At 36.1% G+C, this 72,089-nt stretch overlaps 3 protein-coding genes and 1 pseudogene across 4 annotated transcripts; 1 reads left to right on the top strand and 3 right to left on the bottom strand.

The window, feature by feature from the left end:
• Positions 1-12,193: 12,193 nt before the first annotated feature.
• LOC143536180 (uncharacterized) lies at positions 12,194-14,728 on the top strand. The gene is made up of 5 exons (XM_077030228.1): positions 12,194-12,579; positions 13,457-13,504; positions 13,598-13,660; positions 13,733-13,801; positions 13,881-14,728. Exons 1-5 carry the CDS (start codon positions 12,325-12,327, stop codon positions 14,022-14,024), a joined length of 579 nt encoding a protein of 192 aa, XP_076886343.1. The 5' UTR covers positions 12,194-12,324; the 3' UTR covers positions 14,025-14,728.
• Positions 14,729-22,075: 7,347 nt separating this feature from the next.
• LOC143536190 (ethylene-responsive transcription factor ERF084-like) lies at positions 22,076-23,037 on the bottom strand. Its single transcript, XM_077030237.1, has 2 exons — positions 22,785-23,037; positions 22,076-22,425 (listed from the first exon to the last, which is right to left on the bottom strand). Exons 1-2 carry the CDS (start codon positions 23,035-23,037, stop codon positions 22,076-22,078), a joined length of 603 nt encoding a protein of 200 aa, XP_076886352.1.
• A 22,724-nt stretch (positions 23,038-45,761) lies between these two features.
• Positions 45,762-48,045, bottom strand: LOC143536176 (putative UPF0481 protein At3g02645). Its single transcript, XM_077030225.1, has 2 exons — positions 47,132-48,045; positions 45,762-46,715 (listed from the first exon to the last, which is right to left on the bottom strand). Exons 1-2 carry the CDS (start codon positions 47,964-47,966, stop codon positions 45,814-45,816), a joined length of 1,737 nt encoding a protein of 578 aa, XP_076886340.1. The 5' UTR covers positions 47,967-48,045; the 3' UTR covers positions 45,762-45,813.
• A 10,587-nt stretch (positions 48,046-58,632) lies between these two features.
• LOC143536175 (putative UPF0481 protein At3g02645) lies at positions 58,633-65,924 on the bottom strand (annotated as a pseudogene). The gene is made up of 2 exons (XR_013135847.1): positions 65,481-65,924; positions 58,633-59,532 (listed from the first exon to the last, which is right to left on the bottom strand). The product of XR_013135847.1 is annotated as a putative UPF0481 protein At3g02645 (transcript).
• Positions 65,925-72,089: the final 6,165 nt, after the last annotated feature.

The raw sequence follows: 72,089 nt of genomic DNA, 5'->3' as shown, positions 1-72,089 counted from the left end.
GAAGATTCTCTTGTCTGTTGTTAAGGTGGTTGACACTATTGGTCGATCTCCGCTATCCATATTTATCTCTTTAGCGAGTCTTTTTGCTGCAGAGAAAGAAGTTCCACATATGTCAGAACCTCCGGACATGAAATTGATCTTCTGCATATCCAGCTTGTCCTGATGAGGATCCTGGATTATTGAATTGAAAAAGATTCTCTGATTAGTCACTAGAGTAGTGGGGATGAGCGGTCTTCTCTCGTCTTCCAGTTCGAATTCTACTTCGGGATCTTCTCTTATGTCACAAGAATCTTGAAATAATTCGTAGTCTCTGGAGACAAAGTTGATCACATGAGCATCTGGTGGTGGTGGTTTTGCTTTTTGTGGAAGGTCTTCAGGATCCTGGATCTTGGATTTCTTCCTTCCCAAAAGTTCTTTAAAGTGACCCTTACTCAGGAGGTAACCAATTTCCTTCCTTAAGCCGATACACTCGTCTGTCGCATGGCCAAAGTCTTCGTGGAAGGCGCACCACTTAGATTTGTCCATGAAACCGACAACCTTTTCATTCTTTCGTGGCCAACTCGCTTTTTATCCCAAATCCTTCATGGCACAGATCAAGCCATGAGTGTCCACAGAGAAACAATAATCGAAGATGCAAGGATAGTCTTCATCGTCATCTCCCTCTTCAACTGCCCGTACGTTCTGATTGTTGAATTTGGCATACGGATTCGAATTGTTATTCCTGTTCCAGGATCTTTTATTCTTCTCGGGGGTTTCGTGTTTTGGCTGTCCCCCAAAACGATCCTGGATCCTTTTGTCTTCTTCCAACCGGATGTATCTCAATGCCCTATTTCTGACTTCGTCTAATGTCCTGCATGGAGTCATCACTAAATCATCATAAAAGGGGGAGCTCTTCTGAATTCCCATCTTGAATGCATCAACAGCAGTAGTCATGTCAAGATTTGGGATTTATAGAGCTTCCTTGCCGAATCTGGTGACGAAATCCCTAAGGGATTCATCACTAGGTTGGACAACACGATATAAATCACTGGTTAACCTCTCAAATTTCCAACTACAGGAAAATTGAGTGTTAAATAAGTTAACTAAGTAAGAGAAAGAAGTAATTGAAAAGGAGGAAGACTTAGCAGCCATTTTAGAGCGGCTCCCGTTAGTGTGGATCCAAAGCCCTTGCATAGGCAAGCTTCCTTGAGTCTCTACAGAATAGGATTGATCTCCATCCTTTCCCTATACTGTGCTACATGTTCTTCAGGATCAGTGGTCCCGTCGTAAGTCTTCATATTCGGAGTCTGGAACCGCTTCGGGATTTCAGCATCACAGATAGGCAGAGCGAATCTGGATACTCTGTGGCTTCCCTTAGGTATCTCGGGAATTGGTCTTATGACCCCGGGAACACTGGATATCGTTTCCTTGAGCTTCTGCAGCTCCTTGGCCATAGCTTGGTTGATACCTGCATCCTGCACGGGACCACGTTTAGCGTTAAAGGATATAGGATCATACGAGTTACATCTTTGCTAGGTAAAGGTAGGCATCCCAGATGAGTAGTTGGGATAAGAGGAGTTTGCAGTAGGAGTTGGTCCTCTAGAAGCTATGGTTTGCATGGGGATTATATCTCCTTCATGGACCTCCGAAGACCTTTGATGTTGAACCCCTGAGAATCCTTGATCCTTGAAGAAGAATCCTTGATTGTGGATGAAGGATCCTAGTGGTTGGGAGTTGAAGGATCCTTGAAGATACAATCCGGAGGATCCTGGTTGAAGGATCGATGATCCTTGCTGAAAGGTTGAGGATCCTTGAGTTGGTTGAACCATGGACTCTTGTTGGAGGATAGATGATCATGGCTGGAAGATCGAGGATCCTTGAGTACACTGACCCACGGACTCTGGTTGAAAGATAGATGATCCTAGCTGGAAGATCGAGGATCCTTGAGTATGCTGACCCACGGACCCTGGTTGAAGGATGGATGATCCTTGTTGGAAGATCGAGGATCCTTGAGTATGCTGACCCACGGACCCTGGTTGAAGGATGGATGATCCTTGTTGGAAGATCGAGGATCCTTGAGTATGTTGAGCCACGGATCCTGGAGTAGAAAATTCCAGCACCCTAGGTATCAAGGGATTCTGATCCAATGCTGGCCTCTTTCTTTTCTTGAGATCTTCAATTTCATGTAGGATCCTCTGGTTGGTTTTGTTCTGCTGCTCCATGTATGCCTTAACCTGTGAAAACATTGCGGAAACATCATTGTTAGATTTGACCACCGAAGTGGCAGCAGTGGTTTTTGAGCTCTGGAAGACTGGAATTTGTGTCTTGTTTCCAGCCGCGGTGGTCCTTGGTGCTCCCGTAATTGGAGGAGGCATGGTCGGCAAAGTTCTTGATGAGAGAGAAACCGAGGATGGCATGGTTGATGAAGCAGAGGTTGATTGAGAGGCCATTGATGGTGATATGGGTATGAAAAGTTGAAAATTGATAGGAAATAATCTGGATTATAGCACCAATTTCCCCACTGTGGGCGCCAAATTGTTTTGGACAAAAATCTGCTAAGGATCAAGTATCCAAATCTGTTATGCGAGGTAAGGTGCTAACTCGATAATGACAAGTGTATAAGCGTAATATTGATGAACACAAAGGTTTGATCACAAAGGAAAAAGCCCTTAACCAAGATAGTCTTACTTCGGTCAAAACTTATCAAGGTAATCTTTGGTAAAATAACTCCGGTCAAGGATTAATAAGATAATCTTTGGTCGGATTATTTTAGTCAATGATCAATAAGGTAACCTTTGGTCGACGAGTATAAGATTATCGTGATCTCCGGCACAAAAAACCCCCGGACGGTGAAAACTATCACCGTCGATTATAATAAAAGGTGGTTACAAGGGTTGTGGAGTTGATGATCAACAAATACTATGTGTGTGAGTACAAGATATCTTAGCGGCTAGAATACGTGTGAATGTGCGTGTTCTAATGTTGATCACAGCCTCTATTTATACAAAAACATAATAACTTCATGGAATTATTAATAATAAAGACTATTAACTAATAATCCCTAAAAATCTGCCATTGCCTTAAATATAATCGTAACTGCCACTTTGACCACGTGCTCCATCACTCAGGCTGTGAAATAGGGGGTAGACCAGGTCTTGGAGCCGTTACACTTGATAAATATCAGCCTTCATATAAGAAATAACCGTTAATAGCACCAGATGCCGAGGATCCATGATCCTGGCATAGCTCTGGAACTCTTCAGAAGGATAATTGATCCAGACACATCAATATCTTCTTGACTGCAAGTTAGTGGATAGACTGAGTCTTCTAACCGTTATACCTGCTAAATATTAGACTACACATGAGAACAATCGTTAATTAGTAATAATTACTGAGGATCCTTGATCCTGATACGATCTGGAATACATGCTAAGGATAACTGGTCCAGACATATGCTAGGATAACATATCCACAGTGTCAAATTTCCGTGCACTAACAGCTCACAGGAAGAATAGCCGCTCTCAACAGGTTCATCTCAAGATCCTCCTAAAAGTGCAAGGACTTCTATGATATCCTTAGGAAGAATAAGAAATTTGAGTGGAAGGAAAAGCATGAAGCTGCACTTACAGCCTTGAAGGATTACTTATCCTCAGCTCCATCTCTGATGAAGCCTGTAGATGGAGAATCCTTATATCTATACTTACTTGTCTCAAGTAATGCAGTAAGTGCCGTCCTCGTCAAGGATCACGAGGGTGAACAGCACACAGTGTATTATGTAAGTAAGAGTCTTTTAGATGCAGAGGCCAAGTATTCTCATCTAGAAAAGTTAATCCTTCTTTTAATTATGGCTTATACTAAATGAAGACATTATTTTGAGACTCATACTATTATTTTGAGAACTAATTATCCTGTTAAGAATGTTCTCAGGAAAACCAGAATTGTCAGGTAGGATGGATAAGTGGGCTGTAAAGCTGAGTGCATATGACATTCAGTATGAGCCTAGAACAGCTATCAAATCGCAGGCACTCGCAGACTTTGTGGCTGATTTCAGCAGTGACATGCAGAAAGAAGCCGATCTAGAGGTTCAGCAAGTAGATGTAACCATGGATCCTTGGATCCTCTTCACAGATGGAGCATCCAACGTAAGAGGAACGGGATTGGGCATACTACTGAAATCACCATAGGGGGACATAATACCCCAGTCCATTGCATGTGCATTTCAAGCTACCAACAATGAGGCAGAATACGAAGCACTCATAGCAGGTTTACTTTAGCCAAAAGTATGAGGATCAGGTATCTTCAGGTTTATATGGATTCTTTACTTATTACTAACCACTTTAAGGGTTCTTATACCATAAAAGGTGAAAATATGATCATATTTAGAAATTGTGAAGGAATTAGCAAAATCCTTCGAAGTGTTTAATATAGTACAGGTACCAAGAGAGGAAAATGCTGGGCAGACGCCTTAGCAAACTTAGCCTCATCCTTGAAAATTCCAGAAGATACGAAGATCCCAGTTATCCACATACTCTCGCCAGCAATAGGAGAGCAAGAAGTTGGGGAAATAACAAGTGATAAGCAGATTGTACTTTGGGATCCATTATCCTCAGCCAGTCAAGGATCCTGGATCCTCCCAATCAAAAATTACATTCAAACTGGAGAAATTCCAGCTACCGAGAATCCCAAATCCTTCAAACTCAAGGTATCACAATACATTTTATTAGATGATATGCTATACAGAAAATCTCTTGCGGGTCCATACTTGAGGTGCATCGAGGATCCTGAAATCCAAGAAGTACTTAAAGACTTTCACGAAGGAGATTGCGGCAACCACACAGGAGGAAGGGCATTATTCTCCAGGATACTTAGAACGGGGTACTTCTGGCCAACAATGAAGAAGGATGCAGTAGAGTATTCGAAGAAGTGTGCTGCCTGCCAAAGGCATGCAAATATCCTTCATCAACCAGCAGAACCAATGTATCCTATATCCTCTTCATGGCCTTTCATGAAATGGGGAATGGACATTGTTGGGAAGCTGCCAAAGGCACCAGGTGGAAAGGTATTTATGCTTTCCATGACGGACTACTTCTCTAAATGGATCGAAGCAGAGGCATTCGTACAAGTCCGAGAAAGGGAGGTTATATCCTTTATTAAACGAAATATTATAACTAGATTTGGCATTCCCTCTGAGATTATTTGTGATAATGGTTCCCAATTTATTAGGAAAAGAACAACTAACTTTTGTGACAGCTGGGGCATAAAGATGATTACTTCAACACCAGTGCATCCTCAAGCTAATGGTCAAGCGAAGTCTAGCAACAAGATCATCATCAACAACTTGAAGAAGAAGCTATGATCCAAGAAGGGAAAGTGGGCCGAGGAACTACCATATGTTCTTTGGGCCGACAGGACAACACTCAAGAATGCAACAGGCCAAACACCCTTTTCATTGGTGTTTGGATCAGAAGTGGTAATCCCTACAGAGATGATGGTTCCTATAGCAAGAACGAGCCTCCGTGATCCTGAAACCAATGAAGAAATCCTTCTTGAAGACTTGGATACTATTGAAGAACTCAGAGACCTAGCCAAGATCAGAATGGGAGCTTATCAACAAAGGGTAGCTGGGGCATGCAACAAGAATATAAGGATCAGAATATTTCAAGAAGGAGATCTAGTCTTGAGGAAAGCCTTCCAAAATACTACCAATCCGGCTGATGGGAAGTTAGCACCCAAATGGGAAGTGTTTTGGAAAAAAATCACTCAAGGATAATGTATCCAAATTCGTAAATTTGAGGTATAGTGCTATTATAATAACAACGAATGTATGAACGAAATTGAGATGAACACAGCGATTTGTTACGGGGAAAAGTCCTTGATCTGGTTCGGATCACCGGCACAAAAACCCCGGGTGATGACAATTGTCTATCACCACTTTATTAATATAAAAAATAAGGATACAAGGTTTGGAGAATATGATCAGTGTTACAACGAAAGCTGTGCGTGTGTGTGTATGCTGCTGAATTCGTAGTGAGCAGAGTGTGTTGTTGTGTTGGGTTTGTTTTCCTAGCTGATCATACCACTATTTATACATAAAAGACAATAACTCAATGGAGTTATGAATAATAAAGACTATTAACTAATAATCCCTAAAAATCCGCCTCATCTTGAATATTATCGTAACTGCCACTTTGACCACGTGCTCCATCATTCAGGCTGCGAAATAGTGGGTAGACCAGGTCTTGGAGCCATTACACTTGATAAATATCAGCCTTCATATAAGAAATAACCGTTAATAGCACCAAATACCGAGGATCCATGATCCTGACATAGCTCTGGAACTCTTCAGAAGGATAATTGATCCAGACACATCAATATCTTCTTGACTGCAAGTTAGTGGATAGACTGAGTCTTCTAACCGTTATACCTGCTTAAATATTAGACTACACATGAAAACAACCGTTAATTAGTAATAAGTACTGAGGATCCTTGATCCTGATACATGCTAAGGATAACTGATCCAGACATATGCCAGGATAACATATCCACAGTGTCAAATTTCTGTGCACTAACAGGAAGGACCTTATCAGATCGAGTCGGAAGTAGGAAAGGGGGCATATCATTTGCTCACAATGGAAGGCAATAGATTACCAAGAGCGTGGAATGCTATCCACGTCAAGAAGTATTTTTCTGATCAGAATCCAGTATCCTGAGAGGATACATTATCTTTAAAGGATCAAGGATCCTCGAAATTGGTAATATCTATCCGATCACTTATCCTTTTCATTTTTTTTATTCTTAATTTAAGGATACTATATTCTTAACATTTTATCTTTTCCAAGTCTTGAATATCAATGCAGGGTATTATTGAGATGTGTAATAGTCAAGAGGTTGTCCACCTCTCCTTTACATTCAAGGTACTATCTTGTTTCCCTTGGCTTAGCCCATGTTTGGGTATGACCCCCGATGGTCATATCCTCTAAGGTTTAAAGGTTTTCACCTTTCCTATAAATAGAGTTTATACACTCGCGCCTGGAGCGCACGTTATCCAACGTATAGTCCGGGGCAGCGGGACCAGTACACGCTTAGTGGCTGACAATTTTGTTATTTTTGGCTATTTGGAGGATCCTACGAATTATGGTAGACGTACCATACCACCGGTTTATAACGTTTTCACGTTATCTCAAGACAAAGGTTTCTAACATTTTCATGTTAGCTAAGGTTTATAACGTTTTCACGTTATCTTCGTTTGGGCTAAATCCCGGGTTGGGCGAGTCCCCAGTTAACATCCGTATTTGGGCTTGTCCCCAGTTTTGAGCTTGTCCCCAGATTACGGGCTTGTCCCCAGATTACACGGGCTTGTCCCCAGTTGCACGGGCTTGTCCCTAGTTTATTATTTGGGCTTGTCCCCAGCTTAATGGGTTTAATCCCACTAACACTATGAGTTGTTTGCAACAGATTATCTAAGTTCATTGTGAGAATTAAAATTCTAAGGATCCAGAATCCTAAAGTTATTCCTTCAAGGATCATTGAGAGTTCAGTACTTATGGTAACGTAGGTCTACCTAGACCTTCTGGTATGGTCTCTATTAATGAATTTATGTATTATCTTGGTTGCAATAATTTTGGATATTTCAAGTTAGAAAGTTACTCCTTTGAAGATATTTTATTACTAAGATCTTTTAATTGTTTTTAAGGATACTTTATCCTAAAATTTGTCCTTTAAGGATATTCTTTTATATAACGTTTATCATCTTTTAAGGATACCTTATCCTACTGTTTGTTCTTTAAGGATATTCTATCCTAAGTTATTTTCATAAGGATCTTTTATCCTGAAATCTTTTACTTAAGAATATTTTTCAAAACTATCAATAATGCTAAAGTTATATCTAATTAACTTTTAGAAATAAACAGCAGGCAAATAGTTAAAAGATTTATATTAATTAAAATAAGCCACATGGACTTATCCAAAATTCTTAACCCGATCTTTACCGTGTAAAAGATGGACCATCCATCCCGGTTAAGTAAGTACCACTAACAGTTCATAAGTGGAGGAAAATTAAAAACATGGGCAACAAAGGCTTCATCCCCACAAACAGAGGATCCCTCCACCTTTGTCACCCCGGAAAATTGTCTTAAGGATCATGGATCCTTTATCCTAGTTATTACTGTCTATTACAAACCGAAATTATTGTTCATAAAAACATCATAAACACAAAATAAAAGGATGGGCTCGGGCCTTGTCTTTTGTATCCTTCATCACCCACCTAAGCTGCATCTTCACCCTCAGCAGCAACATCCTCTTTACCGGCTTCAACCGCCTCCTTGACGCCACTACTCCCAGCCTCGGTGTCCTCAGCCATTTCCTCGTCGTCCTCACCACCAAGCTGATCAAGGGCAGCCTTCCACTTCGCCACATCCCAGGTCGACTTGTCGAAAGCAGGATCACCGGCCTCCTTCGCCATCTTGATCCGCGCCTAGAATACCAACCTGGCAGCCCAAACCTTAGCCTCGTTTGTAGCCTGCTCCACTGCATCTTGACGTTGGGCTTCGGCTAAGGATAGATGATCCTCCAACTGTTTTTTCTCCTTGGAGAGCTGGATCATAGCCTTATCATTTGCAACCACAACTTTCCCTAATCCCGACAACTTGTCGCTCATTTGGCCGATGATCTTCTCATAATGCTCTTTGAAAGCACTCATGGCCTACACACAACAAAGTAATCGAAGTCAGAAGGATATTGGATCCTGCAAATCAAAGTGTCAGGATACAGGATACTTACAGAGAGGACAATGTCATAATGGGTTTCAGGATCAGAGGACCTCTTCCTCATAGAAGCCGCAGATTTGGCCCTGGTTGTTGCAGTCTTGGGCTCGGAACTAGTGCCTGCCTTCGAGGCCTCCTTCTTGACAACAGGGGAGGTGACCATACAGTCAATATCTTCTAGGGAGAACTTGTCGGCTGACTTCTGGGATTTCTTGGCGCCTGAAAAGGGAAAAAGGTTACCAGATAAGTTTTTTTATTCTAATCTTATTTATATTAAAATTATTAACTTATTTGACATGCTTGAACCTGAGGAGATATCACAAAAACCTTCAATTAAACGAGCTTGAAAGGTCCTAATCTCGGTATCCAGTGCTAGGAAACGTTTTGTCTTTTCTTCTGTGCCAGGTAACTTGCCCAAAGAAGCAAAGTTGTCAACTGTAAACAAAAAGGAAAAATCAGAATTCAAGTTAAAGCATCAAGGATCCTGCTATTTCTTAAGGATCCAGGATCCTACCCTTTCTAACCCACTTTGAAGGAAGTTCGATTCCTCCTGGTATCGAGTCACGTTTAACAAAGAAAAACTGGTTCCTCCACAGGGAATCATTTAAGATGACTTTCAATATCGGGTGAGGTTGTCGGGGCTTGGATTTGAAGATAAATCGGGCAGGACCGTGGGTAGTGAGGGTGTACAAATGTGATAACTCTGGAAGGCCGATGTCCATCTCTTACTCTTCTATGATTCTCTCGATAGTGCTGATAACCCTCCAAACCATGGAATAGCTTGTATGTAGATATGCCGGTAGAATCAAAGAAGCTTTGAGTAAAAGACGGAAAGGGATATTTGTAGCCGATCAGAAATGGAGTCGCCAGAAAGCAAACCCAGACATTGGAATATACGACGCAGCGGATGCTGGATTCATAAGGTCGGAATAAGGTTTTCGGAGGGAACAATGAGCGAAAGTCTTCAACCTCTGGATCTGTGAGTTTACAGATTTTGGTGGACGGGTTGGCCAGCAGACATTGGGGTTCCATTTCCGTTAACTCAGAATCATCAAAGGTTTGTTCAGAAGGATTAGAGGGAGACGGAGAAGAAGAAGAAGAATACGAAGCAGCAGACATGATTAAAGAAAATGAGAGAAAAGTAAGAAGGATACCTGATGCGTCGGCTGGAGGTATGCTTATAATCAAAGATATAGAGCGGCATATATAGACGGTTATTATTAACCTGGGGGCTAAATGGTAAATAATTCTTTCAAAACCGTCCCATCTATCTGTTTTCGCATTAATTTTGAATTTAAAAATGATAGTTGTATTCCACTGCCACGCGCCATTTTGGGGGCAATTGTTAGGGAATGAATTTTATGCTGAGGATCCTTAATCCTTAACTATCTTATGGATAGATTATCCTTGAGATATATAACAGGTTATAAAGGATCAATGATCCTCAGTGTTATTTGTTTACTAATGATTGCGTTTAGTATGGTGATGTGTTAGACAGGTATAACAATTTTAGGACATGCTGACATCAATTATCCTCATGGAGTATTCTCTAGCTGGAGTATGGATACAGGATCCTTATTCAGTATAGCTAGTAATGGACAATTTCGTATGAAGACTGATGTTTGAATATCAACAATGGTTCTTAGACCTGGTCCACCACTTAATTCGTTACTGAACGGCTATTAGCACGTGGTCAAAGCACACGATGATGAAGAGTGGAAGACTAGCGAGATTATAGGAATAGTTGTTAGTTAGTTACTTATTATTTTTCTTTATATAATCGAGTTATGATCAACATTAGATATACACACGCTCACATTTACACTCGTATTCTAGCTGCTAGCTCATCAGAAAACACACACGTAGCTTTCATTGTAACTGTTGATCAACAACTCCAACCCTTGTAATCACCTTTTACTATTAATAAACTTAACGGTGATAGTTTTCACCGTCCGGTGGTTTTTTGTGCCGGAGATTACTATAATCACGTACCATCCGACCAGAGATTACCTTGTTAATCCTGACCGAAGCAATTCGACCAAAGATTACCTTGTTAGTTTTTGACCGGAGTAAAGATTATCGTAATTAAGGGTTTTTTCCCTCGTGATCAAATCCTTGTGTTCATCAAAATCTCAGTTATACAACCATTATTATCGTGTTAGCACTATACCTCACTTGACAGATTTGGATACATTATCCTTAGCTGATTTTTATCCAAAACACCAATAAACTCCCTAAGCAATTTAGAAAATTACCAAATCAACCATGTTGGAGATGGTAAATGGACATGTTAATAAGGAAATATATTTAAATTGCACTTTTTATCTTTTAATATTATTTTTATAATGTGTCGTGACACAAAATAATAATGTTATATGTTCAAACAAGCTATGTACTAAAGTAGACATCCAATAACCATAATAATATAATGGCAACTTGTTTTTCAAAGTTCACGTTATATTCATAGGTATTCACAAGAATAAAAAAATAAAATAGTAAATACACTTATAAAATTTTCTTTCTACAGAATCACCTACAAATAGTTAAATGGCATGCAATAATAGTAAGTTGAATTCGGAGAGTGAAATAAGTGTCACAAATGAGTGTTTTCATTCTTGGCAAGGATTACGAACTTGATATCAACCACAAAGCAATGCAAATGCTTAGCATTTTAGGACCCCTCTTAGAAAGAACCGGGATCGTGTACGTCCAAGCAAAGAAGAGTTCACGTTCGGTTTGTTGGAGAAACATGTCAAACATACCTTTAAATTTCACTGGATGTCATATTTACTATGAACAATTTTTATATGGCTTTAAATAATTTTAGCATGGGAGAGACATTATGTCTTTATATAACGTAGGACTATATAGTCAACTTTAGTCCATACGTTTGAGAGTTACCTTTGGGATTTATATTCTTTAGATTGATATGGAACGTGATTTCACGAGTATACCATACTCCAAAACACGGTAACAAAAGTTAAAAATTTATTGTAATCACTTTAACTTCTTTCATAGTTATCATTTAAAAGTATGTAGCGTGAAGCTACTCTTAGATTAAAAAAATATATCACATAAAACTGTCCTTTAATACGAAATATTTAAATGAATGTTACCAGATTGGCAACAACTTATTTATTGATGACTCTTACTCAACTTGTTTACATTCCGATCTAGTTAGCCAGCTAATGAGCAAGCCAACAAACGATCTTACCTTGGCTCGATTTCAAATGATCTAGTCACGACTTTTTTTTAAAACAATTTCATGAGTAAAAAAAAAACCAGACCCCTACCAATCCGATCCAATACAATGACAAATCACACCCATGGGTTTCCATTTAAGTATAAAACACGCAGTCTAAAAAAAGGTATAAAAGAAGAAGAAGAAAAAGAAGGTACTATACTATTCTAAAAAACAATATATTAAATTAAATATCAAAATAATAAAAAAAAACAAGGAGTGGGTTCTAAAATAACAGTCTCTGTATGTGTGTGGGTCCCACCCAACTCCAATCCACTCCTTGATATAACTCCACGCCTTTCTTCCTTTCCACTCTTTCACTTTCACTTTCACACACTCACCATGACTCAAGACCACTGGCTCACCGTCGCCATGACGGACACCACCGCCGTAGCACAAATCCTCGTCAACCTCCGAGCAGCAGCACCGCCGGCAAAGCCTCGCAGACCGGAACCACCGCACAGCTGGACCGTTCGTCAACGCCGGTCCAGTACCAAATCCGAACCGCCTAGGGCTAGTCCTACCACTCCGTTATCATGGACCGCCGCCACTTCCGGCAGCTGCTTTGCTGCAGTTGCTGATACCTCGAGATCTAAGGTTTGTTGTTATACGTTTTCCGGTGGTTATTAACTTATTATTATTATTATTATTATTATTATCAGTCATCATTTGCTTCTTGTGTTATTCGATGCGGTTAATCATTTTGACCAGCCTTATGACGATGGTTATTCCGTTTCGGAAATGACTATTCTGCCCTTGAACAGTTTAAAATGGACTTTCTGTCTCTACTTCTGTGTCTACTAAACAGCTTTTACGTTGAAGGGTGTTTTTTGACATTTTACATGAATGTATCACATAATAGGTCGAAATGATATCTAACTACCTTGTAAATTGTAAGGGGTAGTTAGGGGTGTTTTGGTCATTTGGGTTATATGTTTGTAACGGTGGCGTGTTTTCGTGGCAAGTAAAGGTCTGTGTGTTGAGTTTGGTGCGTGTGTTGGCTGGCTAGTGATTGTCCTTTTAGTCATGCTTATTTTGTGATATTAATAAATTGGTATTCAAAGTCTTATATATTTATATATACTATTATTATTGTTGTACAATTAAATGCCAAGTAAAAAAATGTTAAATTGTTTAAATATAAATAAGACAATGGTTAACCGATGGTTTTAGAACGAGTAACTCAAACATCGTGACATGTTTGCATGTGCTTAAAACATATGAATGATTGTTTTTTCCAGTTTATTTTATTTAAAAATGTTTAAAGAATATGTCTTTATACAAAGTTGTCAAGGTCTTGTAGCTTTAGTGCTTTACCCAAGATCTAATCACTTGTCACCATACTTTTATTCAAATTTTACTTTGTTTTGTGTGTAACTTGTCATTACCTATATTGTACACAATGTGTTATGTAAAAAAAAAAAAATGTGTTATGTAACTTTCATTATTGAGTAGTTTGGGATGATGCTTGCAGGTCACGCCACCTTGTGAAACCTCAACTAAGAAGTCAAGAAAGAAGAAAGTAAGTTATTAGTCATGTACCATTATTAACTATATATATCATATAAGTGATCTTAATATCTAATTAACATAGTTATACATTTACTGTTTCTAGACTTTGGTGGCACTTAAGACGGAAGAGGTTATATTAATGGAGGAACAGCATCATTTGAAAATGGTAGGTTAAGTTAAAATCACCGCGTTTATTATTTGAATAATTTACGCTCATTTTCATTACTTTTAAATGTAGAAACTCGCAGCACTACAAGCTAAATATGCAAAACAGATAAAGGAGAATGTGAGGCTAAAGAAGATTAAGGTAAAATAATTGTAATAATCTCTCCATAGTTAAATCAAAACACTAATATAAGTTTTATAACTGTACTTTTGTATTTCAGTTGGATATGCAAGTAGAGACACAAGGCGATAGACCAAAGGCAACCACGAGCAACCATATTGAAACGGTTGATGAGCGAAATGACAAAATTGTCCTTCCTGATCTCAATGTTCCTTTCGGGGAGGATGCGATTGTGAGTTATTAAGAGCATAGAATAAACTCGTATACTCAAGAATAGGAAAATAATTTCTAACATCGGATTTAAGCTAATTTAATGAAGGTAACTTGAGGATTATAGTGCTAAAATCTACATAACCCTTGTAGATGTAGTTGGACTCTATTTCATTTCCTTTTGTATACATTAATTAGTATCAGAATCAACTCAATGCTAATATTTTCAGTCTCTCAACTATTCCATCCATAGTGATTTAAGAATTTAAGAACTTACGTTAAAAAAAGACAAAAAAAACAACGGCATTAATTCCATTCATGCTTGAGATATGACGTTTTTTGCTGTATGTGACTTCTATGACGGATGAAATTCATATATTGTATGTTCTATTACATTGGCCGGAGCTCATATCGCATTCTTTTACATATTATGAGTTATTTTTATTTTGATTATAATACAAACACAAATGATGCAGAATGCACACAATGTTATATATGTATTGGTTTAGTTTGATTTGCACCTGGTTCAGACTTGAATATCCCAAAATCTATGACGTGACCTAAGAATAATTATAATAAGAGGTGAACGTATAAACCGGTTTTTAACCTGAGCCAAACCGGATTATGGAACTGGTTAAAAACTGGGACTGGTTAAATATTAGTTTAAAACCAAAATTGTTTGAAATCAAACCAGCTTTGGGCTAAAAACTGATATGCGTTTTAGCCATCTTTGAAGCGAAATGGTTTGGGCCTAGAACCTGATTTATGCACCTCTAGTTTGTTTGAATGTTAGAATTTATTCATGCGAATGCGATCATCTACGATCAATTATTCATGTCTATAAGCCTACCCTTTATATTAACATTAACATATATAGGATGTTGAATTTCATATGCATAATAACGCACGCTTGTTCAATCTGATGAACAACTAACGTGTTTGTGTCATTGTGTGTTCAATTTGAACATCTAACTGAACTTTTATTTTCCTTATTTTCTATAATTACGGCGACATTCACCAACTCACCAACCAATAACAAACAACTAAAATTTGTGAATATGAATTGAGTGGCAATTTCAGTGGAACGCCCTTTTCACAGCCGTATTCGAATTCGTATATATCATTAATGTATCACCTAAGTCCTAAGAAATCAATGGTTTTGCGTTTAGCTGTTGAACTAAACTTTGCTCTCAAATCATGCTACATTAGCCATCCAAACAAAAACTAAACATTGCTTTCAAATTTTGCTACCATCCTAACGAATAACTAACATAGAAACAAATAATTAAACCTAATGAAAATGAGTAGTAGCTAATAAACTTTAAAACTTAAATCAGATAAACATGACGCGGGTCGCATCACGCACGACAGGCTTGATGGATTCATCCGAGGCAAGCCCTAGTTAGCTTCCAAACGGTGGCCCAATAACACTTTTTTTATTTTAAATGGAGGCCTTTCTTGGACCCAAATAAAAACTGGTTAGTGGACCAAAATTAAAAATTATAATTTATTAATCTAAGGTGGTAATTGTTAATGGGACCTGAAAGGCTGAAACACGAGACGAAATTTCAGTTTTGGTTTGTCATACTTGAAACAAATAAGCGGTTTAACTAAACATGTTGACCCGCTAATTCATTTGTGACTTGTTTAACCTATTTTATACAATCCACCAACCGGCTAACATGTTTACAAATGTATTACTATCTGCTAACCAGTTTGACACTTTAAATTAGTTATGCATGTTATGTTTGAGACACACATTTAAATATGTTCATTTTTGGGTTGATATTTTTTATCTGAATAATATGTGCCGTTTCCAGGTTGAACAATTCAACCAATCAACCCAAATTCCAACCTGAAACTTTTTAACCCAACATGATCGACACCCTATTATAATCTAATAATATATTATAATTGGAACGCAGAGTCTGTCTCGTGTGATAAAATGACAATAGTGAAAAACTAATTGTTATATATAGCAGTAGATAAGTTTGGTGTCGCTAAACCCTGGTTGGGTCACTTAACAGCACCATACTTGCCAATTGCATTTTTTTTTTGTTTTAATTGTTTTTTCCTATTCTAGTTATAGTATTGTAATGAAATAACATAAGCCGACAAAACGTCAATTTTGTGGTTTTTTGTTTGATTGAATTCCGGTACCGTAACTAACGTGATAGAAACGACTGATTTTGCCTACTCATCGCTTCAACGTCCGTGACCGACCAATACTCGAGTTTTATCTGATTTTTTTTGCTCTGGTACTATAACGAAAACTGACCAAATGCGAATTTTACTTTTAGTTCCGGTATCCTAACGAAAATGATGGAAACCAACCAAATTCCCGTAGACTCACCGTAACGCACGTAACGAAAACTAGCCGAATGCTAATTTTTTTTAGCTCTGGTACCACAACGAACGTGACGAAAATCGGTCGAATTTGCGTACATTCACTGTCTCAATGCCCGGGATCAACAACACTCGGGTCTTCCCAACGTCCGGGTTTTACCAACATTCGCCACTCATTGGTGAACCTCAATTTTTATATTATTTTTTTATAGTTACGATATCATAGCGCACGACACCAAACCAATCGAATTCGCGTCGACTTATCGCCTCAACATCCGGAACCGACAACATTTGGGTTTTACCAACCTATCCGGCGCAACGCGCCAGGTAGAACCCTAGTTATATACGAATAGTAAATCTATCGGTTAGTAGATTAATTGGTTGTATAATTACGTGCACTTAAGTGTTAAACACTTAAACCGGTGGTTTAAGGGGGTGTTTGGGAAACCTTATTGAATATCTGAATGATTGTTTTTGAGATTTATGGTTTATGTCTAAATTGGAAATAATTTGGGATTTAGGGTTTATTGTAGTTGGAATTAACTGATTATGGGTTTATGCCTTTATGGCTTTAATTTTATTTAGGATTTTCAAAATTTAAAAACATAGAAATATATTTAGTGAGGTCTTAACTAGTTTTGTTAGAAAATATGTTAGTTCTCAACTTGAAAATATATTTAGACGGATTTGCGTAATCGAATGGGTGATGAATATTTGAACAATGCTATAAGGTAAAGAAGATGGTGTAATGACTCGATTTCAAGCTTTTTAAAAACCAAATAGAAGAAATCCGCACCCTATGTGTTTAACTATATTTATTATCGTGTTTCAATCATTTGTTTTGTTTACATTTATGAAATACGGTAAAAAAATAAATTAACGTTACCCCTAAGATTGATATCTAGATCTGCCACTGCGACTAGAACCATCGTCAGAATCGGTTGTTGATGCTCAAGTGGCAGTGGTTGGTTGGTGGCGAGTCAATTGGTGGCGGCAATGGTGTTCAGGTTAAGTTTTTCGACAAACAATATGACTTTCTGGTCAAAAGCGTTTTTCCGGCAATCTGCAAATAACGATGTTAAGATTTTGTTAATCACGGACTAGTGGGAACAAATGTTAAAAAATGAGAGCGTCAACGGCCAACTCGTTAGTTAGGATCAACATCGATCAAATATGATAGTTGTGATTAGTAAAAACCAATACACCTATAATATTTATTAACATTTATTACAATTTATACATTTTTTTGAAGTACAGTACATAAGTAATTTCAGGATAGGATTGCACGTCCATACCCCACTCTTACATGTCGGACCTAGGATCCGAACGATCTTTCGCGATTTTCTTGTAATTGAATAGTTGCATAATTTTAGGTTCATATTCTACCCAACTGTGTCGAGTTATACTATGACAAAGTTAATTCAAATCAAATTGTTTAAAACCAACCAACAAACATTCTTTTGGTAATTTCTTTTTTTTATAAGTAACTAGTTTAGAAAATTACATACGAAACAAAACTATGTTGTTACCCGATTTCGTGCTATTAGTTTTTGTAAACCATTTAATACTCAAAAAAGTAATTAGTTTGTTCGTTTTTCAAACCTATAATTTTGTGAATGAAGAAGATGAAGAGAGACGGAGGTAAAGTTGATGGCAAGAATATTTTATTAATTTAGTTTAAATTTTTTGTAACAAAAATGCCATATCATTTAAAAAACGTCATGTTAGTAATAAAACTAACAGAATTAGGGTCCAGTTAATTGACAAGTGACAGAAGAAAAACATAAATATTTCGTTTAATTGAAAGTGTTCTTGGCAAACAAATGAAAAATGAGTTTATTTAAATTCAGTAACTCTTAAAATGAATATAATGATTTTAAAGATAAATGTAAATGTTATGATGATTTAATAAAGAGTCTCTAGTATAAAGTGGATTAGTTAAAGATTTTTAAAAAAAAATTGAAAGATTTTTGAGTTTCTACATTAAAATGCAGTGTTAATTAATTTAAACCCACAACTAAATATGTGGTGTTTGGGATTGCTTATTTTCATCAAAAGCATAATTTATTTAGTGTTTGAAAAGGAATAAAGTGTTTAGGATTATCATTGATGTGAGGAAAAGTTAATAAATTGCACTTTTATGACTTATTAACTTGTTAAATAGTTATATGAAGTTAAAACAAGAAATTCCAAACACCCCGTGTATATTTTACTATACTATAAAAGTAATACAAGATATTTACATGGTCTTTAACTAGCATGTCCATATAGGTTTCGAAGTCATCCGGTTTCCATCTATAGATTTACCACATAATTCATTAATTAATATTTTCTAGAATCAAGCCCCACTAATTAATGTTTTCTATAATCATAACCAACTATTTACTTTCAAATGATTTAAAAACCGATTTTGATCAAAATTACTTATTTATAACTGATTTTGTGCTTCCTTTTTTAGTATAACTATTATTTTAGCAATTCAATAATTTGTATAATAGTTTATCATTCCATAATTTATACATATTTTTCCTACATCTTGTGGTTTTGTAAAGAACAGAGTAAAAATTTCTTATGATATCTACATATATATAACGTTTGAAATATTTTCCAATCGTGTGTAACACGGATCAGTATTATAGTTTGACATGATATTAAGACACGCAATGAATAATGATTCGTTGGTGAATTGCTTGAGAGACACTAAATGATCCAGGTTTTGTGGACCTACCAACTATTTGGCCCTTTTCTTTTGAATACAGTGTTTAAGGAGTGGGAGTGATCGAGGGTGAGGGTAACTTTTGTTATTTACTGTAGCTTGGATGTGTATGCACTCATCCTAGGGAATTTATTATTCTTACCACTGACCTTATATAGTACTGCTCACATAATGTCATCGTTGACAAAATTCTTTTTAATTTCTGTACAAACTAGCTTCTATATATCTGATTTTTGAATCGATTCAGATCGTTTTTATAGATATTAAATTTTAACTCTACATTTAAAAAAAATGAGATTACATTTTAATTTTCGCCTATTGGACGGGATTTATCCCAACTCAAGTAATTTTTACAGACGATACAAAATTATAATTTATTTTCCTCTAACAATCTCATACTAACTAAAAAGTAACCCCATTAACTTTTTGATGGTGTGAAAAAAACGTATGAGATTACTTGAGTAAAATAAATTCAAAGTTGAGAATGTATGTAAACATTTCTTGAGTACGAATTTTTCCCAGCTAATATGTGAAAGTTGAGATAATTAAAATCCAATAACCCAAGCTTTTATTCATTTTCATTATGAACTACACCGATATTATGGTATAACTAGAACTATTCCACCGAGTAGTTAAGTAAAAAAAATAACAAACACTTTTAACTATTCAACTGTATCCGTGTCAAAAGAAAAGTAAAGTGTCATTTTGGTCATTGTGGTTTGACATATAATGCGAATTTAGTCAAAAAAAAATTATTTTTTGCATATGAACCCTCCACGTTTCCCAATCTTTGCCAATTACATCCAAATCACTAACCCCGTTAAATTAATCGTTAAGTTATGGGTGGACATGTCTTCACTCTTTCTTTATTATAATATTTATTTCAGTGAATTGCGGATTTCGTCTCTATGGTTTATCCAAATATGTGGTTTTAGTTCAATAGTTTCAAGTTTGCAATTTTCGTCTCTATCAAATTTGCAATTTTTATCCTTGTAGTTTCATTTCACTTGCAATTAAACTTAAATTTATTAACCCCGTTAAGTCTGGTCATTAACCAATCTGCGTGCCCCTCACGCGACGACCAAATTTGTCTTTTTTTCTCCCAAAATAAACCTCAGTTCTAATTCGTAAGCCCCATCACGTGAGAGTCTATGGTGTATTTGGGATAAAAGGAAAAAAAGACAAAAATGCCCTTCACGTGAAGGGTACACTGATAGGTTTAATGACCAGACTTAACGAGATTAGTGAATTCGGGTTTAATTGCAAGTGAAATGAAACGATATAGACGAAAATTGCAAATTTGAAACCACTTGACTAAAACCGCAGATTTGGACAAACCACAGGGACGAAAACCGCAATTCACTGAAATATGTATTATAATAAAGAATGAGCGAAAAGACATGTTTACCCTTGACTTAATGATTAAATTTAACGGGGTTAGTGATTTGGATGTAATTGGCAAGAATTGGAAAACGTGGAGGGTTCATATGCAAAAAGTAAACTTTTTGAATTAAATTTGCATTATTTGTCAAACTAAAAGGACAAAAATGACACTTTACTCGTCAAAAGAATGCTCCTCGATCCTTATAATAAAGGTTTTGCTTATTACACCGGTTTTAAGTTGTGTTCCCGAGCTTACTTAACGAAAGAAAGGAAAAGAAAAGAAAACATTTTCATTCCTTTCTTTTCTTTTCTTTTTCGTTTCCTTTCTTTTATTTTCCTTTCCTACCAACCAATTCCTTCCAAATTGGAAAGAAAAATTTTACACTACAAAAGTCTCCACTTTCCTTTTCTTTCCTTTCCTTTCTTCCCTTAAATGAAACTCGAGAACACACCTTTTATTCTTTCTTCCTTAAGTGAAACTCGGGAACACACCTTTTTACATTTCCTTCCATATCATTTCCTTTCCTCTCATAAGTGGAACTCTGGAACACAGCGAACTGTTACATGTCACATGTATTCAATGTAATTAAACAGAAACCTTATTATGTGAGATAGTTATTTTGTGAACTGAAAGTTATAATTAAATCTAATGTTAGATTTGGATGATGAATATACAGTGATACTATGTTTGTTCATCCATTGCTCTCTCTGCAGTCTGAAACCTTTTTCTGGGTTCACTATTTCAATCATAATTACACAAGAGTAAGGATTGCTGTTTGATTAAGTCTTATGACATTATTGATGTTTATTTCAAATTATAGGTTAAATACAAAACTTATAGGGGTCCTTAATTAGTTTATCATAAATTTATATCTAAAGTAATTATAAGTTATAACTAAACATGTGAAACCAACTCCTATAATCAATCATTTTTTAACTATCAAAAAACATGGGGATGGCAATTTCTAACAAGTGCCTACGGCTAAAACAACAAAGAAAGACACAAGTTAAACAAATTTGGATTTGAGCTTAACAAGTTTAACTTCTTAAATAGGTTGAAACGTCTAACATGAATAATGTCACGTGTTCATCTATATTAGAAACGGGTTCACATGAGTGACATGTTGTAAACATATTGTAATCAGGTTGTAAAATTCACAAACTCTAATGTCAGATTATATATATTGTCTATAGATTTTCAAAAGTTTAAATTAAAAAAAGTTAAAGAGAGATATGATTCAACACACTCATAATCAAATCAAAAATACAATTTTCCCTTCACAACAATACTAAAATAATGGATGGATAATGAATAGTGATCACTCAAATATGGAGGGTTTAGTTAACGTTTTCATTTAATTTGAGGTATGAGGATAGAGTTTTCAAAGTGGGCGTTAATAGGGGTATATATCCATTGTGAATGCTCTTACTATCGATCTTTATTAACCTTTCGTATTATCCCGACATTCTTTTTCTGAAGCCGGACCATTTTTTTATTATGTGGATTCATACTGCTATTTGTGTGTTAAGACAATGTCACATGAAATGTTCAAAATGCGACAAAGAAACAAGATAATAGCTAGTCATCATAATAATATATATACTACCGTTAACATAAGTACTTAAATTACTGCATTGCATTAATACAACGTACAAACTCTTTTCTTCAGAGTACCAACAAGATTCAAATCAACTTCCACATCATTATTATTACAATTGTCGTTCATTACTTCATTAGTTCTAGTACTAGGCCTCCTCATCAACACCGTACCAGACTTACTAAACAGTTGTCCCACTGACGTCACCACGTGACACTTCCTCTTCTTCGCCTCCGACGACGATGAAGTGGACGTTGTAGGTGACGTAGCTGCCGTAACACACAACGGAAACACCGAGGGTATCTCAAAGTTGGTTCTAGCTTTTGACCCTCTTAATCTCCTTGCTGCAGCGTCGTAAGCACGCGCTGCCTCCTCCGCCGTGTCAAACGTACCTGCAAGCCGAAATAAATATGCATTTAAGCCTTAACAAACTAAATAATGTAAACTAATTTTTTTAAACAACGAATTAAAGTTATAACAATAAACATAACAATTAACAAAATTATGGTATTAGAACGAGTTCATGACATACTGAAAAGACTAATATTAATTAATTAAAATTATTAACATTATCTTATAGAATAACAACCCCTATAAATCTTTGGATAATTAAAAAGTGAGTCTATAATTATAAAAATAGTCGGAGTCCGTGTGTTCTAAAATAACCTATTTAAATATAATATCTATAATTTTTTAAAACGAAATGTCTGCCCTGACCGGACGTCCACATTGGCCACCCTGAGAACCGTACCTAGCCAGTGGCGGCACCGCCCTATCCTGTCGCGTATCTCCGCCGACCACCGTCCCCATGGCCGCTTTCTCACTCCTCGGTAACTCTTCTCCTCTCCGACACGGCCGACTTTCTTCGCCGGTAGGAACTCAGTGTCCTTTACGACGTCATCATCCGCTGTGGTTACAGGTATTCCGAACAGTATACGTTCTCCGACGACGGCTGCTATGCCTTCAAGGACAGGAGGATGGTTAAGGTTAATGTTTTCAGACATGATATTATCATCATTTGGATGGTTTTGTGTGGGAGCTGGTGGGTAGTGATCGAGTAAAGAGAATGAATTAGGGTTAGGAGGCAAAAAGTGTTGTATGTGGAAGAGGGTGTTCATGGTTTGTATGATGCATGGGGAGTGATGAATGTTCTCAGGCCCACTATTTATACCCGCTTTCAGCCCGACCCGTTCTTCTAGATGAATGTAATATATAATATTCTATTGTCTCTACAGAAACTGTAGATGTCTATGTAGATCAATATCTATTAAATTAACTTTCTTATTATTTATGAACACCTTCATTCTGTATTATTATTTTTCTAAAGACAAATTTTCTTTTAAGCTTTCAAAGTTGAACCCTAAACTTTTAGATGTTTAACGGACTTTAGTTTTGTCATCAGACTATCAACTTTAATCAGGACTAATCAACACCTAAATAGCGTGTGATGTGTGATATAACACTAATTGACATAAGTATTTGTTTTCATCTTTCAATGAATGTTATTTGCATGGTAATTAACTCATATAATTTTAGTCAATAATCATGTATGACAATTGGTATTAAGATTTTATCACATGATAAATCTGTATCATGTTGATCAGTTCTTCATGTAAGTAATAGAAAACATGATAAATATTAAATCTATTAACCTGTTACAGCAGAGAGAGTAGTAACCGCAACAGAGAAGGATGTACGACATGGTTGTCAGCTTGGTCGAGTTCTCATTTAAGATGTATAGTTAAGAATGGCGTTAGGGTTCTTGAGAGGCAGAGAGAGTAGTAACCGCAACAGAGAAGGATGTACGACATGGTTGTCAGCTTGGTCGAGTTCTCATTTAAGATGTATAGTTAAAAATGGCGTTATGGTTCTTGAGAGGAACCCGGTTTTAGAAAAGAGGAGACACACAAATTGATATGTATGTGTGTGATTAGGTTTTGATGTTAATATTTCTCTCTATATATATACACCCAAGAGAAACCTTTTATTAGTTAGTAAGAGTAATATGACTCATCAACAATTACCAAGCCAATTATAAAAAAGTATAATTAATATTTTGATATATTATAATATAAATGATTATAATTACCATATATAAATATACTAGGTTAGTTACCCGTGTATCACACATGTTAGAATAAGTATTTTTTTAAATCATAACATAATGTGAAATACAAAAAAAAATGTATCACATATACAAATATATATTATTCAGTAAAAAAAATTACACAATACGCAATTTAAAAATAAAAGGTTGTTAGAAAATTCATGAATCATAAATTATTTCTTTGTTATTTTCAGTATTAAAACTTAGTTGTAAATGACAACTTTTTTAAAACAACTCGTAGACCAAAACTCATTCTATTTTAAACTGTTTTGACATGAACAATGTTTGATACTTTAATCGGTTAAAGAAACTCACCCGTTATAACATGTATTGCATTAGTTATTAATATTATTAAATATTTAACATATTTATGATGATATAATTCTTTTAAATTATGATGGAATTATTAAAAGTTGAAAATGAAATATTAAAAAGAGAAATATAGTTAATATGAGAGAGATGAGGGAAAACTATTGGACTAAAACTGTAGATTTCGATAAATCATAGGGACGAAAACGCAGTTCACTCAATAATAATAGATTGAAAAGAAATAAAATATAAAACTATTAATAAGAAAGAGAAATATATATTTAACATGAGAGAAATAGGAAAATATTGTAAGAAACACTCATGTGTAATGACATATAGAATTAAGACTCGTGTAGAACATAAGTTAGAATAAATAAATTTGTTTAGATAATAACACAATGTAAATATGTTCAAATGATATAAATATATAATATATGGTAGAATAAATTACTATATATTACACAATATGAAAATAAAAGTTGTTGAAAATTCACAAATCTCTAAATATTTTTTGTATATAATATTTGTAATTTTAACCTATATATCAAAATTAGTAGTTTCATTTTGTTTTTTTATTTCAACTTTAGATAATGAAACACATAACCTACCATGCGTAAAACATGTCGTCTCAAAAACAAATTAAACCATCTATAGTGATTGACTTTAACTTTTATTAATCTTTATTGCAAAACAAACATAAAGTTAAAATTTCTTTATTTGAAATTAATTATTTTATCTAAATCAACGTGAAAATTTGTTACTTATAAAAGCTAAATATTAATAATTAATACAACATACTCATATAAAACAAAAAAAAGTATTAAAAAGAGAAAATAATTGATTAAGGGGGGCAAAAAAGTTAAATATAAAACTATTAATAAAAAAAGAAATGTATTTAATAAGAGAGAGATGTGGGAAAATTTTATAAGAAGTTATCTTATGTGAAACCTTTATTTATTATATATTATAGATATTTAACCTTACATATCGGTAATGAAAATCGATAGAAATAACTACTGATAGGTAACTAGTCGTGTAACACAAATTCACAAAACCCTTCATTTTCATTTGCCATGTAAATGCAAGAATCAATATTGGACATGAAAACACTTTAATTAAACATATATGGTGCAAAAATGTTGATATAGAGAGATCACGACACATGGTTTGTTAGGTATATATCTATTTATCAAAAACGGATATTAGGGGTTTGCAAGTTAACCGACGTAACCGTTAACCGAACCATAACCGACATAACCGAACCAATTTTAACCACTAACCGTCATAACCGATGGGTCGGTTTAATAAATTTTTAAAAACCGTCAAATACAGATCGGTTTTGGTTAAAGATAATTCCAAAACTACCACAACCGAACCGACCCATTTATTTAACCAACAATATGTTTGGAATTAACTTCCACCAAGATATTGTTGAATTATATAATTTTAATGATTTTGGTTCTACATTTGTTATAAATTAAGTTGAATTTCATTGTTGGATTATATAATGTCATTCTCTTTTTTTATTATTTGGTATTAATATTATGGATTATATACTTTGTTATGTCATGTCGTTGTTTTGTAATAATTTGTGCCAAAGTTTTAGACCCAATTACATTGTTTTGATTATGGTTAAGCGACCCATAACCGACCCACTATAACCTTCAAAACCGATTAACCGAAACCGCCATAACGGGTCGGTTATGGTTATGATTATCCATTAACCGACATGTCGGTTATGGTTATGGGTTTGACTTAAATCCGCCCCAAACCGACCTATGCACACCCTTACCGGATATAGATTTCATATAAATAACTATGGAAATATTCCTACTCACAACCCCAAGATTTGGTTCGTCTTGCTTTGATAAATTACTAGTGCTTGTGGTGCGATCATCTAATCTTTTTAATGTGTTACATCTCTATATTTATATAATAAATACGTGCGCTTAATGCCATGATCAAGTCTAGTTTTATGAGCATTTAATCCAGGATTGTTTATGAGATTTTCTTGCATGTGAGACTAGTAAAATTGGGCCCTTACATATAAGTTTTTTCCCTGTTAATCGATTATAAATGTTAAACCAATAAACAAAACAAAATTATTGTAGCAAAATGATTTGTTTCACATGGTCAAATGAATTGTTAGTCTCTACTAGCATTAAGCAAGGTTATTGATCGATCAACTCATCATAATTCGGATTTTCTAATACTTGTTTTTAATTGTTATCAATGCCATTTCAATAAATTCGGGTCAAAGTGAAGATCCCTCCTTACTCCCTATTCTCTCTTAAAGATTTATAAAGTTGTTTCTTGAGGGCATTATGGACCATAAGTAGTAATTCAATATGTCCTCGTGATTATAATCTCGTACGACATAGTATATATTCAACATTGGCCTTCTGGTTTTGTTAGAAATTTCGGCTATGGGAGTGACTTATGTTATGTTTGGCACATAGGCAACCGAGTAGGCGACATATGTGAAATTTGAATTGTGTAAATTATTTCCAAAATCAAACCAAAATGATTTCTTATATAAAGGTTTAATGGTTGGTAGTTATATACTCCATCCGTCTCATTATAAGTGTCCTAGTTTGATTTTTCAAGTCTTTCTTGTTTAACTTTGACCGACAATATTTTTGTTTGTGTTATATAATACTTGATGCAAAATATATAAATGGATTGGGTTTTAAATGTGTTTTACATTGATATAATTTTCATCAAGTATTATATGACACGGACAAAAATATTTACGATCAAAGTTGCAAAAGAAATACTTGAAAAGTCAAACTATGACACTTATAATGGGACGGAGGGAGTATATAAAATACCAACATAACTCTCGTTACTACCATCGATTAGTTATATAATCATCATAACTACCATTGTTGGTTATAACCTCCATAAGGTGCCACTGCCATAAATCGTGATATTCAGTGAGCTTCACTCACTATTATGCACAAGAAATTATAACAGTTTTGATCAAGCGTGCACTCTGAATTTGTTAAACTGTATCAATGTATATTCTAACTTCCTTAACTTTAAGTGAGCCCCTAATTACCGAAGATGACCCGATAACAATTAAATCACCAACAATTTAGTAGAAAATTCGTTGTTCTACAAATATATTGTAGATATGAGGGAGATTAACATTTCAATCATATCAAAGCAATAACTTTGTTAGCAGATTGATTCAATTATCATCCATAACATATAATGTTTTATTTTTCACATGTTCAAGAACAGTTCCAGATTGGAATGAGATCGGTGTTGGGAACCATACCAAATTTTATGGTATGGGTATTTCAATACGGTACGTGCTTTGGTACAAATGATTTTTTTCAAATCTCCATTGAACTTGGTATTGGTATCGGTACCAGTACAAATAAAAAATAAGCTGAACCGGTTCGGGTACCGACACGGTGCCGACATTCAACAAAATATAATACCAAAACCGTAAAATAACAACTATAACATAATACCAAAACCAAAAATAAAACCTATAAACCATAATACCAAAGTAAACTATAGTATTAAATGGATACCAAGTACCGAAATACCGTCGGTACCAGTGGTAGACCCGGGATTTTTGGGCAATGGGGTCCCATTTTTTAGGTGTTCAAAATTTTTGGGTCGATCGATGTTCAGGTCATGTCAAGGCGAAAAAACATAAAAAACAATATCATAAAAAAATTCACAAAATACGATGCCATTCAAAACGAGAAAAAAATATATTACAAATTTTTAAAGTCCGACTTTTCATGTTTTGAAAACGAATGCATAGCTGTCTATTGATATAACAAATGCAAACATCATTTATATAATTTCATGTCTTTGGTTAACTTGATAATTTCAAATTAGTTTTCGTTAAAAGGGATCCCAAATCAATTTTCCTAAAAATATTACTTCCTTTTCAATAATCTTGCACAATTAGCCCTAAAATTTAAGTTTTTAACAAAACTAAGTAACAATATAACACCAATCTGATAATCAAGTCTACAACATACAATTAATAATATAAAATCAATCAATATTATATTAGCCCTAAAATTACCTTTTGTTTGAGACAAATTCAGAGAAAAGTCGAGAGAAGTACGTGAAGCTGTGGAAGCGAGCCGAGAGGAACATAGGATGGTTGAGTGGCTGGGGAGGGGGGAGCCGTGGAGGCTGGCTGGAGATTCAGAGAGAGAGAGAGAGAGAGAGAGAGAGAGAGAGAGAGAGAGAGAGAGAGAGAGAGAGAGAGAGAGAGAGAGAGAGAGAGAGAGAGAGAGGACGCGTGAGTGCATGACTGGTGAGTGTTGGCTGAAACACACTATATTACGCTGTTGAGAGTTAAAACGGTTGCATGAGCTTAGAACCCTAACTCCTAACTAAACTAATTTAGAATGTGATTTTAAAAAAATGCAACAAAAACATGACCTAGTTAGGATCGAACCCGAGACACTTCAAAGAAAAAACATGAGACTTTCCACTCAACCAGTTCACCATTATTAGTACATGTTTCAAGTTCTAATTTTTATGGGGTCCTTCAAAAATTTACTATACCGCTTCTAGTAAATTTTTAAAAAACATTGATATCCCGGAACCCGTTCCATACTATGTGGGTCCACCCCTGGTCGGCACCCATACCTATACCTTTAAATATTTAACTGAATTCCTAAAATCTTGGTACCGATACCGGTACGGGTACAATTAGTGTTCAAGAAAAATAGCACCTCACGTATAGTTCCGCACACATTATGACGGAACACGATATACATAGATATTTTTATTTTTACAAAACATTAAAAATTTTAAAATGTAATAAATAGTTTTAATTTGAGATAATATGCTAATTTTAGTTCTCCTTTGGAGTTTCGACCCGACATAATATGCTATTTTAGACTTTTTTTATTATTATGAATTAGTGATTTTTGTACTTGATGAATATGTTGGAAATTGTAATCAATAAAATATTGAAATAGATAAAACCATGCTTTAGTTTTAGATATTACAAGTCGTTTTTGGGATATGTTTGAAATCAGGTTTCATTTTATAGAGATTCTCATCAATTATAAGATACATTTTCGTTTTGATTTTAAAAAAATAATGGATACCAAGAGTAAAGAGTTAATACAATTAATTGGCAAGTAAGGTGAGAGGGGTCGGGTAGGTGAAGGTAGAGAATGGTTTGAACCATGCATGTTTACTAGTTATAACCGATGGTTAATAATGTGGCAATGGTTGTTTGATTTAAGAGGTTCAGGAGGGGTCACAGTTGCATTCCAGGTCCAGGTCCAGGGCCAGGTCCAGGTCCAGGTCCAGGTCCAGGTCCATGTACGTACGTATGGGCAGGGGGACGTGTTGAAAAATTAAGGTCAATAAATCTCTTGTTAAACAGTGCTTAAATTGTTTGATTTGATATTTATGATCTTTTGTGTGTTCAAAAAGCCTTATTTTCCTTTCTCATATATGACGTCACTTCTGCTTTCTATCACTATTTCATTCACCTTTTTCTCTCATTTAAATAATAGTTTTTTTTTGTATAGTTTAGGTTAGTGGTCCGACAAATTTTAACTTTGTAGGTATAAAATACAAAAAATTCTTTTGATTAACCTCTTTATTTTGTACCATTAGAGTGTAAACCGTGACGTGTTAACACATTGACAAGTTATAAGTTGTCGGGTTAAGCCGGTTAACTCAAACAATCCATGTATTTTTGTTCATGTAAAAAAGCCAAATTTAAAATCATGTAACTTAAACATAACCCGTTTAACCCAACTAACTAAACGTATTAAACGGGTTGAGGGCTTGTTGGGTAATAATCAAATTAATTAGTATTTAAATTTTGTGCAAATACTATTAACAACCAATACATTATCTGTTTTTTCTCACAAAAGTCACTCAACAACTTTTTACACATAAAAGTCTATGCATATGTTAATTTTGAACAACAAAATGACATAACTTAAATGAGTATAACTTATAAGTAAAAAATTCAGTTAAATTCGTTTTCTAGTATATAATGAAGGGGTTCTCTGAAGCTTTGTTGGCGTAGTTTTATTGTATATGAATAAATAGTTACTATATGTATTATAGAACAATTAAAAAATTCATATATTTTCAAGTTCTAGGGTCCTGTTCAGTCCGGTTTTATGCAGCAAGTTTTGTTTATAAACTGTAAATCAAACCGTTTACTACGATTTACAACTTTTGAAACCGAGCAACTCAAATTTTTGAAAAAAACGACCGCGAAACCAACGTTTGAATGGTTTCAGGTTTTTATAGCGAACCGTGAACAACCTAATGCCACATAAGAAAAAAAATTATTTTTATAAGTTACGTCATTTTTTTGTTCAGAATTAGCATGCGCATGGACTCAAGGGCGAAGCTATGTGGGGACCAGGGGTGGCCCCGGCCACTGCCGTTTTCTCTGTTAACATGTTAAATTTCGCGATTTTTCTCAGAAATTTTTATAGGTATTAAACGCGGTCACCCCCGATGTATTTTTCCAAAATGTTATCGGTCACTACTGATTTTTTTTCCAAATATAATACCCCATCGTTTGTTTTTTTTTTCTAAAACCTCACAATATTTATAAAGAAAAGTTACAAAATAGTAGTCGAATAGTAAAAGATTTGTTTTTTTAAATATTATAGGTCTTTGCAATTCTTCTTCTAGGTATTCACCCTTAGGGATGAGATCGATACCATACCGGTGCCGGTACCGATACCAAATATTCGGTTTGATACCAGTATTGAAGGTAAAATTTGAGATTACCGGTACCAAAACTCAAAACCTTTGTATCTATTCGGTACCGACGGTACCAAATCTGTACCGATTTCGGTATCGGTACCGGTATCAATACCGAATTTGCTTATCCCTACTCACCCTTCCTCTCGCATCATCATTAATATTTTAGGTCTTTGTTGGTTAAAAATTTATTTTGTTTTTATATTGTAAGAACAATTGTTTGAATAAATGAAGAAAAATTATATATGTAAATGTCATATTGTTTGATCCGAACCGACCAGACCCAAATCACCGACAGAACCGAATCGTCGACCCGAAAATTTTTGAGTCCGTGACTTCGGTCACCCCCGTGGTTAAGCCCAAGCTTCGCCACTGCATGGACTTTTATGTGAAAAAAATTGTTAAGGGACTTTTGTGAGAAAAAATAGAAAGTGTGTTGGTTTTTTATGGTATGAGCCTTTAAATTTTAATACTTTTAAATACTACTAGATAAAATAGTCAAAATGCTGAATCTTCATGCATGATAAAATAATTTCATATGACATAAAATTTTGTAAATAATTACATATATGAAATTTGATGTTTATCATAAATATGTCAAAATGAAATGAGGATTCCAACTTCCAAACCAATAAACAGGCTTTGGACTAAGAGGTCATCGCCTGTTGGCAGGGTTAACCCAAAAACCCAAACCCATCCCCATTTTAGGGTTTGGGTAAAGGTTGCAAGTAAAACAAAAGAAGAAATGCCAAAAGCAAACAAGACAAACAAAGTATGCCATTATCACTCCTTTTATCATTGTTTCAACCCATGTCTTTCCTATCTCCATCTTTTACAAAGTATCATGTCATTGACTTGCATTACTTACTAATACAGTAATTAAGCTCCAAATACAAATTAATTATTGCAAATTCTGTTTCATATATTTCTTAACTTTGTATTTAACCATTTAATAATAAATTAGCTTGTTATTTTAATATAATCCAAACATAACATGTAAACATTGCTACGCTCTCTTACTTTTCTATAACATTTTACTACGCGTTTAAGCAATTACACACACATCATTAAGTAGACACTTATATTTACACCACACTTGTTGAGAGGTTTTCCTCTAAAAGGAAAGAAAGATGCCTCTAGTCCTTTTGACTTCAACTTCTATTTTCTCGATGATGTATACAATTTTGCCAATGTTTTAAAAACTGGTATTTTAGTTCTAACGGATTATATTAAAAAATGGTACAATCGGTTTATATCGGGAGGTTCAACCGGTTGAATAATTTGTCTTATAATTTCTTATAATGTAACTTCAATCCAAAAATAACTCAAAACTAAATGATTTTTATAACAAAAAATAATCCAAAGTTAATCCATATTAAAAAAATAATACAATAGCACTCAATTTTCAAAAAGTAGTCCTAAAATTTACACGTTTAAATGTTAATTGTTGGGTTAAAGATAATTTTAAAAAAATATAGGAAGCAAATATCAAAAATTTCTCGGGCTTAAAACTGGTTTGCCTGTAAAAACCGGTATTTTAGACAAAAACCGCCGGTACGATGTTCTAGCAAACCGGTCAAAAATATCGGACTCAAAATACCGGCCTAGTGTGTGAAATCCGGTTTAACCGGTTCAACCGGACGGTTTGAACCGGTTTTTAAAACACTGAATTATGCACACCCTTTTCTTTTACCTGAAATTTTGTACTATTTTCATAGTCTATCTAATTTTTAATGTATTAATTATAGTTTTATTTTTGCTTAAGATTTATATTTCTTTAATAAGTTTTACATTCTCTTGGAAAAACCCTTATATACTCTATAAGAAAATGATCATCTTTATACTGTCTGATTTCTTAAACCCTCCTAAGCATATTATTATATAACATAAACAAGAACTTTGATGCCGCATTTAGCGGCATCGTTTTGTTCGACGAATTTTGTTTTTCAGTTTGGTTACCATAATAAATGTAATGGAAACTGATCAAACGTCATTTTTTTAGTCCGGTACCATAACAAACCTGAAAAAAAAAAATTAAAAAAAATTTGGTCGTTGACCCACCTCAATTTTTATATTTTTTTCATTTTTAGTTCCGCTACCGTAATGTACGTAATCAAACCGACTGAATTCGTATCAAGTTACCCCTAATTGCTCGGGACGACAACACTTGTGTTTTACCACCGCCCGGGTTTGCCAACCAATAAACATCGTCTTAAATATTTTGTTTTCTTATATGTCAATTTAACAAATTAATTTTTTGGGGTTTAACGCTAAAATTTTACCAATAATGTCTATATCGTAACGAATGCAGCCGATATTGATCGAATTCGTGTTGACTCATCGTCGTAACGCTTGGGTTTTACCAACACCCGTGTTTCAATGCTGGGATTTTGCTAGCTACCCGGCGCAACGCGCCGAGTAGAAAATCTAGTTTGTATACAATAAATATCTGATCATTGGGCATGCTTGGTTTTTTTGCAATAAAATTATAGATTCAAAAATAGAATTGTAATAAATTCATATTAGTCGTTCAAAAAACTTATAAAATGTATACAATAATTAGCAAAACAATATATGTAATCCGCCTTTTTTTGTATTTTAATTTTTCTAGTGACCAAGAAAAGATATTTTAAAACAGGGGTTTAAGGAAAGACTAACCCCAAATACACCACCATAATACAAAGAAGATCATTGTTTTAGATTTTACAACCTCGTTTATTTTACGAACTTCTACGAATGCATTGGAAATGTGAAAAAGCCAGTGTTTTAAAAACCGGTTCAAACCGCCTGGTTGAACCGGTTAAACCGGATTTCACACACTAGGCCGGTATTTTGAGTATGATATTTTTGACCTGTTTGCTAGAACATCGTACCGGCGGTTTTTGTCTAAAATACCGGTTTTTACCGGCAAACCGGTTTTAAGCCCGAGAAATTTTTGATATTTGCTTCCTATATTTGTTTAAAATTATTTTTAACCCAACAATTAACATTTAAACGTGTAAATTTTAGGACTACTTTTTGAAAATTGAGTGCTGTTGTATTATTTTTTTAATATGGATTAACTTTTGGATTATTTTTTATTATAAAAATCATTTAGTTTTGAGTTATTTTTGGATTGAAGTTACATTATAAGAAATTATAAGGCAAATTATTCAACCGGTTGAACCTCCTGATATAAACCGGTTCAACCAGTTGTACCATTTTTTAATATAATCTGTTAGAACTAAAATACCGGTTTTTAAAACATTGGAAAATACTTGGAGTTTGTTTAGTAATTTTCGAGGGGATTTAGGATTGTCCACTTTTGAATATTCTCTTTATGAATATGGTCAAAGATGTTCCAGTTAAAAAAACATTTTTCAATTCTTTTCAATAAAAAAATCTATAACTTGAAATTGGTAAAACTACCAACTATTATCTAGACAAACTATAAATGAACAGGGAAAGAAGATCTCTCTTATTTTTATATATGATTGATTCCAAGTGACTTCTAGTTCTACTCTATGACCAAAAATTAGCTACATTTAAATTAGATCTTACAGTAACAAAATTACCCAAGTAATAATAGCTATCATGACACATACTTGTATTTTTAAGGCTTGTGGGTCAAACTCAATGACGGGTTCGGTTGCCCTAAAACTCCAATTATACTTAATCAAAAGTATTGATCGAGTAGTGAATACACTAATTATCCATTTTTTCACAAAAATACAACATGTCATCAAGTCCCGGATCGATAATCAAACACGAATTAAACGACTAACTCTCGTTTATATTAATCAGAAAGTATAACTCAAAAAACCGATTACAGTTTTCAAACCCTAACTCGGTTGCATCTAGAGAACCCTAACTCGGTTACATCTCGTGTGTGACTCTTAGATAAACCCTAGTTCGGTTTCATTTCACACATCACCTTCTATAATGTTTAACCATAAGTTGGTTTATATAGACTAACCTAACTTGTTAGCCAAGACATTACCTATTATAATTACAATATAATTAGGAAACATAACGTAACTAGGAAACATAAGCAACTATGACCGACTTATCATCTTTGGTCCCTCAAGTTCACCGGCTCGTGACTTGGAGTCCGAAATTACTTCCTACATGTCACACATGTATCTTTTTAAAGCTTTCGGATCATGCACCATCTATACCGGTCGGATTAAATTCTAATCTGGTTACAAACTTTAAAAATCATATGTGTTTTGTAGTAAATACACTAGAATTATCCAATTCATTAGTTTTGAGTTCTCAGGTGATCAAGCTTAAGATACTTGGGATGTGTCAAATTCTAGTTAGCTTGCCATAAAACTCCGAATCATACTTGAACATATGTATTGTGTAGTAAATGCATTCTAAATATCCATTTCATCACAAAAGTATTACCATAACATATACTTATCTTGATTAGGTTAAATTCTAGGTGGGTTGCCAAAAAAACCCAATCATATATACTTAGCATGTGCATTGTGTATTAGATACAATCTAATGATCCATTTCATCACAATTCCCCATGTTTGTTATTTAGATAACCTAAAGATTTTTGTACTTGTTACTAGCTAAGACTCTTAACAGGGAGAGTGAGAGACAGAGAGACAAGGACAAACTGGACAGTGGACATTGGACGTGAGGACGTGAGGTTGCTTTGTAGCTCGTAGTGTAAGTGGAGTGGGCCATAGCTCAACTATAGTTATGGTAAATCTAAGTGTTTATATAGTTTACAATAGGCTCGTAAATAATGGGCGGCCCATCTAAAAGGTTAAACTTTTTTTATTTTTATTATTACTAGTTTTTTTTAACCTCCGACTCTAATGACTCATGAGACGAGAAGCTCACCATTTTGTTTCTTTTACCGGACAACAATGTCCGACCACCCGAGTACAATAATTGGTAAAAGGCTAACCACGCCCATGATTGAAGACAACGCTGGTCACCTAACCCGTCACCAATTTCAGCCTTTTAGGGGAAGCCCGCCGCCGCTATTGTAGACCCCTGGCTCATGCACGCCATTTTGTCACGAACGAACTAGATACACTGACCTCCCCTAGAGAGTGTCATTTTGTTGCGCGTAACACTTTTGTTTCATTTTAACTTTTTTAAACAATTTTAAAAATTTACCTCTATTTCTAACTTACAAAAAAGTATTTTGTCCGTCATTCAAAAAAAAAAACATTTTATTAACGATTGTAGTTTTCTTACTAATGTTTTCCTTTAAACACATACTTTTTCTCTATCAATAACACATACAAACCAGGACCAAATGCCAATTTAGTATCGTACATGTACCTAGGTTTCGTATACTTTTAAAGCATCCTGAAACGTTTGTGATGGCATTCTTCATTTTCCATAACATATTAACACCAACACTTGATCTCTAATAGGCCATTGGCTATTGTTTGAGTAGCAATGTTGCCTTTCCCTACACGTGTCTCAATGTTATAATATTTCATTATATTCTTGTGTGCATATGCAAGTATGCAACTGTACTATTCTACACGATCCTTTATTACTTTGCAAAACTTAAACTAGTCATGTTATTTGACATTTTGACTTATAAACTTGGAAACAACATTGATAGCATACACAATCTCTTGACAAGTTAAAAAAACATACACCGATAGCATACACTAATGGCATGTTTTTTTGACTTATCGAGATTGTGTATGCCACTAGTGCCATTTCCAAGTTTATGTGGAAATCTACCAACCCAAATTTTAGTCAAGTGTATTTTTGGATATATTTGCGGGATTAGTTGTTGTGGTTTGATGGTTCGACGATCTTCTGGTTTTCATGCTTGTAATAACGCAAACCCGACAGGATGGTCGGCACTCTATCACTGGATATCCATGTTTCTTGGACAGTGTTGAAGCTCCAAGAAAACAACGTGCACACTTAATAAACTACTAAGGTTTGGTATAACGCCTTAGCGTGCGCATACTTCTCGTAACTTCATTGGGCTATGCATTTGCTTTATGAGTTACACCTATCTCTTCCTCATCCACTTACCTTTTTTGTGTGTGACAATACTAGGGCCACATAATTCACATTTAATTTGGTGTTTAATCATACAAAAGATCTAAAGATTGATTTGCACATTGTCTGAGATATGACCTAGCTTATCTCAGATTCTCAAAGTTAGTTACGTCTTCCACTCGGTTTTAACACACTTCGGTTCTAGCAGTTTCACGCGGATGTAAACATTTATATTGCAGGGGCATGCTAGAAATATTAATCATAATAGTTGCTCAAATCAAAGTAGTCTGTGAGGGTAGTTTTTATAAGTACATAGATAAGTTTCTTAGTTATTTCTCTAAAAATAGGTTATGCTGTTTTGTTACTTATGTAATGAAAAGTCCCAAGAACAAGATTCTCTAAAATATTGAAACAATATAATTCCAGTATATGTGGATATACAGCTGCAACAAAATAAATTTTCAATTATTAATAACTAAAAATTCTAAAGTAGAGATCCATTAAGATAAGGTTCGGTCATGAAACCAATCCACCCTAGAGGGAAGATATACAGTCCACTTAAATTAAAGGTAAATCCAATATATAAAATTTGTCTTTATATTAAAATGTCATGATAGTTTAATTGATTGCATATATAAAAATGACAAAAGACAAAAGACGATAATAACGATAAACCAATCTTTTGCGCTAGAAGTTCAAAACTCAACGTTGATGGCCTTTGTATTTAACCATGCATTCTGAAACGAGTGACAAAAACAATTCTTAGCCCACATGTTTAACTTATGAGGTTTGGTTCAAGCCAACTGACATAAGTGCCATATTAAGTTTGCACCTCTCAATTTCGATCCTTTTATGTGTTAGTCGTTTTCTTGAAAAACATTGGCCGGTTAATAAACATATTGACCAAGGAAATTATCAAAATAAACAATTAATTAATTTTGGACTTTCTAAAAATAGGTCATATCCAAGAAAACCTTAAGCTGACCAAGATTTCTTATAAAATAGTTAGATTTGTGCTTTTAAGAAATAATCTCAAATAAATATAAAACTCAATAGGAGGTTGATACCTCAACTTGTTCAACATAGAAGTGCAATAAATATACCATAGGCAGCTAAAGAGGTCAGGATTTTGTGTACCTGAAAAGTTGGTAATACCAATATCCTATATTCGGGACGTAGGGGTGTTCACGAACTAAGTCGAACTAAACACATGCTTGCTCATATTTAGTTTGGTTCGAAAGCGAGCCGAACTGAGCGGATTCAATTTTATGAAACGAGCAATATTTTTATGCTTGAACCTGGTTTTGTTTGAAACCGAGCGGCTTGGTTTCGTTCAGACTTTTTAATTTTAAATTCTAAAAGTAAAAAATGTCTTTAATTCAAGATTTTCAACTTCAAAATGTCTAAACTTCCAACCCTAAAATGTCTAAAACTCAAATTTAACAAGAGAACATATATAAAACGAGCAGCTAGAGTTTACAATTAAACATTAAAGTCAACACAAAAGAGAAAAATTTCAAAAATTTTAAAAAATACTTTATATATATATATATATATATATATATATTTATATATATATATAGATATTGGGTCATTTCAGAAGTGTTTCTTATAGCGAGAAATGTGAGAAATGAATCCGACCAATCACATATTTTCTTTTTCTTTTATTATTTAATTGATGTTAAGGGTATAACAGTAAAAGTTGTTTATTTTTATTTATGGTATGACCTAATCTTCGTGGAAGTTACAAATAATTGTTTTTATTATTTTTTTTGATCAAGTCGTACATTATTATTATTATTATTATTATTATTATTATCTAACTAAAATTGCATTCTTTTTATCCATAATTATTTCTTTAAATTTTGAGTTTATACCCATTTCTGATCAAACATCTCTAATCGACCCACATATAATTAGATTTATTTGTTACACAATTCATCTTTTCTTATTTGTATTTTCTAAGGAATTCATTATTTATAATAATTCAAAAAACATTAAAAATCTTTTTCTACTTTATCTATAATTCAAGCATGTGAGATTTTCGAATTAACAAAATCAACCATTAATTTAAATCGATTCTCAAACCTACATTGTTCTAGTTTTCATTTACTGTGTGTGGTTTATGAACGCCATCTTTTATAAAAGATGCTTCGGTAATTCAATACACCAACCAGAAGTGTACTTTACTACACAACTGGGTACGATATATCCTCCTTCACATGCTATAAAATTTGAAATTAACTAGACTACAAACATTAAAAATACATCATGTTTCACCAAAAAAAACTTAAAACATTGTAGATCAGTCACATTACAACAAAAATCAAGAGTTCAAACTTTTCCGAATTATATGAATGGGCCGTAAACACTTAACCAATTACTTTAGCATAAACAAAACACTAAGGTTCAAATATGTGTTAAAACCCACCAAACAAGTATGAAATTTCCTAATTGTATTTTAATCAACCTAACATTCATTCCTGACCAAGAACCTTTATGCTATTGGCTCTTTCCGTGTGTCTGTCTAATAGAAGAATCTTGGTTGCGAACCTCCACGAAGTTGAATTTTTTTGTGTTCAGTGTGCGTTTAATTTTTTTCCCTTTATCATAGTCTCTCCTCTTTTGTCTAGATAGTTACGTCCAATTGTCTTTCATTCTGTTTTAAAATCAAAACAAAACAAAACAAAAAAAGTAAAAAACATAAAAAGTTAATATACACAGTTTGCATAATGGTAGTTTTAAATATCAAACATCATCAAAACATATATACAATACCTTACTAAGTCATATGCCTACTCAGCCCGTAATATATACATTCTTTTCAATATGTTCAAACTATTTAACAGCTTCCTGCACATATAATATATATCTTCAACATACAACGATAACCCATACGCATGCTCTAAAATTTACCAACATAATAACCCATACACAGCCGACACTGTAATAACAACCCATACTCAAGTTCTAAGATATACCTACATAAATCAAATAAAAGTCTACACAAGTTCTATATTTTAACAACAACCCATACACCATAACAATAACCAGTACACAATAACCAATAACCCATACTTCTTAAAAACAACATATTTCTAGTTGCAATTACCCAACCTACACAAAAAATAGAACCCCTTCACATCTTTTACAATACCACAATAACATGCAACAAACTTTCTTTAATCAAACCAAACACTATATTAATAACCCATATACATCCTCTAATCAAATACATACATAAATTCATATATCTATAGGCATACAACCTACACAAGTTCCATACACAATTATTCGGACACCCCTTACACAATATTCCTACTAGTACATTGTATAATTCAATCATATGGCTAAAAATTAGCATCTATTATAACACATACACAGCACCAAACCTCATACACATGTATTGTAAGTTTCATCATAACATCCAAACCAATGTAAGTATATACATAACTTAACTATATACAATCACAATTCACAAAAGGTACCAAGAAAAGTAAAGTTATAACCTAATATCATGCAAATATTTTCCTTAGCCAACATACACCAATCCTACACAATAACAAGAACCGATACACATCTTCATAAGAATACATACATAAATCTTATTAAGTTTGCAAAATTCTACATTATAAAGGTAACCCATACACAGTTTCAATAACCCACCTACATTGTAATAATAATAACTCATACACGTGCCCTAAAAAGTACCTATATAAATCATATAAAGCCTACAAAAGTTCTATATCTTTACAACAAACCATATACCATACAATAACCCATACGCAATAACCAATAACACATACATATTAACAATAGCACATTTCCAGTTGCAATTACTAAACCTACACTATAAACAAAACCTACACAACTTTGTTAATTGTTAACTAGTGCCTACACTAAGTTATTATTACCATTCCTAGTATCCTACACATCAAGTTTCATTCATTTCAACATACACCAATGTACATATAACATACAAAGTTCCATAACACTACTAACCAACTTACCCTACACAACTATCCTGGTTGCCCTACACCGTTCACCGCAAAACAAAAAAAAATATTAGCACCAATAAAGATACCAACACTTCTCTACCATAACAAGATCCCCTGCCAAATAGCAACATACCATATACGATTACCAAACAACATCATACACAACCTACACCGCTATTATACAACGTACATAACACATACTTTAATCAAATTAACAAAAACGTTGTAACTATACTTTGCAACTTGACATTATTCGCCTACACACCATAACTCACCTACACAAAATAAAAAATCAAAACTTCTTTTAACAAATTTACTGCTAACGTACACAACACTACACCCAAAAAACACTAAACAATCAGCATAATATTAAACTTACTATGGGACATCGTGATAGACCGAATTTGTGAGTGACCTGCAAATTTAAATCACAATCACTAATTAAATTGTTGGTGTAATCAACAAAATGTACAGACAATAATGGCATTTTAAGACCTTATACATAATGCGCATTCCGTGTACGGATTAACAAACAGACAACACTACCAGATCTTTCATTAATACTAACCAACCACAAAACATACGCATTCATAGGGGTGTACACGGACCTGACCGAACCGGACGAGAGCATGTCCGTGTCCGTCCGTTAAGCTTTTGACGGACAAACAGACGGTTCACGAACACTCTACCGAACGAAAATTCATGTTCGTGTCCGTCCATTAAGAAATTGAGTTTGTCCATTCGTGTACGGATTAACAAACAGACAATAATGGGCAAACGGACACTAATGGATATTAATGGACAAACAAACATGTGAACATTAATGGACAATGAACACTAATGGACAAATATAAACGGTTGCATATTGACACCAAGCATATATCTAAACAACTTCACATACAAATTAGGAATTACACCATATAACATCCAAATATACTTAACACTTAATATATTAACATAAAGTGGATCACTAATAGTCCGTGAATTGGCTACTGATGTCTCAACTCTTAAAGTATTTGTTCTTAACTCATACACAGCATAAGTTTTTAAAGTATTTGTTCTTAATAGTCCGTGACTAACAGAATCTTAACGCCGTTAATTTCAGGTCGCAGGGAAAACGTTTTTGGCTGGAAAATTGAAATTTGTTGCCGGAAAACACCACCTAAACACTACAACCACTGCCAATTGACTCACCGCTAACCAACTACCACCACTTGAGCACTATCAACCAATTCCAATGATGGTTCTAAGGTTTCCATCGACCTTAATAATTGGGGCTTTTACTAGAAAAAGGTTCCTAAAGGCCCGATACGAAGATACCAAGATGTTTGGGACGAAAATGTTGAGTTTTCGGGAAAAAAATTGAGTTTTCCGGCCAAAACCGTTTTTCCGGCGACCTGAAACTAACGACGTTAGGATTCTGTTAGTCATGAACCGTTAGAAACAAATACTTTAAAAGTTGGGACCATTAGTAGCCAATTCATTAGTTGGGATCAGCAGTGATTAAACTCAATTTCTTAATGGACGGACACTAATGGATATTAATGGACAAACAAACATGTGAACATTAATGGACAATGAACACTAATGGACAAATATAAACGGTTGCATATTGACACCAAGCATATATCTAAACAACTTCACATACAAATTAGGAATTACACCATATAACATCCAAATATACTTAACACTTAATATATTAACATAAAGTGGATCACTATAATATAAGAGACATCAAACATGTGTAGTAATATAAAAGTGTTATTAATAACACTAGAAATTCTGCAGTTAAATTACAATACTGGATAGATATAAACACTAACGATACCTGACGGACATTACCGGACGTAATCGGACGAACGTTACCGGACGTTCACGAACACTATCGAACAGACTTGGCCCTTGTCCGTGTTCGTCCGTTAAGCTTACCGAACGAAATTTTTGTGTCCATGTCCGGTTCGTTTATTAAACGGACGAACATAAACGAACTTCTTGCCGAACGGACGCCCGGACGTCCGCCGGACATCCGGTTCGCTTACAGCCCTACGCATTCATATACTTTGATACTGCACTAACACAAGGCATCCTTACGAGACATGTCAACGTACGGAAAGTTCGAATCATACACCATATTGAAGGTTTAATGTAGCATCAACTATTTACAGTACACCACATATATTACCTGCTACATCCAACTACATGCTTTCAATCTTTGTAAAATCAAAACAAACCTATTGTCGAGAAGGTTTTCACTTTACATTTTACTAACTACCTATATTTATTGCCTAAGGTACGGTCAATGTAGCATGTGCAAAAACCCCCAATTAAGATTCAAAACACAAAGCTACACAGCCAAGATAAACAAAAGCTTATTATACATACACAAACAGAATCCACAAACTACAAAATACTCTGTTTTTTGTGTTTTTGTGTTGGGAATTATAATGAACTACATGTAAATTATCGGAGTTTGTGCATTATTACTTTACATTCTACCTTGATCCTACAATACGTCAATACACCACCAATTTAACTACATACCTTTAATTTCTTGCCCATGGACCGACCATTGTAGCAAACGAGAAAACCCTAAAATTGAGCTTCAGAACATACCGATACACATGCGCTACAATCGATTGCTTCTTATACATATACAAATAGAATCAAAAACACTTTAAACTCGTCGATTTTGTGTTTCAATTTCAAAGGTTCGTACGGATTTCATGCGAGGTTTTAGGTTGGGCGGTTAAGGAGTGAAGGCAGGGATTGCAGATGTTACACATTATAAGGCTACACAACATTGACGAGTTTGCCCTTTTAATTAAAAAACAATTGTCCAAAAGTTTAGATTATTTACAAAAAAGCCACTATGTATCTTAAACCATTGATCTGTGTAATGAACGGTTGAGATTCACTTCTCGCACTTCTCGCACTTCTCGCATGAACCGTCCCATGTATATATATATGTATATAATAAAAAATCATTCAAGCAAAAACGAACCAAACAGAATTGAGCGAGGCTTTGCTTGTGTTTGGTTTGTTTTTAAACCGGACCGAGCTGAACGGCTCATTTCCAAACCGGGCCGAAATCAAACGAGCATTTTTCAAACAATTTTCGAGCGAGCGACGAAAAGTTTGGATAGCCCTAAGTCGGGTAAGGTAACATGTGAGATGATGGTAGATGGCACATTAGTTTTTTGGGCTATTCCATGACAACTAGAATGCTGTCTTTTCGGTACGAGTAAGAGCTTATTTGTTAACCTTCAATCGGATCTTTCTGATTTGATTATTTTTTAATTAAACTCAATGTCACTGATATCAAGAACGAACTGGGTGAACATGATTATTTTGAGACTTTTCCTAAATTTTATTTGGCACGATAAGCCTTGAAAGAAGGTTGCGTCCATTAAAATCTTAATAAAATATGTACAATTGTTAATGTGTGAGCTAAATTTAGCCTATCATTTTCAGCCGTTTATTTTGATAAGAACTAAAAGTTAAATGTTCATTGTAAAATTTTCTGCCAACCATGTCCATTTAGTCAATTTTGAATTTCCTTTAATACATGGTATGTTTGGTAAAGAGCTTTTAGAAACTTCAAGATTTTAATAAAAAATTCATACTTAATAAAAATATTTGTTTGGTTGAAATAGCTTCAAGCTTTTATTGAAAAAGCTTCGTATTTGAACGCTAGTATTGGTAGCGTTTGAGAAAAAGCTAGCTAGAAGCTTTTACATTTGAATTTACAAGTTTGATACTTGAACTTATATAAACTTTTGTTAATTTATATAATAGTTACACATTCAATTCTTATTCAAAACTAACTACCCCACGACTTTTTTAGGAGCCATAACTTTTTCACACGTTAATAATTTTTTAAACAAATTACACCATAAAAACAAGCATTTTATTCTCTTTAATTTGAGTATGATATTGTTATACTTCTTTAACTTTAAAAATTTAACATACTACGTGATTATCGGTTATGATCGATAACAAGTCAAGTCAGGTTAGCTCGCGTCATGTGTAAGACCAAATTAGAAGTCGAGTCAGATGAACTTGAGTCATGTGTAAAACCAAATTAGGGTCAGAACGAGTCAATACTAAAAGGGTTAAAATAGTTCGATTCGTGTCGGTACGCTTTTGAGTCGAAAGGGGTCAGGTCAGAACATGTTTCCGATTAGAATATTGCATGTTCAGAAAGGGATTCATATCAATATAGGTTGGTTTAAAAAATTATCTATTTGAAATTAATGTATATTTTAGCTTTGTTTCATGATTTTCGCCATCAGTTACACGCTACTACCTTTCCATGAGGTTATGTATGCACTGTCATCTAGGAATCATGTACCGACACTAATTATGCTATTAAATTTTAGGTTGTGCGCCCATTTCGCCGTACCACGCAGGCACCCAGCTAATTTTATTAAAAACTTATGCTACTCTGCCAAACACCTAAATATATTTAAAAAGCTACAGCTAACAGCTACCAGCTTCCAGCCTTCAGCTTACAGCCAACAGCTTACAGCTAACCGCCAGCAGCAATCACATAAAAGTTTTGAGTTACGAAATTACAAATAACAATCAAGTCCACATGGTTAAAAAAAAACTATCAAAGGTGTTAAATATAATGAAACACACAGAGACACATATTACACTCACTCGCCCCCTTCAGATCCAGGAAATTCGGGAAGATGACTTAACGCTCGAGAGCAGCTATAAACCGTGCAGAGCGCTTGAACCGTTGACAAGAACAACATAAACAAAGCAGCTAACAACGTTAAAATCTTCCATGATGCAAACACATATCTCTTCAAGTACCTTGATGTTTTCACTTTCCATGTTTGCTCATACATGTGATTCACATCCGCAATCACTTTGTCCATCTTCGCCACTTTCGTTAGTTTCACAGATTTACTCATTCCGTTCCATACATCCGCAACCTCTTTGTCGCTTTTCAAACGGTTCACAACTATACCTCTTTCCCGCAAAAACTTTGCATCTTCTTCCGTGTCGATTATCCCATTCATTAACTCGGTGTAACGAGCCACCACCAAGGGTCCTGCTGCAACACATGCTTCGTAGGCTACAAGGTTTCTTAAATAAACGTCGGTGTTCACATCTAGTGAGACCACAGGGAGGTAAAGTGTACATGTTTTAGCGTTGAAACTAATATCGAAAATTCCACCATTAACTGGTGAGAAAAGGATTCCGGCGTTGGCCATCTCGGTGACTGACGGGATTGTGATCTCTTCGATTGTTGGGGTTTTTGAATCGCCACTTTCGTCCTTGGACTCGGGACCTTCACCACGAAAGTTGTGAAACATGTTCTCCATGGGTCCTTTCAGGAGTTTTAGTATTGGAATGTTGGATATGATTTTCCATGGAAATTTCATCATCAATGCAACCGGCCTTCTGAATATTATTTTCTTGAATATCCTTACCATACCCGCGTTTGATTTGGTTAGGATTTTCCAGATAAAGTTCATGAACCGTCTAAGATCGCTAGGTTTTGAAAAAGACTTTTCTTCATCCCCTTCATCGGCTTCTTCTGTGATACCTGTTAGAGAGAATACATACATTAGTTAGGGTTGGTCCAGTATACCACAAAAACATTTTTGTGTAGAGAATGCAATGGTTGTTGGCCACCTTAGTTTTCTAACCTTGGAGGTTGTAGATTTTCTTATCAGGGCTCCAGTGGGTCGTACATAGTGTTTTGTTTTTTTAGTATTGATTTTGCTATTCTAAAAGGGTTATAACACATTTTATTGTCCATTTATATATCACTTTATTATAAACTAAAGTTTTGTACTTTTAAAATATGAGTGTTTTGTGATTTGATAGCTAACTCTTTTAGAAGCTTTTGAGTTTTCTTACCGTGGATGATAAAGGATAATTAAAATAAATAACTTAATCAAATCATATAATATATATTCTATCTGTATTCATATATCAATTAGTTCTTTCTAATAGTACCTTCATACTCAATCTCAACCGCCACCGAAATGCCAAGTTCTTTATTATTTGGCACGGTCATGTGGTATAGAAAATCAAGAAGATGATCACATTCATCAATATCAACATCAGCTAAAGCTTGTTCCGTAAAAGGAGTAAGCTCTTGGTATAGCCCCATGAGCATCGACTTCAATTTCTCTGCGGGTGACTTAATATCACTTTCCCTGCGCTGCTGATGCTCCATCATCGTTTTGATTAAAAACAACGGGATCTGATTCTCCACCATCACCAAATCCCGAAGAATCGCCACATGCGACAACTTCTTTCCCGTAACATCCACCAAATGAGACATCGAGGACGTTATTCTCTTGAGCACCCGACCTTCTCGTTTCATTGAATACACGACTAGAAACTCGAGTAAAAACGCCATGTCAACCGCCATCATCCACATGAGTGCGTCACCCGACATGTCTAGAAACTTGTGGTAACAAGCACGGATTCTAGCCTCCTCACGAATCTTCATTGTCTCGACAATACGTTCGAATCTAACGTTCATGAATGTTTGGAGTCTTCTGGCGGCTGCGAGCTTGTACCTTTGCATGTCGTAGACTTCCGCACGCCAATGGTGGAATGGGCCTAATGCGACTTGTTGTGGGATGTAGGATTTGGGGTCAGTGGCTAGAAGTACTTTTGGGACGGTGAAGATACAAACGGGGATTTTGTTTAGTTCTTCATCTTCTTGTTCAATGATCGATTTACGCACGCTTTCGACCCATTTGTTTTCGTCGACATCCACCTTGGAGTTCATGGCGATGGAGTTGAATGTTGAAGATAAGGATGGTGTTGCTCTAGCCATACATACATATACATGTATATATACACACACACTAGGAGAGTGATTGGTAAATAAAAACGTGATTTTTGTGCTGGGAATCTTGATTATAAAAATAAAAGAAAATAAGTTAGTTTGTCTGGTATGGTGTTGCTCTAGCCATACATACCATTTGGTGGTGTGATAAACACTAGTTATTAATTATCTTCCAACATGTTTGAATTTTGTTTTTATGATTTTTTCACTTTTTCTGGCATAAACTTTTGATACAGATTACGAGCATAACCACAGTTACCACATGATATGTGTTACGGACACCTATTCACTAATTGGTGTTTTAATAAATAGTTAACAGTAAATTTACAAACCAAAAAAAGCACACAAACACTAAGCAAACTACAAACAAAAAGAAACCCAATTTTAACTTTTATGCTTGTGTACTTGAAAGCTAGACACCTCCATTGCCCCAATCTGATGTCCCTTGTCAAGAAGCATTAGCGCTCCCGGATTATTAGCTAAGGCGCTAAAATGTTTCCCTTGTTCCTTTGTGCTTCCTTTATCGAGTAACCAAATGGCGTGTCCACTTTTTAAGAGAATAGACAGTGAAGACAATTATCATGTTTTAACGTTACAACAAAACAAACTAAATTGTTACTAGTTGTATAGGTTAATCCTGAAATCAAACAAAAAAATCTTTCAATAACTGTGCAAATGTTCACATTTTGATCTAAAAGTCAGATTGCATCTGATTAATTTTAGCGATTGAAGTAGATTATGTTTGGATTGCTCTTCTCGATCTGGTAATTTGACAACTGATGTTAATGGTGCAAGCACAAATTGTGCTAAAGTATATATCCAATTAATTATGTGAAGTCTCAAGTGTCACGTCATGTTGGTTAACGGGTCACTCAGGTGGGTTAGATTACATAACTGGTTTGTTCAAACCGGTCAAAAATGGGTTGGTGAGATAAGGCAAGAAGTCTGGAGGACAGTTTCATTGCCACTGTGAAAAGAAATATGTTAACAGTTACATAAACTTATTTGAACTTCTAATTATTACAAATTGAGTTTCATTCAAATACAAACATGAAGATTGCACATAGGTCAGAATCTGCATAGTGGGTCACGCAAAAATGTATACGCGTATACAAAACATGCTACTTCTAAGAGATTAAGTTCACATTATTTTCTTCAATTCTACACAAGATTGTCGTGCTTTTGGACGAGTGTTCACCGACGTTGGCTTAGGTGAGAGTTTTTCACAAATCGAAAGGTGAGTGTATCCTGATGTGATGAATTTAGCCGGTGGCTCATTTAAAAGATTTATTGGCCGTTAAAAAAACAAAAGGAAATTAATAGATTTAAATGAGTAGGACTAAATGGATAATTATTATTGTCTTGATCCCGTTTGTTTTGCTTATTAAGTAGCTTAAATGTAAGTTAGAGAGGAAGGGGCATCCAAATGGGTAAGTTTTATGGCTTCCAAACCACATGGCAATACCACCCCATCCCATATGGGTAAGGTGCATGGCTTCATTCCATGGCAAACCTTTGCCACACAAAATTGATTCATTATTGACCATTGAATAATTAAAATGAATAAATAAAGTTCTAGGGTACTTGTGGGTAGGTGATGCCTGTAAGTTTGTGATTTGTGAGTATTTGAGGGTTGAAATGAGGTGGCGGTACATGATTGACCAATGCATGAGTAATACCCATGAGTGCCCCTTCCACTCTTAGAATTGAAGGGTGTGCCATCACAATTGACATGTACGGTGTACTGCTTGTGATATGCTCATGCTGAAAGAACAGACGGGTTCGTCTTCACTAAAAGTTGAAAAGAAAAAATGACTTAAGCAAGATGGACTAAACTATAATTGGGCTTGGACTAATGGAGAGCAGCCCACACCAAAAGTCCATGGCACATACAACAAACGAGAATTAAAGAAAAGGGGTAACAAGTTTTTTTGACGGTTGTGCTCGGTGTGTCGCAAAAGGAGAGGAGCGCACGACAAGAGGTTGGAGACGCAATTGGAGACAGTTGGCTCTAATGCGAGCCAATCAAGAACACTCAAAGTTTTTCATGATGTTGATGCGCGGCTAAACCACCCGTAATCTTCATCGGATGTAGGGTTTGTAATATGAACAATTATATTTATAGTTTTTCTGGATTAATCTCCCAATATAGTTAATCAGTTGAGTGGATCAAGCTCTAAACAAATAAACGGAAAATAACAAGACATTTTACTTCAATATATTTTCTTCATTCCAAATATTTAACGACGACATGCCTTTATAGGTTTACAAAAAACCATAAAAACCTTTAACTACTAACCCACTAATGTTAACTACCTATCAAACAGGGCCGGCCCTTGGGGTGGTAGGGTGGTCAACGGCCACAGGCCCGATGTCACACCCCGACTTAGAGCCTAGGTGTAACACCCGTTAGTTTGTATTTGCTTTATATATATATATATATATAGATAAATGATCCAATACAATAATGGTTTATCATACAATACGTACGCGACTCGTATACCCGTTGATCTTCAATTTAATGCGATGGCAATTTTGTAATTTTTGTCAAATCTGATCCACTGCTCTCATCGATTCCGTCCACCTTCATCGTCACCATTCAGCAATCTTCATCGTACAACGATTTCGTCCATTGTCGAAGCCACCATCCACAATCATCATACATCGTCGTCTATTATTTGTTCACAGGTTTGTTAATATTTTGATAAAATTGAAATTGAAATTGAAATTGATGAACCTAATACATCAATTAACCTTTAAATTGATCTAATTAATCATCAATTTGAAGATTCGGTCGATTAATTTTTTCAATTTTTAGTGGGTTATGCCTGAACGTTTAAACTCTTTTGCCTGAACGTTTAAACTCTTTTGCCTGAACGTTTAAACTTTTTTTCCTGAACGTTTAAAGGTTTAACATTTGAAAAAACACAACATTTAACATTTGTTAGTTTAGAAGTTCTGTTTAGAAGTTCTGTTTATAAGTTCTGAACTTCAGTGTTTAATTTTTTTTTTGTTAGTTTAGAAGTTCAGAACTTTTAAACTTTTTTGAACACCCAGAACTTCTTAGAACGTTTAAAGATGTTCATGATTTTTGAACACCCAGAATTTCATTGAAAGTATTAGAACGTTTAAAGATGTTCATTTTTTTTAACACCCGGAACTTCATTGAATGTATCAGAACGTTTATAGGTCTTTAGTTTTGTTTCAGAGCGTTTAAACATAACATTTTGAACCCTAATAAGAGCTTGATTGAGTGCGTTATTTATGCAATCCCATAATCGATTGATGATTCTAAATACTTCTACACATCAATTCGATTGATTAAAATCATAATTTTGGTGTTTATTTTGGTCAGAACGTATAAACTTTGAGCAGAACGTTTAAACATGAACCCTAATCATAGCTCAATTAAGTGTGTTAATCTGTATTTTCATAATCGATTGATACTTCTAGAGCCTCTTACACATCAATTCGATTGATTAAATCATCAATTTTTGATTAATTTGAAGATTTTTAATGTTCAGTGACGTTCTATTTCAATTTTGGTTTTTGACTTTTGAGATTTTATACTGTAAGCTGTGATTAGAGTTTAGAAATTGGATTAGATTGAGCGACAAGTTCCGAATTTGGATCAGAGTTGATTTGTAATCGACGAATTTTGATTGCGAACTACTGTTGGGTTATTTATGAAATTGCCACCGCGCGTTTTTTAATCAAACGTTCTGGAATGTCGCGTACCTAATGTACGATAAGCCATTATTGTACGTTAACCCACCCCTATATATATATATATATATATATATATATATATATATAGGGGTGAGATCTAGAGAGAACTCCTCTTAAAGAGATAACTAGATAACTAGTAAAGAATTATTTTTAACTATTTTAAAAAAATTATTTTGTGATTTTTTTTCTTTCCTCCTAATAATAAAATAATATTGTTCCTAAAAAAAATACAAAATATTTTTTTTAAAAAATAAAAAAAACCGTCGATGTAATGCGTATGTGCATTAATGTGTATTTTATATATAAAATAGTGTTTTATTGCATATAATACAACACAAATACATTATCAAAGACACACTATTGGATATATGCAAATACAGCACTAATAATTGTATGCAAAATACATTATTGCGTATATGTAATACAACAGTAATGCACATATGCACTATATCGATTTTTTTTAATTTTTGTATATAATATAACACTATTGCAAATATACAATACAAACAACTATATATATGCTATTTAACACTGTTTCAAATATCCAAATGCACACTATTGCACATATGCATTATAAAAAAGTCGGTGTATTGCATATATGCATTAATCGTTAATTTTTTATATATTTTTTTATTTTTATATTTTTTTTGTGGTGAAGAATAACAACATATAAGAAGGATGAAAGAAAAAAAATTTGAAAAATATTTTTTTTAATTAAATTAAAATTACTTCATTATTAGTACTCTAGTTCTCTCCATAAAATGGAGTTCTCTCATGATCCTCTCCATATATATATATATATATATATATATATATATATATATATAGGAGATGGATCTTGCGAGAAGTGATATTACAGCAAGAAGTGCGAGAAGTGAAGGTGTAACTCCATTAATCCATAATTTCACTCCCTTTCTTATGATTTTACTTACATGTATGTAGGTTGGTTGTATTTATGTCTTAGCTACACACATTCAAACATACCTACACACATATACATGCGTACCTACACACATTCAGACCTACCTATACACATACAAACGTACCAGCCCACATTCAAACCTACATACCTACACATAGGGGTGTTAATCGGGTCAACCCGATCGGGTTTCGGGTTAATCGGGTCGGGTTTTCCTTAAAAAATATCTAACCCGTAACCCGACCCTATTAAGGTTCGGGTTAGTCAGGTTTGGGTTATTCGGGTTTCGGGTTTGTCGGGTTAATCGGGTTAACCATGTTACTTTATAATTTTAATTTGTTTTATGTGTTTGTAACTTGTAGGTTGCAAAATTTCTCATTCCATTTAAATTTCAATTTCTTTTACAAGTAATTATCTTATAATTTTACATATAAACCTATAAATGAACCGAACGAACATGAACAAAGGCGTCCGTATTCTTTCATCTAACTTTTAAAAAACACGAACACTTAGTCGAACAAATATTTGTGTTCATGATCATTCATTTAAAATCTAAACGAAGAATTCACGAACATAATTAAACAAAGATAAACGAACATGAAGGAACATATATGTACATACATTAACGAACACAAACATACATTAACAAACATAAATGAACGCATTTAAATAAACACAAACATATATAAAACATATTAGGGTAATATAATTACTAAATGCAAATAATATTTAATAATTTTCTGTTAATATGTAAACGAACATGAATGAACGTAAACAAACTTAAATGAACGATCATAAGCAAACATTCACAAACATAGATGAACGAGTGAAATATGTGTTCATGCTCGTTCGTTTATTTAGATGAACACAACATAAATGAAACATTATTGCCTTTATAGTGCTTATTTCACCTTTTAATCATTGTATATAAAGTTAAGTATTGCAACTAATCGGGTTATTCGGGTTAACCCGAAACCCGACTTTTTCCCAAAAATGAACCCGAAACCCGACCCTATTAACAATTCGGGTTATTCGGCTTGACCCGAATAACCTGATCAATACTTTTTGACCCGATTTAACCCCACCCGAATTTGCTTATTCGGGTTCGGGCCGGGTCGGGTTAACCGGGTTTGGGTATTTTGGACACCCCTACCTACACACATACAAACATACATACATATATACAAAAATGCGTACCTACACACGAACATGCGCACCTACACAATAAAAAAGAGAGTGAATTTAGGGATTAATGAAGTTACACATTCACTTCTCGCTGTAAAAAAATTTATGAAATGATCCAATACCTATATATATATCATAGTTGCGGGTTTGTTTTAGCGAAAGTATTTGAAATAAATATTATTATATTAAAAACCCGGGTTTAAATATCCGTTTGATAATTCAAATGATGTCTTTAAGATGCATAATTCTTCATAGTATTTTGAAATAAAATATATGAGACATCAGATAACCTTTAATGACTATAAATCCAATCTACTATTCTTTCTTGTTTGTATGTTCTAACCTTTTATGTTTTCTTGTAAAATGTGGGAAAAAATACGTCAGTACACAGCTGGCGAATGACGCTGACTCTGTTGTAAAATCTTTTCAATTCCTTTTTGAAATTAACAATAATACTTCTGTGACTACTCATTAGGCACCCAACTCAATTGTGATAAAAGTTCCCTAACTACATGTACAATTAATTATATACACAATATCATTTCTCTGAACAGACCCGTAGTATTCCAGAGGCATGTTTGATGATATGCATGGCCTCGGGGAACTCCGGGTCACCATGTATGAATGGATCCAGACACATGTATTGTGACATTTGTCAATTTCGGGTTATCTTGTATATGTTTTTTTTATGTTGTAAACCGACCCGATTTATATCCCGAACATTTCAAATATATAAAATATTGGATTTTATGTTACTAAATCTTTCCCGCTTGTTCATTTTGAAAAACCCCTGTTACGGATTCGAAAACGCCTTTAAAACTCTCAAATTACATCGAAAACAAACTTCCGGGACGCAAAACGAACCACGCAAGACGAGCAGGACCAACCCACCCCACCCCAGACCATGCCGCGCTGCGCGGCCAAGGCAGGGGGCTGGTCGCGTGGCGTGGAGACCTACCTGCTGATCGTTTTTGGCTTTTTATGGTTTCTTGTGCTCGTAACCAATCCATTTCCATGCCTAACACTTTATAAAAGACTTATCCAACTTACCCTATATATACAAGACCATTTTCTTCATTTTACACCTGCTCATACTCCAAATTCTCTCTCAAATTCTTAAGATTAAAGGTTGTTCTTCATGTTCTTGGAGGTTTGACCTTCCAAAGTCAAACTAACCATAGTCTTTCATTTTAATCAACTTGTTAGCTATTATTAATACTTGAAGCTTGTTATACAACATATATATAATATATACCCATTGTTACCTTTGGTGGTCACTTCTCCGGTCTCGGTCGGTGGAGTGTCGACCCTCGTAAGGCAAGGCTTCATGAATGACTCATGTGGTCCTTGATATATATATATATATATAATTATATAACTTGTTTATGCTTACTAACCATGCTTAACTTCTGCTCATTTTAGTTTGTATTTGATATTTGTTGAGTTCCATGGTTATGGGTTTGAAGAGACTAGCCTCGGTTTAACCGTAAATAGCTCCAAATCGTAAACCAAACTTTATTTACTAGTTTTGTTAAATAATTGTATAAACATGCTTTATGTTAGATTTAAGTTTCTAAAATCATTTTTATGAGTTCCAAGTTATGGGTTTGTAGAATCTAACCTCGGTCTTGACCCGAAACAAGATCCGAAACGAAAACCAAACTTTCTTTTAAAGACTTTGTTGTTGACTTTTTGAATGTAAAACTTAAGTATCATCATTTATAAATTTTTATACAAGTTCTTTGATGTTTGGGCATGTGGTAACCATTCTTGATCTTATTCCGAGTTGGAAACCAAACCAAACCAAATTAAACCGAGTTCACTCGCTTAAGACACACAAGTGTGTTTCTAGCTATCAGGACTTGTATCTTTCTTTAAAAATCATTTATAAACTAATTTTAATTTTTTCTTAAAGTACTTGGAATGTTGAATCCAACTTGATCTTATAACAAAGTTTGGACCAACGAAACCAAACACTCGTTTAACGGACGTTGTTAGTTCTAAAACAATAGAATTACATACTTGATTAAGTCTTCTTAAATTTTATTGACTTATCTCATAACATTTAAAAAAAATACAAAAACCGGGCCTGGGGGATTCGAACCCGCGCCCCAGGCCAGTATACGTTTTTGAGAAACATGCGCTGACCATCAGGCCAGCGCTTAGATTTGGTAACAACATGGAACTGCAAATACAAATACACAGGTTCAGTTCTTCCCCAATTTCAAACACAAACCCTAGGATTTTAAATTGATTAAATCGTTTAAGGTTTGTTAAGATTGATTTAGGGTTAATGTTTCTGGGCTAAAACCGATCTCGATGCATAGTTTAATTACCTATTATGGTGAGCGAATTGACGGGGAACAAAGAACAAGTGGTGCGGCTCTATTTTGATCTTAAACGAGTATTGACGACTTTGTTTACTGCAATTAGCTTAGGGGTTTAGGTCGAAATGTAGTGAGGGTGGTGTGAGCAAGTTTAATTGAAATATAATCGAGTATTTATAGTGTTACAAGGTCAAAAGAGCCGCGGTTCGTGTTTGTTAGGCTAGCTGTCAATCGTTAATAGTTTACCATGTTTAAGGTGTCGGTAGGATCGGATTAAGGTAAGCGAATGATTTGGTAAGATCAATTTGTCCGAAAATTGAGGAAAAAGAAAGGGGGGTGGGTCATGGTCGTCGGTGGTGGTAGAGAAAAAGGAGGGAAAGAATATGATTTTGTTTATTGCTTAGTGGTCCTTGATCTATGGTGTTGGATGCAAGATTGGATAAGTTAGTTAGGGGGTATTATAGTATATTGTTCATAGTTATTGTTAATAAATAAATAAACGAAAAATATATCTTTAAATGAGGGCGGGAATTTATTTAGTAACGACCGTTCGAATAATAAATGAGGCAATAGAATATAAACGGCTCGGGTTTCGGATTTGAAAAGTAACGAGTGTTACAGTTAAGAATTCAGATTTTTTTTTACTTTTAGTCCTTTGTCTTTGATAACTTGTCATTTCTTGTCCGTTCACCCTTCGCCCATGCCCGTGCGTGTCGGGTGGTTCGCACCCTCCGCTAGGATCACTGGGTGCACGCTAGGCATACAAGAATATTACTATGAAAACTCATATTCTTATAAAGAGCTTTCAATTTTTTCTCGTTTTCCATATGGGATGCTTATACTTTCTTGCTTCTTTCCATGTGAGATGTACTTTCTTATTTTCTTAACATGGAATGGTTCTTCCTTATCTCATTTTTTTTATTATTTATCTTGAAAATATTTTTGGTATTTTATCTTTATAAAGTTGTCAAAGTTGGACCGAAATTTTTGGGGGATGTTATACCCGACACCCCACTAGGCCTGATATTTTTTAAATAATATGTATTTTTATTAAATATAATTATTAAATATAATATGTATATTTAATATTTAAAACAATTATAAGACCACTAGCTTGGTATAGTGGCAAAGGGGTATTATTCCCAACCAAATGATTATGGGCTCTAGTCTCATTTGAGAAATGTTTAATCCTATTTTTATACAAAATTCTTTACACAACATAAATTATAACCAAGTAAACTCATATAAAAATAAATTGTTTAAACCGAACAAAATACTTCTTTTACTTAAGACCAAAAATAATTTTCGCCTTCGACACAATACTTATTTTCATTCTCAGAGCCGGCCTTGCAGCAATGGTGGTTTATGGCGTAACAGTGCTTCTAAACCTAGTTGGGCGTTAAGAAGCACGACTTGTTGTTGGTTCTTCTTGAGAAAGGTCCACAAGTCGTCAATCAATGACATGATATGAGAGGCCATGGTGGAAGGCGAGTAAGCGAATGAAAGCACCAAATGATAGGAACCAATTCGAGATTGTCAATCTCCAAAGATAGTTAATCCGTTGAGTGAATCAAGCTCCAAAGAAATAAGAGAAGAACAAGACATTTTACTCTAATAAATTCAAATATTAAACAAGGACATGCCTTTAAAGGCTTACACGAAACCATAAAAACCTTTAACTACTAACCAACTAATGTTAACTACCTATCAAGTAAAAAGGAAATGTTGAATAAAAATAGGAAACTACATGTAGCGGGAAAGGTGGGTGCATGGCTTCATGGTAGCTACGTGGAATATTGGGTGACCGGACATGTGCACGGATCAATTACGTTTTATCTAATTGTGTTTTTTTGATTAAAAGATTCAATTTTGTTGGCTTGCTCGTATTATCCAATTGGTATTTGTTTGTATAAAACTTGTTAGGTTGTCTTTAAATTACCACTAAAATGATCTTGCATGTAGCCATATTTAATAGTTTCCCACTAGATCAACCTGATTAACGATGCTTCTAACAAACTCGAAACCTAGATAGGATTACTTTTCTTATAATCGTTTATAAAGTTCTTTGTTTTTCATTAATTCATATAAAATCATTTAAACTAAACTAAGTTTAGCATGTCCTTTATAACTATCATCTAAAAAAAAGCATAGGCTAAATTTTGGCTAACGAATAAAAGAGCTAGCTAAATTTTCAACGTTAGTCAACGCTTTTTTTAAGGCATAAAAGAGATCATATGTAAAGCATACGCTAGATTTTAATCGTCATTGCCTACACTTATATTTATTATTTTGTTAAGAACTTAAAGTTAATATTCATTTTGGTAAAATTAAATTTGTCAGTCTTTTCCGTTTTAATCAATTTCCCTTAATACATTCTTATATCATTTATATCACACAATAGTTTTGAGGTACAGACTTACAACGTTAAAGTACAACAATTAACAAGCCCGGTAACAAGTCCACATGGTTAAAATGAAAAGCACACATACTACACTCACTCGCCCCCTTCAGATCCAGCAATTTCAGGAAGCTGAAGAAACACTCGAGCACAACTATAAACCGAGCAGAAAGCTTGAACCATTGTCAAGAACAACATGAAAAAAGCAGCCAACAAAGTTAAAATCTTCCAAGATGCAAACACATGTCTTCAAGTATCTTGATGATTTCACTCTCCACGTTTTCGAATACATATTATTCACATTCGCAATCACTTTATCCATCTTTGCCACTTTCGTTAGTTTCACAGATTTACTCATTCCATTCCATACATCTGCAACCTCTTTGTCACTTTTCAAATGGTTCACAACTATACCTCTTTCCCGCAAAAACTTTGCATCTTCTTCCGTGTCGATAATCCCATTCATTAACTCGGTGTAACGAGCCACCACCAATGGTCCAGCTGCAACACATGCTTCGTAGGCTACGAGGTTTCTTAAATAAACCTCGGTGTTCACATCTAGTTCGACCACAGGGAGGTAAAGAGTACATGTTTTGGAGTCGAAACTAATATCGGAAATTCCACCGTTTACTGGTGAGAAAAGGATTCCGGCTTTGGCCATCTCGGTGACCGACGGGATTGTGATCTCTTCAATTTTTGGGGTTTTCGAATCGTCACTTTCGTCGTTGGACTCGTGACCTTCTCCACGAAAGTTTTCGAGCATGTTCTCGATGGGTTCTTTCAAAAGTTTGAGTATTGGAAGGTTGGATATGATCTTCCATGGAAATTTCACCACCAATGCCATGGGCCTTCCGAATATTATTTTCTTGAATATCCTTGTCATGCCCGCATTTGATTTGGTGAGGATTTTCCATATAAAGTTCATGAACCGTCTAAGATCGGTTGGTTTCGCAAAAGACTTTTCTTGATCACCGTCATGGGCTTCCTCGGTGATACCTATATATTAGAGAGAATATATAAGTTAGGAATGGTCCTGTATACCTAACTATCTAATTATAACATTACCAATTCGCAAAAGACTTTTCTTATTGTAACAGTATCAATTTTATATCTAACTATCTATATAACTGACTAGCATAGAATCTTATGTATTGCTTAGCTCTACAACAACACCCCCTCCCCACATCTCTCTCTCCCTCTCAAACATAAATTTAATAGTTAAAAAAATAAGTTGGCCCTGTTAAACGAGACGATATTTAAGGGCGGTTCGGTAAATATCATGGGGTGGCTTGGAGGAGATTTAAATAATAATTCGTTTATTATTTATTAATAAGTTTGTTTTATTTTTATTAAGTTAGTCTTATCCTAAACCTATTTGAGTTAGATTCAAATTGTGTATTTGAATACGAGTAGGACTCGAATTAAGGGTATTATATAAACCCTTGGTTCATATAGGTTTTATTAAGTTTTTTCGTTTGTCGTTTTCTTAATAATATTGGAGTTAATTTGTTTGTCAAAAAGTCTTCGTCGCCACTATGTTTTCAAGTTGAAAAAGTGCAGCCATTATCAAAAGCTTTTTATTTTTTATTTCTTTCTTCTTGCTGTACATACAACAACTACAAATCAAAAATACAACAATATTTGTTTTATATTAAGCACAGTCAAGATTAGTTCTTGATTAATAATCGACTTAGTTGTGCCAAATTCAACAAGTGGCAACAGAGCCAGTAGCCGAGTCACGTTCGTACGTAATCGAGTTTAGTCGATCGAAGTCCAACCAAGAGATTAGTCTCACGGACGGTTGCCTTTGGCGATTATCCAGGTCTGTAGATCGTAAACAAACTCGTGGTGAGAAAAGAAGCCGACGAAGAAGGAAACGATGGCCGATACGTCGTTTGTCGCCGGAATCAAGTGTTTGAACCAAACTAATTATCGAGTTTGGTCGACATGTGTTATGTCATACCTTCAAGGTCAGGACCTTTGGGAGGTAACAAACGGAACCGAAACACAGGTGCCAAGAAACTACACCGGAGGTGCCATCGGAAAGTGACGAGTAAAAGTCGGGAGAGCGTTGTTCGTGTTAAAAACAACAGTCGAAGAGGAGTTGTTAGATCACTTTCAAGAATCCGAAACACCGAAGCATGCATGGGATATTCTTGAACGACTATTCACGAAGAAAAACGACACCCGATTACAACTTCTTGAAAACGAGTTGCTTTCGGTTACTCAGAAAGATATGACGATTCCAAAGTACTTCCATAAAGTGAAATCGCTTTGTCGCGAGATTGCCGATTTAGATCAGCAATCAAGGATCGGAGACGCGAGGATGAAACGGATTATTATTCACGGGTTGAGGCCGGAATTTCAGTCGTTTGTCGCTGCTGTTCAAGGTTGGCCGAATCAACCGTCACTCCCGGAGTTTGAAAATTTATTATCCGGACAGGAATTCTTAGCCAAACAGATGGCCGGTTTGTCGGTCTCCGCTGTACCGAAGCAAGAAAACGAGGCGTTGTTTGCGGGCAAAGGAAAAGGAAAGTTCAAACCCAACCACAGTTACAACAAAAAGAAACCGTGGGATCGAAATAAACCCGAGGAACGAAACCAACAGGAAGGAAGCGTTGATCGAAAGAATTGGAACCGCAATAAAAAGGGTAAACGTCCGTCGTTTAAAACTTTTAAGTGTTATAATTGTGGCATGCGAGGGCACATCGCAAAGTATTGTACAGCGAGTGCAACTGAAGAAGGAAACGCCGCGACAACGCAAAATCGAACTGAAGAGCCTTGGGATGCCGAGGCCCATTATTCCGGAATTGAAGAAGTTCATGCGTTAATGGCTACGATAAAACCTGCTTTAAATTTATTAAATGATTGGATTGTGGATTCGGGTTGTTCGAATCACCTAACGGGTGAAAAGGAGCGGTTAAAGAACTCGGTTAAGTACGAGGGTAATCAGGTGGTAGTTATAGCCGATGATTCGCGACACGGCATAGCTCATATCGGTGAGGTTGATCTCTCACCAGATTCCGAGGAAAGTGGTTTTGTTCTTAAAAACGTGTTTCATGTTCCTGGTATGAAAAAGAACCTGTTATCAGTTCCTCAAATCACCGACACCGAACGATATGTTCTGTTCGGGCCAAACGAGGTGAGTATTTTAGTTAAGTTCGAAACTAAATCCATACCGGTGATTCAAGTGAGAAAGAAAGACTCGGTTTATGTATTGTCTGCCGGGACTTCGTATGTGAATAAGGTGAAAAAGAATCTAAACGCAGATCTGTGGCATCAACCTTTAAGCCACGTCGGGTATGATAAACTTCAATTAATCGTGAAAAAGAAGTTGGTGGCGGGAATACCCGAACTCGAAGTAAAAACGGATGTGGTGTGTGGCGGTTGTCAGTTTGGAAAGGCTGATAAGCAACCGTTTGAGAACTCTAGTTATCGAGCTAAAGCCCCTCTCGATTTAGTTCATACCGATGTGTTCGGTCCAGTGAAACAACCGTCAATTAAAGGTATGAGTTATATGATATCATTTATTGATGATTATTCGAAATATTTGTGGGTATATTTCATGAAAGAGAAATCCGAGGCGTTTGAACATTTTAAAGATTTCAAGTTAGAAGCCGAACGGGATCTAAAGAGGAGCATCGAGTGTCTTCGTTCCGATAACGGAGGCGAGTATACGTCCCGTGAATTTTCTTTGTTTCTTAAAGAAAATAGAATTAAACGCCAACTAACGTGTTCTAATACTCCCGAGAAAAACGGGGTCTCGGAGAGAAACAATCGCACCATAATCGACATGATCGGAAGCATGATGCATAACAAGAATGTACCGGGGAGATTTTGGGCGGAGGCAATGAGTACCACTGCGTTTATAAGTAACCGATTGCCACAACAAGGAATGGGCTACGAGTCACCATACGAGAAGATGTTCAAAATCCAACCGAATGTTAGTTACTTTCGAGTTTTTGGATGCGTGTGTTACGTGTTCATCCCGGGGCATCTTAAACACAAGTTGGAGAAAAAGGCAACGAGATGTATTTTTGTTGGTTACGATAATGAAAAGAAAGGGTGGCGATGCTGTGAGCCGAGCACCGGGCGAATTTATGTGTCTCGGGACGTAATATTTGATGAAAACTCATCATGGTGGTCACCAAGTAAGGAAGTCTTACCCGACACACATGACTTACAAAAAGAGTATGATGAGTATGTTACGGTTTAGGTTGGTAGTAACGATTTAGAAGAAGAATCTGAACAAACACTTAACACCGAACCTGTTTCAGGAACACGAAACGGGACACGTTCTGATCCATGGCGAACCGGGTCGTTAGTTAGTCAAACGAATGGTCAAACCAACACCTCAGTTGTACCAGTTAATACCGGAGGGGATGTACCGGCTGTCCGGAGGACCGAACGGGTTAGTAAACCGAACCCGAGGTATGCAAACGTCACGTTACTTGTTAGTCAAGAAACTGAACGTGAACCCGAAACCGTAGAGCAGGCCCTACGGGATCCTAAGTGGATGGAAGCCATGAAGCAAGAGTTAGATGCTTTAGCCAGTAACGAGACATGGCTTGTTCCGAATCCGGGTGATGTAAAACCGATTTCGTGTAAGTGGGTTTTTAAAATTAAAAGACGGGCCGACGGGTCGATAGAAAGATATAAGGCTCTATTAGTGGCACGGGGTTTTTCCCAGGAGTACGGGATCGATTATGAAGATACGTTTAGTCCCGTAGCTAAACTCGTTTCGGTTCGAGTAATTTTAGCAATTGCCGCGTGCAAAGGTTGGGATTTATGGCAAATGGATGTGAGTAATGCTTTTTTGTATGGCGATTTGGATCGTATAATATACATGGATCAGCCGGGAGGTTTTGTAAGTCAAAGTTTTCCTAATTATGTTTGTCAGTTAAAGAAAGCAATTTATGGCTTAAAACAGTCACCGCGGGCCTGGTTCGGTAAGATTGGTGAGTTTTTAGAACTTAACGGATTTGTTCCTACAATAGCCGATACCAGTGTGTTCGTCCGAGCCGAAGGTGACAAAACCGCCGTCGTCCTCGTTTATGTCGACGACTTAATTATAACCGGTGATTTAGTCTACGTGGTGGAGCAATTAAAAACGAATTTGTGTACTCGTTTTCTCATGAAAGACTTGGGAAAATTAAAGCACTTTTTGGGTCTTGAGCTCGAGTACGAGAATGATGGGTTTATACTTCACCAAAATAGGTATGTCGTTAATCTTTTGGTGAAATTCGGTATGGAAAGTTGCAAACCGATACGGGTACCCATGGTACCAAACGGGTTTCTTCGAGCCGAAGAAGGAAAAGAGTTGGAAGAAGTAACCATGTATAGGCAAATAATTGGAAGTCTTATTTATTTGACCTTGACTCGACCCGACATTGCGTATGTTGTTGGTGTGCTTAGTAGATTCGTTCAAGCTCCAAGAAAACCGCACCTTGAAGCTGCCCGGTTAGTGTTGCGGTATGTGAAATCGACTCCGAGCTATGGTGTTAAGTTTAAGAGGGAGTCGAGTAAGGAATTAATCGGGTTTTACGATGCCGATTATGCTAAAGATCCGGACACGGGACGGTGTACAACCGGGTATGTATTCTTGATTGGTTCAAGTGCTGTTACATGGTGCAGCAAAAGGCAGCCTACCGTGTCACTTTCGACTACTGAGGCGGAGTATCGGGCCGCTACTATGGTTGCGCAAGAGTGCGTGTGGCTGGTTCGTTTTCTAAACGAGTTAAATCAAGGTAAGAACGAGAAGGTAACCTTGTATGGAGATAACGTGTCTTCAATATTGTTGGCTAAGAATCCCACTTTTCATGCGCGTACGAAACATATTGAAGTTCATTATCACTTTATTCGTGAGAAAGTGTTAAATGGAGAATTTGATTTTAAATACGTTAACACGTTGGAGCAAGCTGCTGATATGTTCACAAAGAGTTTGCCAAAAGAGAAACTTGTGAAGTTTTGTACTCGTTTGGGAATGAAGGAAGCAAATATCGAGAGGGAGTGTTAAACGAGACGATATTTAAGGGCGGTTCGGTAAATCTCATGGGGTGGCTTGGAGGAGATTTAAATAATAATTCGTTTATTATTTATTAAAAGTTTGTCTTAGTTTTATTAAGTTAGTCTTATCCTAAACCTATTTGAGTTAGATTCAAATTGTGTATTTGAATACGAGTAGGACTCGAATTAAGGGTGTTATATAAACCTTTGGTTCATATAGGTTTTATTAAGTTTTTTCGTTTGTCGTTTTCTTAATAATATTGGAGTTAATTTGTTTGTCAAAAAGTCTTCGTTGCCACTGTGTTTTCAAGTTGAAAAAGTGCAGCCATCATCCAAAGCTTTTTATTCTTTATTTCTTTCTTCTTGCTGTACGTACAGCAACTACAAATCAAAAATACAACAATATTTGTTTTATATTAAGCACAGTCAAGATTAGTTCTTGATTAATAATCGACTTAGTTGTGCCAAATTCAACAGGCTCCACCACTATTTCGTTCTTGGTGTTCATGTGTATGAGCATTTGCCCAAACACAGAATGATGGCAGAGTCAGTATGGTTTAAGAACGACACAAATGAGCTTTGCCATCGTTCTTTGAAGTCATGAAGGCTCCATTGGGGTTGCTCTTCATGTGAATGTCGAGCATGGAATGGTAATTGTAGGCCACCTTGGTTTTTAATAATATTAATATATATAGTGGGATAAGTATTTAAAGATACGAAAGATGGTGATGATATGACACTATTTTTAGGTTACCTCGAAAGAGTTTTGGAAGTTTGGAAAAATAAAGTGTTTATTAATCTGATAGCCAACTATGCATGTTTTTGGAAGATTTTGATGATTTAAGGATAATTAAAATAAAAAATTTAGTCAAATCAAGTAATATGTATTCTATCTATGTAACTATGTTCATGCATATATTAGTTCTTTCTAATATTACCTTCATACTCGATCTGAATCGCCTCAGAAATACCGAGTTCTTTGTTATTTGGCACGGTCATATGGTATAGAAAATCAAGAAGATGATCACATTCGTCAATATCAACATCAGCCAAAGCTTATTCAAGAAAAGGAGTAAGCTCTTGGTATAACCCCATGAGCATCGACTTCAATATCTCCCGGGAGTCTTATTATAACTCTCCTTGTGCTGATGCTCTAACATCGTCTTGATCAAAAACAACGGGATCTGATTTACCATCATCACCAAATCCCGAAGAATCGCCACATGCGACAACTTCTTCCCCGTAACATCCACCAAATGAGACATTCAAGACGTCACTCTCTTGAGCACCCGACCTTCTTGTTTCATCGAATACACCACAAGAAACTCGAGTAAAAACGCCATGTCAACCGCCATCATCCATACGAGTGCATCACCCGACATGTCTAGTGAAGAAACGTGTATCGACTTACTTGTATACGATCAACGTTCCTCGGGTACGAGTATGCTATATCACCGATGGTTTTCCGAGATACGGGTTCTTCCACCTACAAAACGAACAGCACCATGAGCTTACCCCTCAGAAAGGGACAGAGGGGTCCTCTTTGGGGTAACCCTCCGGTGTGAGAATCAGATATTGTAGGAGAGGATAATCAGGATGTGAAAATGAGTAAAGGATTTAGCATATATTTTCTTGCCTTTTTCCCAACTGTGGAGGTGGTGTGGTATTTATAGTATTAGGGTTTCCAGTGATTGGGCTCAGACCCAATTAGGGCCTTTTTGGCCTCCTCCTATTGCTTCGCGCCACGTGTACTTAGGACACCTGGTGCTTTTTCATTGATTATTCTCTGACCAAGGTATTTTACCTGACCCATGTGCCATCACGTGGTGGCACATGGGTTTTGCTGAGTTGTCCACCCTTCATTGGCAGCTGTCAACATCAGCACATTCTTTATTCCTTAAAAGATACCTTCTGGAAGGTTGTCTGATGAGTACAATCATGGTTGTCCTTATCCTGATTTGGATTAGACTATTGTCTCATTTGTTGTGTTGTCCTTTATGCGCCTATCCCGGGGATGCGCAAGGTCTTCTCTTTATTCTCACGCGCAGATGTTTCATGCGCAGATGTGATATGCGTGAGCATATGTGATATGCGCCACGCGCAGATGTGATATGCGTGAGCATGTGTGATGCGTGAGCATGTGTGATGCGTGAGCATGTGTGATGCGTGAGCATATGTGATATGCGCCACGCGCATAGGTTTTGGCTTTGTGTCTTCGTGACATCCTGATTTCAAGCCTCTTGTCTATATCTTGTGGGTTGACCCGCCCCGCTCGATGTTAAGGCGGGTGCATACCCCTTCAAGCCCCCCCAGTCTAATGTGTGTCTTGTCTCGCGCGAGCGAGGTAAGATAGATATTAGACTTAATAGTTTGCTCTTTTAACAGGGTTTGTCTTTTCTTTTTCATTTCTCATATGTGCGTTGCGCGAAATTCTATCCCTTTGGATAAAACGAATCGTCAATGCACGTGGTTGGTTGATGCTGACATGCATAAGAGATGGAGACGTTATGTGTAAGACCTTTCGCGTGCTCGAGGTGCTACAGTTGCCTTTCACGTCTCCTCATACAGTGTCAGGAACACGTGTCGCGCTTATGTTGGCCTACGCCTGCGCGTGGGGGCGCGTGAGCGTAGATCTGATTATTACTTGTTTCTCTTTCTCTCCCCTGGGCCTATAAAACCAAACCTTTTGAACGCTTTTTTCTTCATCTCCATTGTCATTTTCAGAGCTTTTGCTTCTTCAATTACATTCCGATTAAGAGCGTTTATCTTTGCTTCCAGATTTCCGTGCTTAAATTAACCATATTGTTCGATTCGCAATTGTATGTCTGATAACCCAGACACCACAATTTCCCCTAGTAAAGGCCGTGTAAAATCAGTGGTTATGTCTACTTTGAAGAAGACCGGCAAGGGTAAATGGGTTGCCGAGGCCTCGTCGGAGGAGGGAGGGAAGAACAAGGCGGTGAAGAGATGGGATGAGATTCCCTGCAAGTTGAAACAATCTGACTTTGATAATCTCGTTGCCTCTCAGGGTTTTCTCCCTGAGTATGGCTGTCTGCTCCCGGCGACCGGGCAAACGGCGGCGGATCCTCCCGCCGGCTATATCTCTTTATACTCTCATTTTTTCACCCACTGTAATCTTCGTCTTCCAATGACGAGGTTTATAGGTGCGCTCCTCCAGTTTTACGGGATTCATATATCTCAGGTTCATCCCTGTGGACTAGTGCGCATGACTCATTTTGAGTTCATGTGCAAAGCTCAGCGCGAGGAGCCCACCCCTCGGCGCTTTCAATATTTTTATAAGCCAAAAATCCAAGATTCTTGGTTCTCATTCACACCGCGCAGTCAGAAGGTTAAGTGCTGCACTGTTTCCTTCAAAAGCCTTCATGACTGGGCTGAAAAATTCTTTTATATCAAGGCTGGTGTGATTCCCATCCGCATGACTACGCGCGCGATTACTTCCGCGCCCGCGGATGATGACGTTCTTAAGAATCCATCTGGCGCGTGGGTTAAGAAGTTATCTGCTGAACCATCCCCCGCTAGGAAAATTTGCGAGGAAGCGTTGGCGGGGGTTGGCATGAGCAAGAGGTGGATTGACAGCGGGACTGAGCCTGTCATCCATGTTGATGGCTCAGGTGGGTTGTTTGTTCATTGCATTAATTTTGCGCGAGTATAATTCGTTTTGCTGATATCACTTGTCTTGTTTTATGCAGAAAGCAAGGAATACATCCACGTCGCCTATGACGAGCATACGGAAGGTGGCTCGGTCGCGCTGCGCGCTGGGGAAGTTGCTTTCCCTGATCGCTTCGATGATATGTTCATCCCTGTCGATTTAGAATTTTGTTTTTATAGCGATGCGCCTGGTAAGCCTTTGTATTTGTGCTTAGGCCCTTAGAGTACCAAATTTGGTTTTAACATTTCTATTGCGCGTATTGTAGATGCGCTCGCTAATTATGAGTTGGAGCTTGTGGAAGAGGAAGTGGAGGAGGAAGAAGCTGAAGCGCAAAAACTCAAGCGCAAGGCTAAAGGCAAAACTGGCGCAGGGGCCAGTAAAAAACAGAAAAAAGATGATGCCTCTGTTGCCCAGAATCTTCCTCCTACTCAGGCGAAGGGACTTGAGAAAACCAAGGGTTTTACTTCCAAGTTTTCCTCGTCTTCTTTGCCTCAAGGTGTGGGCAGTCCTCCCGTCCACACGAGGTATGGTGCCGCCACCTCGTCTCTGCGCGCGGCGGACAAGGGAAGCGGTGCTGTGCCTGCTGTTTCGTCTTCTCCAACAGGTAATACTTTGTTTATTTTTTGTGGTTTTATGAGCGTGATTCTGATAGTCATTAATGAAGCTTTGTTCACTCAAATATTTGTAGAGCCGGCAACGTTGGTGGCTCAACCTCAGGCGCAGCAAGGTGCCGAGGCTACGCCAAAGGTTGTTTTGAAGTCCCCTGTTTTACCCTCGAAAAGGGGGAAAATGGACTTCATGGCGATGTTTAATTCGCGGACTGCGGTGCGCCAAGGTATTTATTGCGCTTTGATTGTCTGATTTTTTCTTTTAGTTCAAGTCATGAATCATTTCTCCTTGTTGGTTTTTTAATAGGAATTATAGCTGGCACACAAGCTGCTGGTGGCACTGCTAGCGCTGGCGCCGTTAGTTCTGCTCCTGCTCCAACAAGTACTGAATCTCCTCTCATTGGGATCACTAAGGAGCAGGAGACTATTTTACGCGCTGATCTAACAGCGTCAAGACCTCCCTCACCTCCTCCTGCGCGCAGCCCTCCTCGTGAGACTATTTTTGATTTTTCCAAGTCGCAGGAGAAGAGACCTGTTATAGAGGATGATGAGGAGGTTAATTTTGAAGATTCTGATGGTGGCCGCGTAAGCCCTATAGCGCCACGAGATTTCGTGGCGCAGCCTTTTTCTCATGGGGCGGGCAGGAGCTCACTAGCTGGCGCTAACCTTTCTGCCGGTTCTCCGCAGGTATAAGTTTATTTTGCTCCGCTGTGCAGACTTCCAAATTAGTGTTTAGATAACTAAAACCTCTCTTTGCGTTGCTTTGTGTTTGTAGGGAGCCGATCACATATACCGCCCGAGCTGGAATATCACTGAAGAGAGCTCGTTCCAATCCATGGGCGTATGTGAAGACTTTTGGGCTCACTCTGTTCCTCCAGCTGAAAGGAGGTTTCAAGAGGACCGCGCTCACGTGGATTTGTTTAATGACCACCTTTTTGCTGGGTCTGCGTTCTTTGCTGCCTCCCAAGAGCTTCGCAATGATTATATAAAGGTACGTGATGCCCTTGCGGAGGCCAAGCAAAAGGCTAAGATTTCTGCTTGGAATCTTTCTGATGCCCGAGAGAGGGCTGAGAAACTCCAAGCAGAACTTAGCGAGAACCGGGCGAGTGCCAACGCTGCTTTTGTGAAGCGAGGGCTTGAGCTGCAAGCTGCGCGGGAGAAGCTGCAAGCGGCAGAGGCAGACGCGGCCAAGTACGCGCGTCGAGCACGTGACCTGGAGTTGGAAGCAGAGGCGCGTGACCAAACTATTGCGCAGGTTAATACTGACAAATCTTTATTGGAGAGTGAGGTTGCGCGCCTGAAGAAAGAGCTCGATGCTGCGCGAGCGGAAAAGAATGAAGCCTTGGCGGCAGCGGCGTCTGACAAAGAAGAGCTAAAACAAGCCAAGGAAACTGTTGAGTTGTTAAACTCTCAGATCCTTGCTCTTGAGACGTCTGTTTCTTCCCTCGCGCAGGACCGTCAATGGCTGATTTCACAGGGTGTGACTCGTTGCGCTTATGCGATGAAATACTCAGACGAGTTTCAGACCCTTGTGATGGATTGTAATGCGGCGTCGCGCTTGGTGGGTCGAGCTGAAGGGTTTAAGGATGGTTATGAATATGGCATGCTAAAGAAGAATCCATCCGACTACCCTTATCAGCTCGACGTTGTCTGCGCTGACATGGCTGAGGTGGGGGAGAAGTACCTGAATACTCCAATTCCCATCCTTGAGCAGGTATTTTAACCTTAATGAGTTTACTTGACCTATTTTCATAATCTTTTGTACTCATACTGTTCCTTGTGACTTGCAGATAGCCGCGCTTGCTGACCAGCCCGATCTTGGCGCTTTAAAGAAATTACTTGATGAATGTGAAGGGACTGGTGGCCATGATGATGGCGCGAGCAATGCTACCTCTGCCAGCGGCTCTGGCGTGGCCAAAGGACCTACTCCTGACGCTATCATAATAGAAGACGACTATATTCAAGACGAACAGCTTGATTATGGTAAGTTTGGAGATGACGAGGAGCGGGCTGCGCCAGATGCTGAGGGAGGAAGTAATGATGAGGACAATGAAGAGGCTGATATTGATATAGAGACTTGAAAAGCCCTTCTTGTTTTTTTTTGTTTTTTTTGTTTTTTTTTTATATTTGTAGTTTTTACCTCATCATTTGTAAATTTGTAAACTTCTATGTTTGTGGAATGAAATTTTGTTTTTCCCTTATTCGCATCTTGCGCATTCCCAATTTGTCTCTTTATATTGCATGTTTGTGCTCGTTGAATATGAGGTGTGCTTACACATTGAAACTTGGACAAGGCTGTAAGGAAATTATTTTATTTAATCCTTAACAGTTGTCATATTTCAAGTTGTTTTGCAATATTCTGAATATGCTGACACGTGCCTTAGCATTTCATTGTTCCTCTTTTGCGCGACGTTATCGTGCATTTATTATAGGGAATTATGAATGAGTTTTTTAGCCTTTACGTGTCAGTATGTGTTACTCTGCTTATATCCATTATAATCCCATGCGCGGCCCCGACCTGAGACCTTAACAACTATGCTTTGGCATGTGCTTTGCCTTAGTTGTGCTTAGGTATTTTTATGGTCCAGCTGCGCAATACGTAGGATGGATGGTATGAGTAATTTGTGCTAAGGCTCATATTATTGGGCTAAGGCCCTGAGCTAAGGCTCATATTATTGGGCTAAGGCCCTGACATTTTAGAGTTAAAACTCGTTAACGCCTTTGAGCTTGAAGCTCGCGCATGTATGTTTTACTTCGTTTTTTCTTTAGTTTGATGTCAATACAATGTTGTCATATTGCTCAAAATTAATAAAGGGAAGTGTGAAACATGTATGCAAAAGGTAATAGAACGCATATTAAGAGAAAATAGCGCGTATCATTATTCATAATGGCTTAAAAAGCCTTGATTACAAACTTGACAACTTTTACATGAAACATTTTCTAAGTTGTGCTGCGTTCCATGTGCGCGGGATCTTCTTTCCATTTAAATCTTTTAAAGCGTATGCGCCTTTTCCCAATTCTTCCGAGACTTGATAAGGTCCCTCCCAGTTGGGAGACATCTTTCCCGGAGGTATTGCGCGACTAGCTTCATTGTTCCGAAGGACAAAATCATTCTTCTTGAAGTGGCATTCTTTCACGCGCTGATTGTAGTATTTTTCTAGCTTTTTCTTGTATTTGGCTTCACTGATGATAGCCGCCTCTTTGCGTCCTTCAAATAAATTGAGATCCAACCTCCTTTCGCGCTCGTTATCCGTCTTACTCATCATGAG

The sequence above is a fragment of the Bidens hawaiensis genome, unplaced genomic scaffold, assembly GCF_021521415.1.
Source record: "Bidens hawaiensis isolate Kalapana, Puna unplaced genomic scaffold, B.hawaiensis_p1.1 tig00010744_1, whole genome shotgun sequence".
NCBI classification, from domain to species: Eukaryota; Viridiplantae; Streptophyta; class Magnoliopsida; order Asterales; family Asteraceae; genus Bidens; species Bidens hawaiensis.
This window is presented reverse-complemented; position numbering and strand designations above follow the sequence as displayed.

Bases quoted from the DNA above. Each gene is read 5' to 3' on its own strand.
- LOC143536176 (XM_077030225.1), bottom strand. From the start codon at position 47,966: ATGGCTAGAGCAACACCATCCTTATCTTCAACATTCAACTCCATCGCC. The intron at 46,716-47,131 runs GTACTATTAGAA...TCTCTCTAACAG, and splicing joins GGTTGAGATTGAGTATGAAG to GTATCACAGAAGAAGCCGAT.
- LOC143536190 (XM_077030237.1), bottom strand. From the start codon at position 23,037: ATGTCTGAAAACATTAACCTTAACCATCCTCCTGTCCTTGAAGGCATA. The intron at 22,426-22,784 runs GTACGGTTCTCA...TTCGGCTTGCAG, and splicing joins GCGGTGCCGCCACTGGCTAG to GTACGTTTGACACGGCGGAG.
- LOC143536180 (XM_077030228.1), top strand. From the start codon at position 12,325: ATGACTCAAGACCACTGGCTCACCGTCGCCATGACGGACACCACCGCC. The intron at 12,580-13,456 runs GTTTGTTGTTAT...TGATGCTTGCAG, and splicing joins CTGATACCTCGAGATCTAAG to GTCACGCCACCTTGTGAAAC. The intron at 13,661-13,732 runs GTAGGTTAAGTT...TTTTAAATGTAG, and splicing joins AACAGCATCATTTGAAAATG to AAACTCGCAGCACTACAAGC.